The following is a 72,089-nucleotide window of genomic DNA, read 5'->3' as shown; positions in this document are numbered from 1 at the left end:
CAATTTCGAAGTTCGATGGAAATTCTGGAAATAAAATGAAATGTTGAGTAACAAATATAGAAAAAGTTTATTGATATCACAACAAAAATAATTGATTCTTCAACTCAAACAACTGACTATGTAAAACCTAAACGTTTTTCTACTCAAAAAATTTAATCAAAGTCTCTTCAACAACTAACCTGCTAGTCTGTGAGTGGCTGAATCAATAGTTCTGCTTTTTTCAACAGTGTCCAACGATTTAACTTTCTCATCACTGCGTTCAGTCACTAACTCTCCATTTGTCGTGGGTTCCTCTTTCTTGAAGAGACTCGTCCATGATTTCTTCGCCCATACGTTTACAGGTTCATTAACATCTGATTTGACTCCACTCCATTTTTTTTCACATCACACGTCTGGACCTTCACAGGCTTATTCTTCATTTCTTCAGTCTTGTTCGAGGATGTTGCCACAATATTTTCAACTTCAACAGGCATCACTTCGGTATTACTTTCGATCAGGTTCGATATTGGGGCACTCGGTGAATTGCGAAGTTCTTCCGCAATTTCATTGGAGGGAACTGTTTCTTTGTCAGCCGTTGTAGAAACTTGTGTGGGAATGAAATGATCCGTCTTAGAAGTGGGTGTATCAACAGATATAGCATTGTCGTATGAGATCAGTGTTTCTTCATCAACGTCTGATGGCTTCTTACATTCGACTGCTGCATTTGGTTCTCTGTGTAATTTTTCTGAAAATAAGTCGATTATTAAATTTCTAGTTACAACAAATCTTTCTTGGACTACATTTGCAAGGATATTATTATTGAAAAATACATCACAATACTCACTTTGGGGAGATTTCTTCTTGAGGGTCCAAGGCAAGGAGATTCTTTGAGGGGTATCGGACAGACAAGAATTTATGTGACGAATCTCGTCCACTTCCAACCCTGTTATATCTAAAAACTGCATATTCTGAAAATAAAATTAATATTAATGTCATTTCAGATATTGAAGTTTATATAATGTTATATTCAAAGTGCTGAAAATATCTTTGAACTTCTAGAGATACTACCATATAGGTTCATGATCATTTTCAAATAAAAAAATAACACATACCTGTTTGAAACAGAAAATCTGAACAACAAACAAATTATTGAATAGCAACAAACTGACTAGAGATAAAAAAAAGAATTACTTACATCCATAACTTGAAAATTCATCAATCATCAATCACAACACTGTAATATCACCTTAAAGTTCGTTTATAATATTCGAAAACTTGCGAGTATTCAAACAGTCTAAACAATCTTAACACCATTAAGGTTAACTCAACTGACTGACCGAAAAATGACTGCTAGGTTATATAGCACGCTACCGTTTCTACCTTTCTACCTAATTTCGTCGTTTCTGACCAATGGCATCATGCTTCTACCTGGGGTTGGGACCGCCCCCTTGCGCACAATTTGGAAATCTGACTACTTTTCGATTTCAAATGTTGTTATTCTATATTTGATAATAGATATTACAATATCTATTTCTTCAGTTAAAAGCGCATACTGATATTTTTCTAGAAAAATTGAGTTTTATTTCATCTAATTTTTGTATTTTCGTTTTCGTCACAAATCATTTTTATTATTTTATCGCGTAAAATTCAAAAATGGAACATACCGGAACTCTTCTAAGATGTAAGTTTCGTCGAAGAAAAGGAATCATTTCAATGAAATCTAATTCTTCAATATTTATCATATTCTTTTCTATTTGACTCAAACTTTTTTTGCCTGTTGGATTAGTGGATAGGTACTCTTAATTTTTTTGAAACAATTTAAGGCCTAAAATGAATAGTTGAATTGTGTGAAATTTGCAGTTTTCCATATTTTTTTAAATCTATACAGGGTAAGTCTTTAACTCGTACAATAATTTCATAAGTAGATTCTTGAGTTAAAAAAACGCTCTTTTCCCATATCATTTTTTTCGATTCGACCCTGATGAATAGATTTAGTAATTTTGAATTTTCATAAGGAGATAGGTGATCTAATAACTCAATTTGGGTTATTAGTTTACTGGTGACACATCTGTATATCTTCTAAAAAGAGTTGTAATCAGCCAAAGTACCCAATTTTTAAAAATTCACAGATACTTTTCAATTTTTCAACATCAAATTAATCGAAAACGTCGCATTATGAGAGAAAATATGAAGAACACTTTCATATTACAAAACTTTCGTCAAACTTAGTTTCAAGCGTTTGATTATTTTTTTTGGTATTTTTCATGGTACGTAATGTTTAAATTAAAAAAACTGGAAGACGGGGGGTGATATCTTGTGTTCGAAAAGATTAGGTAACTAATCTTAAATCCTCATACTTCTAAATAATAGGTAGGTATACAGGGTGTCCAAAAACTAGTGAATCAAACGTCATACCACGATAGAGTAGATCAAATATTGAATGGCACCAACATTAGTTGAGCGAAAATGTACCGTTTCTGAAATAAACCTAACCTAAAGTTGCTGATTTTCAATCACAAGGCCAATTTGTGGAAGGATAGCGTTTTTTTCCCATATTATCACCCCTATAGAGGGGGTTTATCTTGAGTAATGAAAATCATGTAAAAAAAACAATTGTTTTAATTTAGATTTACTTAGGTTATTGATCAACTACTTGAAATAATTTCAATAAGGGGAGATAAAACAATAAACTTAGTTCAGTTTAGTTTATTGACCAAAATTCCTCAAAAATTTACAATAAATGAAGGACCCAAAGGAGGCATAAATGCCATCTTAGTTCAATATAATTTAAAATCGATATCCTTCTTCATAAACTGGCCCTGTGATCAAGAAAAATATTTCGAAAATCGACAACTTTAGGTATTTTAATAAAATTCTGATTATTTTGGAAACGGTGCATTTTCGTTGAACTAATGTTGGTGTCATTCGATAATATTTGGTCTACTCTATCGTGGTGTGACGTTTGATTCACTAGATAGATAGATATATAGATAACTTTATTTTCACATCACTGCAGCTCAACAAAGATACAAATGAAAAGAAAATACGTCACATTCAAAATTTGAACTAATCTAAAAACACAATATATAGGTAACAAACATATTCATCTCAATCTGTAACATGCTGAAAAAAATTCTTCAATGCTATATGGTTCTATTCTCAAAATTAAGGACAATATGGTTTTTTAAAAGACTACAAAATTTCTCTCTTTCCTGATATTCGTTGGAAGGCAGTTAAAAAACCTTATTGAGCAATAAAATGCAGTTTTTTAGGTCATAGGTAATCTATGACTTGGATAGATTACAGAGTTTATTCTCCTAGTTTTGTTGTCGTTTCTATATTCAACGAATAGTTTTTGGACACCCTGTATATTATATCATGAAAAATGATTTTGAACAGTCAACTAATCTGAAGGATACGTAATTGAACAGTTTATTCAGGTACCTATATTACTCGTAAGCTTAACATCTTCATTATCGATTTCTCTGAAGGAACCCTTTTGCCCTTCATAAAATCAAACAATATTGTTCCATAACTCATTTCTTTTGAAAAGCATGTCTTTTCAGACTTAACGTTTTATTATTTTTCTGAATTCTATTTCTTATCGATATTCATAATTACACCACATCCCTTTTGAAAATGGTCATTCTCCGAAGGGTTTGTATCCCTTTACCGCCGTTAATCGGAACTATTACCTACCTACCCATTTTCTAAGAAATTTCAATGAACGGATTATACAGATAAAAGAGTCTTAATTCATTTCCCAATATTTCGGTCAAGAAAGTTAATATGGGTGAACTTAAACATTATTGAGGATAAATTCAGATGCATACCACCCGACGATATGAATATCGACAAGTGTTACGATCTGAATTGAGCTAGCCAATTTGCCATCGTCAAGGCCCCAAATGGAGTACGCTCCACCGAAGAAAAGCAGATGCTGACCATGGTTTCGACCTCATTTGGCCTCATCAGAGCAACACAGCATTTTTCCACGGTGGAGAACGAAAGTTTTAAATCAGCATTTCAGTATTTTGAAAATGGTTCATTTCTCTTCTTCCACATAAGATTCGGTGAAATCCTGAATTTTACTTCCATTTAATGTGTCTTGTTTCGTTCAAAACCTTCCCGAGAGAATATAAAAAAAAAGTTATACAGTCAATGTAGAGTAAACTTTCATTAAAATTGAGATTTTCAGAAAAAACAGTTTTTAACTCAAATATTTCGGGTCTTTTTCAATAATAAATCACAGGGAATGTTTTTCCAAAAAGTTTGTTCTCCATTTCTATTCAAGATATTCACTAAGATTCAATTCGAAGTCCTCCAACATATGAAACACAATGGATAATAGAAAAATATTCATTATTCATGAGATAATAAAATTTTTTGTCACTATTCATTTTCTTGATGAGAGAGAAAACTCATGATAATTTTCTTGAGAAATATGCTATTTACAATAGTTTTATTTCTTTTCCAGTTTTAAACTTTCGCAATTCTTGGTCATTAGAAGGCTAAGGAGTTTATTACATACTAGCTGACCCGGCAAACCTTGTTTTGCCATTTAAATTATTTCTAGGGTAGATAATAATAACTAACTCATCGTGATTGTGTGACAATGTGGCATACGAAAACCTATAAGTACTCTATGATTGCTCGATTGGTCGTAAGAAAAAGGAATGCCTTTTTTTCTGTTCTGTACAATTTTTTTTCAGAATATTTAGTTATATAAACCTTGCCCTAACAATAATAAACACAACAAATAAAGAATTGTCCAATTTGGTGCGATCGTTTGAACAATAAAGCATTTTGAAGTAAATCATAGACCCTCTTTTATTATTATATATAGACTAGCTAACCCGGCAAACCTAGTTTTGCCATTTAAATTATTTCTAGGGTAGATAATAATAACTAACTCATCGTGATTGTGTGACAATGTGGCATATGAAAACCTATAAGTACTCTATGATTGCTCGATTGGTCGTAAGAAAAAGGAATGCCTTTTTTTCTGTACTCTACAATATTTTTTGGGAATAATTTGTTATACAGGGTTTCCCGTAAAGACCACGTCAAACGAAAACGAAAAGTAGATCAGAATATGCTCTAACTGATGTGAAAAAATCTTTCATATGAAAGTTTCACAGTTTTCGAGATATTTGATGTTTTATGAAAATGTCGAATTTTTTCACTTAAAATGCTTTCTCTCTTGCGGAAGCTACAATTAAATACTTTTCGAATCAGTTTTTTTTCCGTAAATTTTGTTGAATGATTACCTCAATTCATGCAATGAAAAATACCACAAAATATTATACAGGGATCCTGAAAAAAAAAATTAAAATTCATGTTCTGAAGGAAGTGTTTTTTTGTGCTGAATTCTATCTGACGTGGTATAAAAAAAAGACACTAGACCTTTTCTGCATATTACGTTGAAAAGTTGCCCATTTTGTGAGGATTCCGAAAAGGTAAAATACGGGTGATAACCTTCGTCACGAAAAAAGATATTTGAATGTTTATCGAGAATGGAGCATTTCTGTGAAAAACTGATTTTGTCACCTTTCCCACAAATTCTTTCATTTTGCAGATTCTGCTGTAACATATTGAATGATTCGCTTGAAAAATGTCAGTTAGTCCCTAAATTACTTATAAAATGAAATTATTCTGTTTTTTTCTTTAATTGCAATGATATATTAATAATAACGCACAGGACCTTCAACATCAACAAATCTATTGTGAAGAAACTTCATAAAAATATCAATAATAAAAATTCAGGATTCTTATGAGAGCAAATGCTCAAAATGACCACCCCCTTCGCTAATACATGCCCATCATCTATTGAGAAATACCTTTTTTAAAACCATACAAACTTCTCCCCGCTATTTTGGCTGCTGAAATACGAATGCGGTGTGCTTCATCTCTTATGGGATTCGAATAAATTTCCTTTTTTCAAAAAACCCCAGTAAAAAATTACAGAGGATTTAAGTCTGGTGAATCATTGAATCGCATCACATCATATCGATGTTCGAGAGTTCTTTAGGCAAAGAAAAAGAAATAATAAAACTCATTCAGTGAATTAGCATCTTAATAACATTTTGTTGATTTGTTGATTGATTATTTTCAGCAGGAAGTGCAAAATTAAAGTATTTATGGAAAAGGTGAGAAAAGCAGTTTTTCATAGAAATGTTCCATTCTCGATAAACATTCAAATATCTTTTTTCGTGACGAAGGTTATCACCTGTATTTTACCTTTTCGGAATCCTCACAGAATAGGCAACATTTCAACGTAATATGCAGAAAAGGTCTAGTGTCTTTTTTTTATACCACGTCAGATAGAATTCAGCACAAAAAAACACTTCCTCCAGAACATGAATTTCAATTTTTTTTTCCAGAATCCCTGTATAATATTTCGTGGTATTTTTCATTGCATGAATTGGAGTAATCATTCAACAAAATTTACGGAAAAAAACTGATACGAAAAGTATTTAATTGTAGCTTCCGCAAGAGAGAAAGCAGTTTAAGTGAAAAAATTCAACATTTTCATAAAACATCAAATATCTCGAAAACTGTGAGACTTTCATATGAACGATTTTTTCACATCAGGTAGAGTACATTCTGATCTACTTTCCGTTTTAGTTTGACGTGGTCTTTAGGGGACACCCTGTATAAACCTTGCCCTTACAATAATAAACACAACAAATAAAGCATTTTGAAGTAAACCATAGATCCTCTTTTATTAATATATAGATTATCTTTTAGTCTATGTTTTTTTTTTCATTCACTGCTAATTTAGGCTTTTTTCAATCGTTCATTCCGGGGAAATTCTGCTCAATAAAACTGAGGAAATATATTATAAAGTCTGTTTATTAAAATATAGTATATATTTACATAACATCATAAATATAATTATAATTTTTCAGATTTACAATACATTACTCATAAAATAACAAAAAACAATTTTAGTCGATCCTTTTCGCTAATATGTACAAATTTATTATTCTATAGTTCAATTTATACACCTTAAACTATATCACCTCTTTTATAAAATAAAAGATAAGGAACTCTGTCTCCATGCGGTTTCAAAACACTTTCCACTGACACTGACCTCACTTTTGCATCGTCAAACCTCAACCAAGTATGATGTCCAGAATGGAACGCGTCCGCCACATAGTGTCCCTTGCTGGCCTCTTTACCTTCATGGTAAACGACAGCGAAAAGCTTGTACTGTTTCTCTGAAGAACTACTAGGTTTTCCCGACAGGATCTTGGAATCAACCTGGAGGTCGATGGGGAACTCCACCTTCTTCATAATCTTCGTGCAACCGTTCCCATTGTAACGGAAACATTGCAGATGGAGGACAAGAACAGCCGGCAGTTTCTCGATCAGCACCTGCTGCCACGCTTCCACCTTTTGATTCGTCTTGGCCGAAGTTATTCCTTCAAGTTGATTCTTTATCGTCAGCTGTTCCAGGGCTTCCGTGATGGTTTTGGCCGTCCTGATGTTCAGCTGAAGAGTCAGGAACGGCTGTATGTTTTCTGTGGATTCATCTCCCGTTTTGTGGATCTTTGAGCACAAGAGTCCGCCGAATATGTCGCTGATTGGAGTTTTGTCGAATTGAACCTTTCTCGTGATGTTACGCTTGTTCTTTGGTCCCATTTGTTTCCAGTCTTCGGAGTCGTGATTCATTTCTATTTTGTTCTCAGTTTTGCAGGATTCGATTATCTGAAAGGACAAAAAAAGTTGTGAGATACGACAAGCAATAATATTTTGAATGTAATAATGTGAACTTATGCCAAACACCACGTACATTCGAATAATAAAAGAAGAGAAGGAAATACTTGACTAAGTTTCACAATTTTAATTGAACTATTTGTTGCCATTAAAAAATATTGATCTTAAATTCATCATTTTCATTTGCAAAATTCAATTCAGCATTCATTTAAACTGCAATTTAATTGTGAGGAGTTTTAAAAGACTATAGTTGAGTTCACTTTGGAGGTAGAGGAAGTTTGTATTTCTTAAATATTCAGATTAAAAGAGTGAATGAATCGATGTCGATACAAGAGGATGTATTGATATCTAGTTAGCATAGACCAGTTCCATGCATAAAAAATTATTGCGTTACCATAGCAACGAACAAAATAACTCATCAGAAGTGTCAGTGTGAAGTTTGAAGTCAAAAAAGTAAACCAGAGTTACGCAATAAATCAAAAGAAAGAAGATGTCCACCGAAATTGTGAAAATCGAAAAATTTGAGTATCGAGCCATCGTCAAGTACGTGTATTTAAAATGGTTACGGAGTAAGCAGATTTACGAAGATATGCTTAATATCCTTGATGATCAATGTCCTCCGTATGCGACCGTGAAAAATTGGACTGCAAGCTTCAAAAGAGGTAAATTTTCCATTGAAGATGATGACCGATCGGGAAAGACAGTTTATGTGTGAGTCTCCGAGAATATCGATGCAGTTCATGACATGATTTTATCAGACCGTCGAATTAGGCTAAAACGGATATCTGAAGCACTGAATATTTCATGCGAACGCGTTCATCATATAGTTTACGTCAATTTGGACGTGAGAAAAATTGCTGCAAAATGGATCCCCAAATGTTTGAATGTTGACCTAAAGCGTGCGAGGGTAAAAGCATCGCGTTCGATCTGTGCTCGATTTGAAAACGATGTAGACTTCTAACCTAATTGTTACTATGGATGAAATTTGGGTACATTTCTACGATCCAGAAACGAAGCAAAAATCGATGAAATGGCAAAACTCTGGTTCTTCAAGACCCAAAATCGTCCAAAAATCGGCAAGAAAAGTTCTTGTTTCAGTTTTTTGGGATTGGCATGGAGTAACCATGATTGATTTTTTGGATAAGGGTAGAACTATAACCGGAGGTTACTATTAGACATTTCTGACCATTCTACGGGAAAAAATTGAGGAGAAAAAACCCGGAAAGCTATCCAAAGGTGTTTTGTTTTTGCAGGACAACGCCCCTGCACACAAATCTAATGTTGCCATGAAAAAAATCCGTGATCAAGAGTTTGAATTACTAGAACACCCCCTTTATTCACCAGATTTGGCTCCATCCGACTATCATCTCTTTCCTCAACAGAAAGAACGTTTAAAAGGTCGTAAATTTTCTTTCAACGAGGAGGTTATAAAAGCTGTGGAGTTCTGGTTTTGAGAGCAAGAAGAAACATCTTTTTGAAAGGTCTAGAGACGTTGCAGGTTCTTTGTAATAAATGCATATCCAATTAAGAGGAGAGTATGTTGATTAATAAAATATTTTGACATTGAAATTTTGTTTGGTTCTATAGTAGACTAAGAATTTTTCAATATATCCTCGTATGTACCAATAAGACGAATTTAAGATGAATATTTTTCAATGGTAAAGATCTATTCTGCAGATTAAATCAACAACTGGTTTCTCTAATCTCTGTATAACTCCCAACCACTTCGTAGATTTCTATCATGTAAAAATTGTACATAAAGGTGATAAAGGTAAACGTTTAGATCTTTGAAAAATCCTAGAAATATCCTCAGCCCAAAAACAAAGTATACCAATTGTAAACGATCAATTAAATTTCCGCCTATCTCTGATTTCAACATGAGTTTAATGATATGAAACCGGAAACACGCGTATCAACAAATATCTTAATTAAAAATTGCGAAACCGAGTCAAGTGTTCTCGTTCATCATGTTTAACCAAGAGTCATGCGATTAATCAATAATTTCGACTACTTACATTCATCATTTCGTCCTTCAGTCCGTTCAGCAGTAGACCCAAAAATTCCTCAGCGTCCTCTTGACGTCCCTCGACAAGAAACGAGTCGCTTCTGGTATCATTCAGGATGGTGTAGATTGAAGAGGCTTCGATCGAGTCGCCGCAGGAGAAGTCGAAACTCCCCTGTTTCTTCTTGTTCCTTTTCGATATACGGTTTAGGTAGGAATCGGGCAGCTTCTCGAAATTATTGATGAATTTGCACCTGGAAGATTTCAAATTGATTTAGATGCTGTCAAAGCGAAGGATTGTTATAAAACTTACATGTTCTTTATGATGGGTGGTAGGCCGTGTCCATTCTCCGTCAAATTCTTCGAAAGTCCTATCAGCAGATTGCATAAAGGTGGGCAGGCCAGCAAAGCTTGTAAAATCGAATTGATGTAGCAATAATTGCTCCTATTGATTAAGCCTCTTGGTTGTAGATTAGCACTTTTTCCATCAATTTCGAAGTTCGATAGAAATTCTGGAAATAAAATGAAATGTTGGGTAACAAATATAGAAAAAGTTTATTGATATCACAACAAAAATAATTGATTCTTCAACTCAAACAACTGACTATGTAAAACCTAAACGTTTTTCTACTCAAAAAATTTAATCAAAGTCTCTTCAACAACTAACCTGCTAGTCTGTGAGTGGCTGGATCAATAGTTCTGCTTTTTTCAACAGTGTCCAACGATTTAACTTTCTCATCACTGCGTTCAGTCACTAACTCTCCATTTGTCGTGGGTTCCTCTTTCTTGAAGAGACTCGTCCATGATTTCTTCGCCCATACGTTTACAGGTTCATTAACATCTGATTTGACTCCATTTTTTTTCACATCACACGTCTGGACCTTCACAGGCTTATTCTTCATTTCTTCAGTCTTGTTCGAGGATGTTGCCACAATATTTTCAACTTTAACAGGCATCACTTCGGTATTACTTTCGATCAGGTTCGATATTGGGGCACTCGGTGAATTGCGAAGTTCTTCCGCAATTTCATTGGAGGGAACTGTTTCTTTGTCAGCCGTTGTAGAAACTTGTGTGGGAATGAAATGATCCGTCTTAGAAGTGGGTGTATCAACAGATATAGCATTGTCGTATGAGATCAGTGTTTCTTCATCAACGTCTGATGGCTTCTTACATTCGACTGCTGCATTTGGTTTTCTGTGTAATTTTTCTGAAAATAAGTCGATTATTAAATTTCTAGTTACAACAAATCTTTCTTGGACTACATTTGCAAGGATATTATTATTGAAAAATACATCACAATACTCACTTTGGGGAGATTTCTTCTTGAGAGTCCAAGGCAAGGAGATTCTTTGAGGGGTATCGGACAGACAAGAATTTATGTGACGAATCTCGTCCACTTCCAACCCTGTTATATCTAAAAACTGCATATTCTGAAAATAAAATTAATATTAATGTCATTTCAGATATTGAAGTTGATATAATGTTATATTCAAACTGCTGAAAATATCTTTGAACTTCTAGAGATACTACCATATAGGTACATGATCATTTTCAAATAAAAAAATAACACATACCTGTTTGAAACAGAAAATCTGAACAACAAACAAATTATTGAATAGCAACCAACTGACTAGAGATAAAAAAAAAGAATTACTTACATCCATAACTTGAAAATTCATCAATCATCAATCACAACACTGTGATATCACCTTAAAGTTCGTTTATAATATTCGAAAACTTGCGAGTATTCAAACAGTCTAAACAATCTTAACACCATTAAGGTTAACTCAACTGACTGACCGAAAAATGACTGCTAGGTTATATAGCACGCTACCGTTTCTACCTTTCTACCTAATTTCGTCGTTTCTGACCAATGGCATCATGCTTCTACCTGGGGTTGGGACCGCCCCCTTGCGCACAATTTGGAAATCTGACTACTTTTCGATTTCAAATGTTGTTATTCTATATTTGATAATAGATATTACAATATCTATTTCTTCAGTTAAAAGCGCATACTGATATTTTTCTAGAAAAATTGAGTTTTATTTCATCTAATTTTTGTATTTTCGTTTTCGTCACAAATCATTTTTATTATTTTATCGCGTAAAATTAAAAAATGGAACATACCGGAACTCTTCTAAGATGTAAGTTTCGTCGAAGAAAAGGAATCATTTCAAATCTAATTCTTCAATATTTATCATATTCTTTTCTATTTGACTCAAACGGTATGCCCTAAACTTTTTTTGCCTGTTGGATTAGTGGATAGGTACTCTTAATTTTTTTGAAACAATTTAAGGCCTAAAATGAATAGTTGAATTGTGTGAAATTTGCAGTTTTCCATATTTTTTTAAATCTATACAGGGTAAGTCTTTAACTAGTACAATAATTTCATAAGTAGATTCTTGAGTTAAAAAAACGCTCTTTTCCCATATCATTTTTTTCGATTCGACCCTGATGAATAGATTTAGTAATTTTGAATTTTCATAAGGAGATAGGTGATCTAATAACTCAATTTGGGTTATTAGTTTACTGGTGACACATCTGTATATCTTCTAAAAAGAGTTGTAATCAGCCAAAGTACCCAATTTTTAAAAATTCACAGATACTTTTCAATTTTCCAACATCAAATTAATCGAAAACGTCGCATTATGAGAGAAAATATGAAGAACACTTTCATATTACAAAACTTTCGTCAAACTTAGTTTCAAGCGTTTGATTCTTTTTTTTGGTATTTTTCATGGTACGTAATGTTTAAATTAAAAAAACTGGAAGACGGGGGGTGATATCTTGTGTTCGAAAAGATTAGGTAACTAATCTTAAATCCTCATACTTCTAAGTAGTAAAAACAATTGAATATCAAAACTTAAGACTTTAAAATAATAGGTAGGTATACAGGGTGTCCAAAAACTAGTGAATCAAACGTCATACCACGATAGAGTAGATCAAATATTGAATGGCACCAACATTAGTTGAGCGAAAATGTACCGTTTCTGAAATAAACCTAACCTAAAGTTGCTGATTTTCAATCACAAGGCCAATTTGTGGAAGGATAGCGTTTTTTTCCCATATTATCACCCCTATAGAGGGGGTTTATCTTGAGTAATGAAAATCATGTAAAAAAAACAATTGTTTTAATTTAGATTTACTTAGGTTATTGATCAACTACTTGAAATAATTTCAATAAGGGGAGATAAAACAATAAACTTAGTTCAGTTTAGTTTATTGACCAAAATTCCTCAAAAATTTACAATAAATGAAGGACCCAAAGGAGGCATAAATGCCATCTTAGTTCAATATAATTTAAAATCGATATCCTTCTTCATAAACTGGCCCTGTGATCAAGAAAAATATTTCGAAAATCGACAACTTTAGGTATTTTAATAAAATTCTGATTATTTTGGAAACGGTGCATTTTCGTTGAACTAATGTTGGTGTCATTCGATAATATTTGGTCTACTCTATCGTGGTGCGACGTTTGATTCACTAGATAGATAGATATATAGATAACTTTATTTTCACATCACTGCAGCTCAACAAAGATACAAATGAAAAGAAAATACGTCACATTCAAAATTTGAACTAATCTAAAAACACAATATATAGGTAACAAACATATTCATCTCAATCTGTAACATGCTGAAAAAAATTCTTCAATGCTATATGGTTCTATTCTCAAAATTAAGGACAATATGGTTTTTTAAAAGACTACAAAATTTCTCTCTTTCCTGATATTCGTTGGAAGGCAGTTAAAAAACCTTATTGAGCAATAAAATGCAGTTTTTTAGGTCATAGGTAATCTATGACTTGGATAGATTACAGAGTTTATTCTCCTAGTTTTGTTGTCGTTTCTATATTTAACGAATAGTTTTTGGACACCCTGTATATTATATCATGAAAAATGATTTTGAACAGTCAACTAATCTGAAGGATACGTAATTGAACAGTTTATTCAGGTACCTATATTACTCGTAAGCTTAACATCTTCATTATCGATTTCTCTGAAGGAACCCTTTTGCCCTTCATAAAATCAAACAATATTGTTCCATAACTCATTTCTTTTGAAAAGCATGTCTTTTCAGACTTAACGTTTTATTATTTTTCTGAATTCTATTTCTTATCGATATTCATAATTACACCACATCCCTTTTGAAAATGGTCATTCTCCGAAGGGTTTGTATCCCTTTACCGCCGTTAATCGGAACTATTACCTACCTACCCATTTTCTAAGAAATTTCAATGAACGGATTATACAGATAAAAGAGTCTGAACTTAAACATTATTGAGGATAAATTCAGATGCATACCACCCGACGATATGAATATCGACAAGTGTTACGATCTGAATTGAGCTAGCCAATTTGCCATCGTCAAGGCCCCAAATGGAGTACGCTCCACCGAAGAAAAGCAGATGCTGACCATGGTTTCGACCTCATTTGGCCTCATCAGAGCAACACAGCATTTTTCCACGGTGGAGAACGAAAGTTTTAAATCAGCATTTCAGTATTTTGAAAATGGTTCATTTCTCTTCTTCCACATAAGATTCGGTGAAATCCTGAATTTTACTTCCATTTAATGTGTCTTGTTTCGTTCAAAACCTTCCCGAGAGAATATAAAAAAAAAGTTATACAGTCAATGTAGAGTAAACTTTCATTAAAATTGAGATTTTCAGAAAAAACAGTTTTTAACTCAAATATTTCGGGTCTTTTTCAATAATAAATCACAGGGAATGTTTTTCCAAAAAGTTTGTTGTCCATTTCTATTCAAGATATTCACTAAGATTCAATTCGAAGTCCTCCAACATATGAAACACAATGGATAATAGAAAAATATTCATTATTCATGAGATAATAAAATTTTTTGTCACTATTCATTTTCTTGATGAGAGAGAAAACTCATGATAATTTTCTTGAGAAATATGCTATTTACAATAGTTTTATTCCTTTTCCAGTTTTAAACTTTCGCAATTCTTGGTCATTAGAAGGCTAAGGAGTTTATTACATACTAGCTGACCCGGCAAACCTTGTTTTGCCATTTAAATTATTTCTAGGGTAGATAATAATAACTAACTCATCGTGATTGTGTGACAATGTGGCATACGAAAACCTATAAGTACTCTATGATTGCTCGATTGGTCGTAAGAAAAAGGAATGCCTTTTTTTCTGTTCTGTACAATTTTTTTTCAGAATATTTAGTTATATAAACCTTGCCCTAACAATAATAAACACAACAAATAAAGAATTGTCCAATTTGGTGCGATCGTTTGAACAATAGAGCATTTTGAAGTAAATCATAGACCCTCTTTTATTATTATATATAGACTAGCTAACCCGGCAAACCTAGTTTTGCCATTTAAATTATTTCTAGGGTAGATAATAATAACTAACTCATCGTGATTGTGTGACAATGTGGCATATGAAAACCTATAAGTACTCTATGATTGCTCGATTGGTCGTAAGAAAAAGGAATGCCTTTTTTCTGTACTCAACAATTTTTTTTGGGAATAATTTGTTATACAGGGTGTCCCGTAAAGACCACGTCAAACGAAAACGAAAAGTAGATCAGAATGTGCTCTAACTGATGTGAAAAAATCGTTCATATGAAAGTTTCACAGTTTTCGAGATATTTGATGTTTTATGAAAATGTCGAATTTTTTCACTTAAAATGCTTTCTCTCTTGCGGAAGCTACAATTAAATACTTTTCGAATCAGTTTTTTTTCCGTAAATTTTGTTGAATGATTACCTCAATTCATGCAATGAAAAATACCACAAAATATTATACAGGGATTCTGAAAAAAAAAATTTAAATTCATGTTCTGAAGGAAGTGTTTTTTTGTGCTGAATTCTATCTGACGTGGTATAAAAAAAAGACACTAGACCTTTTCTGCATATTACGTTGAAAAGTTGCCCATTTTGTGAGGATTCCGAAAAGGTAAAATACGGGTGATAACCTTCGTCACGAAAAAAGATATTTGAATGTTTATCGAGAATGGAGCATTTCTGTGAAAAACTGATTTTGTCACCTTTTCCACAAATTCTTTCATTTTGCAGATTCTGCTGTAACATATTGAATGATTCGCTTGAAAAATGTCAGTTAGTCCCTAAATTACTTATAAAATGAAATTATTCTGTTTTTTTCTTTAATTGCAATGATATAATAATAATAACGCACAGGACCTTCAACATCAACAAATCTATTGTGAAGAAACTTCATAAAAATATCAATAATAAAAATTCAGAATTCTTATGAGAGCAAATGCTCAAAATGACCACCCCCTTCGCTAATACATGCCCATCATCTATTGAGAAATACCTTTTTTAAAACCATACGAACTTCTCCCCGCTATTTTGGCTGCTGAAATACGAATGCGGTGTGCTTCATCTCTTATGGGATTCGAATAAATTTCCTTTTTTCAAAAAACCCCAGTAAAAAATTCCAGAGGATTTAAGTCTGGTGAATCATTGAATCGCATCACATCATATCGATGTTCGAGAGTTCTTTAGGCAAAGAAAAAGAAATAATAAAACTCATTCAGTGAATTAGCATCTTAATAACATTTTGTTGATTTGTTGATTGATTATTTTCAGCAGGAAGTGCAAAATTAAAGTATTTATGGAAAAGGTGAGAAAAGCAGTTTTTCATAGAAATGTTCCATTCTCGATAAACATTCAAATATCTTTTTTCGTGACGAAGGTTATCACCTGTATTTTACCTTTTCGGAATCCTCACAGAATAGGCAACTTTTCAACGTAATATGCAGAAAAGGTCTAGTGTCTTTTTTTTATACCACGTCAGATAGAATTCAGCACAAAAAAACACTTCCTTCAGAACATGAATTTCAATTTTTTTTTCCAGAATCCCTGTATAATATTTCGTGGTATTTTTCATTGCATGAATTGGAGTAATCATTCAACAAAATTTACGGAAAAAAACTGATACGAAAAGTATTTAATTGTAGCTTCCGCAAGAGAGAAAGCAGTTTAAGTGAAAAAATTCAACATTTTCATAAAACATCAAATATCTCGAAAACTGTGAGACTTTCATATGAACGATTTTTTCACATCAGGTAGAGTACATTCTGATCTACTTTCCGTTTTAGTTTGACGTGGTCTTTACGGGACACCCTGTATAAACCTTGCCCTTACAATAATAAACACAACAAATAAAGCATTTTGAAGTAAACCATAGATCCTCTTTTATTAATATATAGATTATCTTTTAGTCTATGTTTTTTTTTTCATTCACTGCTAATTTAGGCTTTTTTCAATCGTTCATTCCGGGGAAATTCTGCTCAATAAAACTGAGGAAATATATTATAAAGTCTGTTTATTAAAATATAGTATATATTTACATAACATCATAAATATAATTATAATTTTTCAGATTTACAATACATTACTCATAAAATAACAAAAAACAATTTTAGTCCATCCTTTTCGCTAATATGTACAAATTTATTATTCTATAGTTCAATTTATACACCTTAAACTATATCACCTCTTTTATAAAATAAAAGATAAGGAACTCTGTCTCCATGCGGTTTCAAAACACTTTCCACTGACACTGACCTCACTTTTGCATCGTCAAACCTCAACCAAGTATGATGTCCAGAATGGAACGCGTCCGCCACATAGTGTCCCTTGCTGGCCTCTTTACCTTCATGGTAAACGACAGCGAAAAGCTTGTACTGTTTCTCTGAAGAACTGCTAGGTTTTCCCGACAGGATCTTGGAATCAACCTGGAGGTCGATGGGGAACTCCACCTTCTTCATAATCTTCGTGCAACCGTTCCCATTGTAACGGAAACATTGCAGATGGAGGACAAGAACAGCCGGCAGTTTCTCGATCAGCACCTGCTGCCACGCTTCCACCTTTTGATTCGTCTTGGCCGAAGTTATTCCTTCAAGTTGATTCTTTATCGTCAGCTGTTCCAGGGCTTCCGTGATGGTTTTGGCCGTCCTGATGTTCAGCTGAAGAGTCAGGAACGGCTGTATGTTTTCTGTGGATTCATCTCCCGTTTTGTGGATCTTTGAGCACAAGAGTCCGCCGAATATGTCGCTGATTGGAGTTTTGTCGAATTGAACCTTTCTCGTGATGTTACGCTTGTTCTTTGGTCCCATTTGTTTCCAGTCTTCGGAGTCGTGATTCATTTCTATTTTGTTCTCAGTTTTGCAGGATTCGATTATCTGAAAGGACAAAAAAAGTTGTGAGATACGACAAGCAATAATATTTTGAATGTAATAATGTGAACTTATGCCAAACACCACGTACATTCGAATAATAAAAGAAGAGAAGGAAATACTTGACTAAGTTTCACAATTTTAATTGAACTATTTGTTGCCATTAAAAAATATTGATCTTAAATTCTTCTTATTGGTACATATAACATCATTTTCATTTTCAAAATTCAATTCAGCATTCATTTAAACTGCAATTTAATTGTGAGGAGTTTTAAAAGACTATAGTTGAGTTCACTTTGGAGGTAGAGGAAGTTTGTATTTCTTAAATATTCAGATTAAAAGAGTGAATGAATCGATGTCGATACAAGAGGATGTATTGATATCTAGTTAGCATAGACCAGTGCATAAAAAATTATTGCGTTACCATAGCAACGAACAAAATAACTCATCAGAAGTGTCAGTGTGAAGTTTGAAGTCAAAAAAGTAAACCAGAGTTACGCAATAAATCAAAAGAAAGAAGATGTCCACCGAAATTGTGAAAATCGAAAAATTTGAGTATCGAGCCATCGTCAAGTACGTGTATTTAAAATGGTTACGGGGTAAGCAGATTTACGAAGATATGCTTAATATCCTTGATGATCAATGTCCTCCGTATGCGACCGTGAAAAATTGGACTGCAAGCTTCAAAAGAGGTAAATTTTCCATTGAAGATGATGACCGATCGGGAAAGACAGTTTATGTGTGAGTCTCCGAGAATATCGATGCAGTTCATGACATGATTTTATCAGACCGTCGAATTAGGCTAAAACGCATATCTGAAGCACTGAATATTTCATGCGAACGCGTTCATCATATAGTTTACGTCAATTTGGACGTGAGAAAAATTGCTGCAAAATGGATCCCCAAATGTTTGAATGTTGACCTAAAACGTGCGAGGGTAAAAGCATCGCGTTCGATCTGTGCTCGATTTGAAAACGATGTAGACTTCTTAAACATAATTGTTACTATGGATGAGATTTGGGTACATTTCTACGATCCAGAAACGAAGCAAAAATCGATGAAATGGCAAAACTCTGGTTCTTCAAGACCCAAAATCGTCCAAAAATCGGCAAGAAAAGTTCTTGTTTCAGATTTTTGGGATTGGCATGGAGTAACCATGATTGATTTTTTGGATAAGGGTGGAACTATAACCGGAGATTACTATTAGACATTTCTGACCATTCTACGGGAAAAAATTGTGGAGACAAAACCCGGAAAGCTATCCAAAGGTGTTTTGTTTTTGCAGGACAACGCCCCTGCACACAAATCTAATGTTGCCATGAAAAAAATCCGTGATCAAGAGTTTGAATTACTAGAACACCCCCTTTATTCACCAGATTTGGCTCCATCCGACTATCATCTCTTTCCTCAACAGAAAGAACGTTTAAAAGGTCGTAAATTTTCTTTCAACGAGGAGGTTATAAAAGCTGTGGAGTTCTGGTTTTGAGAGCAAGAAGAAACATCTTTTTGAAAGGTCTAGAGACGTTGCAGGTTCTTTGTAATAAATGCATATCCAATTAAGAGGAGAGTATGTTGATTAATAAAATATTTTGACATTGAAATTTTGTTTGGTTCTATAGTAGACTAAGAATTTTTCAATATATCCTCGTATGTACCAATAAGAAGAATTTAAGATGAATATTTTTCAATGGTAAAGATCTATTCTGCAGATTAAATCAACAACTGGTTTCTCTAATCTCTGTATAACTCCCAACCACTTCGTAGATTTCTATCATGTAAAAATTGTACATAAAGGTGATAAAGGTAAACGTTTAGATCTTTGAAAAATCCTAGAAATATCCTCAGCCCAAAAACAAAGTATACCAATTGTAAACGATCAATTAAATTTCCGCCTATCTCCGATTTCAACATGAGTTTAATGATATGAAACCGGAAACACGCGTATCAACAAATATCTTAATTAAAAATTGCGAAACCGAGTCAAGTGTTCTCGTTCATCATGTTTAACCAAGAGTCATGCGATTAATCAATAATTTCGACTACTTACATTCATCATTTCGTCCTTCAGTCCGTTCAGCAGTAGACCCAAAAATTCCTCAGCGTCCTCTTGACGTCCCTCGACAAGAAACGAGTCGCTTCTGGTATCATTCAGGATGGTGTAGATCGAAGATTCTTCGATCGAGTCGCCGCAGGAGAAGTCGAAACTCCCCTGTTTCTTCTTGTTCCTTTTCGATATACGGTTTAGGTAGGAATCGGGCAGCTTCTCGAATTTATTGATGAATTTGCACCTGGAAGATTTCAAATTGATTTAGATGCTGTCAAAGCGACGGATTGTTATAAAACTTACATGTTCTTTATGATGGGTGGTAGGCCGTGTCCATTCTCCGTCAAATTCTTCGAAAGTCCTATCAGCAGATTGCATAAAGGTGGGCAGGCCAGCAAGGCTTGTAAAATCGAATTGATGTAGCAATAATTGCTCCTATTGATTAAGCCTCTTGGTTGTAGATTAGCACTTTTTCCATCAATTTCGAAGTTCGATAGAAATTCTGGAAATAAAATGAAATGTTGAGTAACAAATATAGAAAAAGTTTATTGATATCACAACAAAAATAATTCTTCAACTCAAACAACTGACTATGTAAAACCTAAAACGTTTTTCTACTCAAAAAATTTAATCAAAGTCTCTTCAACAACTAACCTGCTAGTCTGTGAGTGGCTGGATCAATAGTTCTGCTTTTTTCAACAGTGTCCAACGATTTAAATTTCTCATCACTGCGTTCAGTCACTAACTCTCCATTTGTCGTGGGTTCCTCTTTCTTGAAGAGACTCGTCCATGATTTCTTCGCCCATACGTTTACAGGTTCATTAACATCTGATTTGACTCCATTTTTTTTCACATCACACGTCTGGACCTTCACAGGCTTATTCTTCATTTCTTCAGTCTTGTTCGAGGATGTTGCCACAATATTTTCAACTTTAACAGGCATCACTTCGGTATTACTTTCGATCAGGTTCGATATTGGGGCACTCGGTGAATTGCGAAGTTCTTCCGCAATTTCATTGGAGGGAACTGTTTCTTTGTCAGCCGTTGTAGAAACTTGTGTGGGAATGAAATGATCCGTCTTAGAAGTGGGTGTATTAACAGATATAGCATTGTCGTATGAGATCAGTGTTTCTTCATCAACGTCTGATGGCTTCTTACATTCGACTGCTGCATTTGGTTTTCTGTGTAATTTTTCTGAAAATAAGTCGATTATTAAATTTCTAGTTACATCAAATCTTTCTTGGACTACATTTGCAAGGATATTATTATTGAAAAATACATCACAATACTCACTTTGGGGAGATTTCTTCTTGAGAGTCCAAGGCAAGGAGATTCTTTGAGGGGTATCGGACAGACAAGAATTTATGTGACGAATCTCGTCCACTTCCAACCCTGTTATATCTAAAAACTGCATATTCTGAAAATAAAATTAATATTAATGTCATTTCAGATATTGAAGTTGATATAATGTTATATTCAAAGTGCTGAAAACATCTTTGAACTTCTAGAGATACTACCATATAGGTAAATGATCATTTTCGAATAAAAAAATAACACATACCTGTTTGAAACAGAAAATCTGAACAACAAACAAATTATTGAATAGCAACCAACTGACTAGAGATTAAAAAAAAAGAATTACTTACATCCATAACTTGAAAATTCATCAATCATCAATCACAACACTGTAATATCACCTTAAAGTTCGTTTATAATATTCGAAAACTTGCGAGTATTCAAACAGTCTAAACAATCTTAACACCATTGAGGTTAACTCAACTGACTGACCGAAAAATGACTGCTAGGTTATATAGCACGCTACCGTTTCTACCTTTCTATCTAATTTCGTCGTTTCTGACCAATGGCATCATGCTTCTACCTGGGGTTGGGACCGCCCCCTTGCGCACAATTTGGAAATCTGACTACTTTTCGATTTCAAATGTTGTTATTCTATATTTGATAATAGATATTACAATTTCTATTTCTTCAGTTAAAAGCGCATACTGATATTTTTCTAGAAAAATTGAGTTTCATTTCATCTAATTTTTGTATTTTCGTTTTCGTCACAAATCATTTTTATTATTTTATCGCGTAAAATTCGAAAATGGAACATACCGGAACTCTTCTAAGATGTAAGTTTCGTCGAAGAAAAGGAATCATTTCAATGAAATCTAATTCTTCAATATTTATCATATTCTTTTCTATTTGACTCAAACGGTATGCCCTAAACTTTTTTTGCCTGTTGGATTAGTGGATAGGTACTCTTAATTTTTTCGAAACAATTTAAGGCCTAAAATGAATAGTTGAATTGTGTGAAATTTGCAGTTTTCCATATTTTTTTAAATCTATACAGGGTAAGTCTTTAACTCGTACAATAATTTCATAAGTAGATTCTTGAGCTAAAAAAACGCATTTTTCCCATATCATTTTTTTCGATTCGACCCTGATGAATAGATTTAGTAATTTTGAATTTTCATAAGGAGATAGGTGATCTAATAACTCAATTTGGGTTATTAGTTTACTGGTGACACGACACATCTGTATATCTTCTAAAAAGAGTTGTAATCAGCCAAAGTACCCAATTTTTAAAAATTCACAGATACTTTTCAATTTTTCAACATCAAATTAATCGAAAACGTCGCATTATGAGAGAAAATATGAAGAACACTTTCATCTTACAAAACTTTCGTCAAACTTAGTTTCAAGCGTTTGATTCTTTTTTTTGGTATTTTTCATGGTACGTAATGTTTAAATTAAAAAAACTGGAAGACGGGGGGTGATATCTTGTGTTCGAAAAGATTAGGTAACTAATCTTAAATCCTCATACTTCTAAGTAGTAAAAACAATTGAATATCAAAACTTAAGACTTTAAAATAATAGGTAGGTATACAGGGTGTCCAAAAACTAGTAAATCAAACGTCATACCACGATAGAGTAGATCAAATATTGAATGGCACCAACATTAGTTGAGCGAAAATGTACCGTTTCTGAAAAAAACCTAACCTAAAGTTGCTGATTTTCAATCACAAGGCCAATTTGTGGAAGGACAGCGTTTTTTTCCCATATTATCACCCCTAATTTTGAATTTTCATAAGGAGATAGGTGATCTAATAACTCAATTTGGGTTATTAGTTTACTGGTGACACGACACATCTGTATATCTTCTAAAAAGAGTTGTAATCAGCCAAAGTACCCAATTTTTAAAAATTCACAGATACTTTTCAATTTTTCAACATCAAATTAATCGAAAACGTCGCATTATGAGAGAAAATATGAAGAACACTTTCATCTTACAAAACTTTCGTCAAACTTAGTTTCAAGCGTTTGATTCTTTTTTTTGGTATTTTTCATGGTACGTAATATAAGAAATTAATCACGCCTTCACAGTAAGGCAGGTAAATAATAAACGAATTAATTCAGATGCATAACATCCGCAGATAATTAAATCAACGAATGTTACGATCTAAATCGAACTAACAAACTACCATCGCTCGAAGTATTACCAGAATTTTCATTTCGTCGACAAAGAGTAGATGCTGACTGATCGTAACATTCGTTGATTTAATTATCTGCGGATGTTATGCATCTGAATTAATTCGTTTATTATGGTACGTAATGTTTAAATTAAAAAAACTGGAAGACGGGGGGTGATATCTTGTGTTCGAAAAGATTAGGTAACTAATCTTAAATCCTCATACTTCTAAGTAGTAAAAACAATTGAATATCAAAACTTAAGACTTTAAAATAATAGGTAGGTTTACAGGGTGTCCAAAAACTAGTAAATCAAACGTCATACCACGATAGAGTAGATCAAATATTGATTGGCACCAACATTAGTTGAGCGAAAATGTACCGTTTCTGAAAAAAACCTAACCTAAAGTTGCTGATTTTCAATCACAAGGCCAATTTGTGGAAGGACAGCGTTTTTTTCCAATATTATCACCCCTATGGAGGGGGTTTATCTTGAGTAATGAAAATCATGTAAAAAAAACAATTGTTTTAATTTAGATTTACTTAGGTTATCGATCAACTACTTGAAATAATTTCAATTAGGGGAGATAAAACAATAAACTTAGTTTAGTTTAGTTTATTGACCAAAATTCCTCAAAAATTTACAATAAATGAAGGACCCAAAGGAGGCATAAATGCCATCTTAGTTCAATATAATTTAAAATCGATATCCTTCTTCATAAACTGGCCCTGTGATCAAGAAAAATATTTCGAAAATCGACAACTTTAGGTATTTTAATAAAATTCTGATTATTTTGGAAACGGTGCATTTTCGTTGAACTAATGTTGGTGTCATTCGATAATATTTGGTCTACTCTATCGTGGTGTGACGTTTGATTCACTAGATAGATAGATATATAGATAACTTTATTTTCACATCACTGCAGCTCAACAAAGATACAAGTGAAAAGAAAATACGTCACATTCAAAATTTGAACTAATCTAAAAACACAATATATAGGTAACAAACATATTCATCTCAATCTGTAACAAGCTGAACAAAATTCTTCAATGCTATATGGTTCTATTCTCAAAATTAAGGACAATATGGTTTTTTAAAAGACTACAAAATTTCTCTCTTTCCTGATATTCGTTGGAAGGCAGTTAAAAAACCTTATTGAGCAATAAAATGCAGTTTTTTAGGTCATAGGTAACCTATGACTTGGATAGAGTACAGAGTTTATTCTCCTAGTTTTGTTGTCGTTTCTATATTTAACGAATAGTTTTTGGACACCCTGTATATTATATCATGAAAAATGATTTTGAACAGTAAACTAATCTGAAGGATACGTAATTGAACAGTTTATTCAGGTACCTATATTACTCGTAAGCTTAACATCTTCATTATCGATTTCTCTGAAGGAACCCTTTTGCCCTTCATAAATTCAAACAATATTGTTCCATAACTCATTTCTTTTGAAAAGCATGTCTTTTCAGACTTAACGTTTTATTATTTTTCTGAATTCTATTTCTTATCGATATTCATAATTACACCACATCCCTTTTGAAAATGGTCATTCTCCGAAGGGTTTGAATCCCTTTACCGCCGTTAATCGGAACTATTACCTACCTACCCATTTTCTAAGAAATTTCAATGAACGGATTATGCAGATAAAAGAGTCTTAATTCATTTCCCAATATTTCGGTCAAGAAAGTTAATATGGGTGAACTTAAACATTATTGAGGATAAATTCAGATGCATACCACCCTACGATATGAATATCGACAAGTGTTACGATCTGAATTGAGCTAGCCAATTTGCCATCGTCAAGGCCCCAAATGGAGTACGCTCCACCGAAGAAAAGCAGATGCTGACCATGGTTTCGGCCTCATTTGGCCTCATCAGAGCAACACAGCATTTTTCCACGGTGGAGAACGAAAGTTTTAAATCAGCATTTCAGTATTTTGAAAATGGTTCATTTCTCTTCTTCCACATAAGATTCGGTGAAATCCTGAATTTTACTTCCATTTAATGTGTCTTGTTTCGTTCAAAACCTTCCCGAGAGAATATAAAAAAAAAGTTATACCGTCAATGTAGAGTAAACTTTCATTAAAATTGAGATTTTCAGAAAAAACAGTTTTTAACTCAAATATTTCGGGTCTTTTTCAATAATAAATCACAGGGAATGTTTTTCCAAAAAGTTTGTTGTCCATTTCTATTCAAGATATTCACTAAGATTCAATTCGAAGTCCTCCAACATATGAAACACAATGGATAATAGAAAAATATTCATTATTCATGAGATAATAAAATTTTTTGTCACTATTCATTTTCTTGATGAGAGAGAAAACTCATGATAATTTTCTTGAGAAATATGCTATTTACAATAGTTTTATTCCTTTTCCAGTTTTAAACTTTCGCAATTCTTGGTCATTAGAAGGCTGAGGAGTTTATTACATACTAGCTGACCCGGCAAACCTTGTTTTGCCATTTAAATTATTTCTAGGGTAGATAATAATAACTAACTCATCGTGATTGTGTGACAATGTGGCATATGAAAACCTATAAGTACTCTATGATTGCTCGATTGGTCGTAAGAAAAAGGAATGCCTTTTTTTCTGTTCTGTACAATTTTTTTTCAGAATATTTAGTTATATAAACCTTGCCCTAACAATAATAAACACAACAAATAAAGAATTGTCCAATTTGGTGCGCTCGTTTGAACAATAAAGCATTTTGAAGTAAATCATAGACCCTCTTTTATTATTATATATAGACTAGCTAACCCGGCAAACCTAGTTTTGCCATTTAAATTATTTCTAGGGTAGATAATAATAACTAACTCATCGTGATTGTGTGACAATGTGGCATATGAAAACCTATAAGTACTCTATGATTGCTCGATTGGTCGTAAGAAAAAGGAATGCCTTTTTTTCTGTACTCTACAATTTTTTTGGGAATAATTTGTTATACAGGGTGTCCCGTAAAGACCACGTCAAACGAAAACGAAAAGTAGATCAGAATGTGCTCTAACTGATGTGAAAAAATCGTTCATATGAAAGTTTCACAGTTTTCGAGATATTTGATGTTTTATGAAAATGTCGAATTTTTTCACTTAAAATGCTTTCTCTCTTGCGGAAGCTACAATTAAATACTTTTCGAATCAGTTTTTTTTCCGTAAATTTTGTTGAATGATTACCTCAATTCATGCAATGAAAAATACCACAAAATATTATACAGGGATTCTGAAAAAAAAAATTAAAATTCATGTTCTGAAGGAAGTGTTTTTTTGTGCTGAATTCTATCTGACGTGGTATAAAAAAAACACTCTAGACCTTTTCTGCATATTACGTTGAAAAGTTGCCCATTTTGTGAGGATTCCGAAAAGGTAAAATACGGGTGATAACCTTCGTCACGAAAAAAGATATTTGAATGTTTATCGAGAATGGAGCATTTCTGTGAAAAACGGATTTTGTCACCTTTTCCACAAATTCTTTCATTTTGCAGATTCTGCTGTAACATATTGAATGATTCGCTTGAAAAATGTCAGTTAGTCCCTAAATTTCTTATAAAATGAAATTATTCTGTTTTTTTCTTTAATTGCAATGATATAATAATAATAACGCACAGGACCTTCAACATCAACAAATCTATTGTGAAGAAACTTCATAAAAATATCAATAATAAAAATTCAGGATTCTTATGAGAGCAAATGCTCAAAATGACCACCCCCTTCGCTAATACATGCCCATCATCTATTGAGAAATACCTTTTTTAAAACCATACAAACTTCTCCCCGCTATTTTGGCTGCTGAAATACGAATGCGGTGTGCCTCATCTCTTATAGGATTCGAATAAATTTCCTTTTTTCAAAAAACCCCAGTAAAAAATTCCAGAGGATTTAAGTGTTAAGAACATCATATCGATGTTCGAGAGTTCTTTAGGCAAAGAAAAATAAATAATAAAACTCATTCAGTGAATTAGCATCTTAATAACATTTTGTTGATTTGTTGATTGATTATTTTCAGCAGGAAGTGCAAAATTAAAGTATTTATGGAAAAGGTGAGAAAAGCAGTTTTTCATAGAAATGTTCCATTCTCGATAAACATTCAAATATCTTTTTTCGTGACGAAGGTTATCACCTGTATTTTACCTTTTCGGAATCCTCACAGAATAGGCAACTTTTCAACGTAATATGCAGAAAAGGTCTAGTGTCTTTTTTTTATACCACGTCAGATAGAATTCAGCACAAAAAAACACTTCCTTCAGAACATGAATTTCAATTTTTCTTTCCAGAATCCCTGTATAATATTTCGTTGTATTTTTCATTGCATGAATTGGAGTAATCATTCAACAAAATTTACGGAAAAAAACTGATACGAAAAGTATTTAATTGTAGCTTCCGCAAGAGAGAAAGCAGTTTAAGTGAAAAAATTCAACATTTTCATAAAACATCAAATATCTCGAAAACTGTGAGACTTTCATATGAACGATTTTTTCACATCAGGTTGAGTACATTCTGATCTACTTTCCGTTTTAGATTGACGTGGTCTTTACGGGACACCCTGTATAAACCTTGCCCTTACAATAATAAACACAACAAATAAAGCATTTTGAAGTAAACCATAGATCCTCTTTTATTAATATATAGATTATCTTTTTGTCTATGTTTTTTTTTTCATTCACTGCTAATTTAGGCTTTTTTCAATCGTTCATTCCGGGTAAATTCTGCTCAATAAAACTGAGGAAATATATTATAAAGTCTGTTTATTAAAATATAGTATATTTTTACATAACATCATAAATATAATTATAATTTTTCAGATTTACAATACATTACTCATAAAATAACAAAAAACAATTTTAGTCGATCCTTTTCGCTAATATGTACAAATTTATTATTCTATAGTTCAATTTATACACCTTAAACTATATCACCTCTCTTATAAAATAAAAGATAAGGAACTCTGTCTCCATGCGGTTTCAAAACACTTTCCACTGACACTGACCTCACTTTTGCATCGTCAAACCTCAACCAAGTATGATGTCCAGAATGGAACGCGTCCGCCACATACCCATACAGCACATGTATATCCATTGAATGTCCATTGGACGTACAAAATGGACATGACGGACATCCATTGTACGTCCAGTTATGTACAATGTTTGGTCCAGAAAACGTCCGACCCTCACTGGATTTAACATCCTATGGACGTACATATAGGATGTACAATGGATGTACATACAGGATAAACATTGGACGTACATACAAGATATACAATGGACGTACATACAGGATGTCCAGTGGACGTACATATAGGATGTACATTGGACGTACATACAGGATGTACAATGGACGAACATACAGGTACATCCATTGTACATCCGAACCTCACTGGATTTAACATCCTATGGACATACCTGTATGTTCGTCCATTGTACATCCTGTATGTACGTCCATAGGATGTTGAATCCAGTGAGGTTCGGACATTTTCTGGACCATTCATTATACATAAGTGGACGTTATTTGGGAGTCTCAAATGCCCAAAAAAAAAAAATATATTTATTGATAATTATAAGGAAATTGGGATTATTGAAAAATGAAATGCCTGGAAATGTTCCACATCTTTATGTGAAAAATCAAAATAAAATGAATAACAAGTATAATTTGAACATTGGACTACTGTCCCTAAGCAAAAAAAAACTAAACTATAAAAAACTGAATATCAAAGAAGCAGATATATAGGTATATATACACTGAACAGGAAACACTTATGATATATTTTCTATCGTTGGCTCCTCGAACCCATTTAGAAATAGCCTCTTCTATCTCCTTCCTGTCCCCTTTATTGGAGTGTATGGTCGTTTCTGTAAATTTATTTCAGTGAAATTTTGCTGTTGTCATATCATAGTACATCACCATACTATAATTATAATAGAATGGTGATAATATCTTTTGAAAATTGAATTTCTGGATGTTTTCTCGTAATTCCGTTTCATATTCTTATATTGTTGCCCCCCTACCAAATAATAGATATTCATGGTTGTGAAAAGACAAAAATATATTCTTTACGATAGTATGAATATAATTATAACTAATGAAATCATCAAATTAACATGAAACAGAGATGAACATTCGTGGTTCGTATAAGCATTCAACATTCAATTCCTTCAACATTTCTACCCATTAGATTATATTTTTCTCTCTGCACGTAAATTTGCCACTTCCCTCAAGAATAAAAACTTTGACTCACCTCGTTTCTATCAAATATATGCACCACACACTGGAACTAGAACTAGACACTATACCTCAAATGTAGTTCAACAAGCTAAAGCCAAAATATTCACAAATTTACAAAATATGTCGAGTCCACTTCAAAATCCACTGATTACAGATTAATGAGTTTCTCTTAGATATTCTGTTCTGATTCAATATTTCGCTGTGTGTTACTGAAATGAAACTCAAAAAATAAATGTTTCGGTCTTTGGGACGAAAGTTCCAGAGTAAAAAAACGAATAATTATGAGAGGGCGGAACATCTGGGTTTCAACACAGTCAGTATGTACCTACTCTCAATGAGAGCCGAGACCGACATGGCAGCAATACAAGGTTATATCCTTGCATACACATTCCTGTTATTTCCAACATCCCTTATTCAAAGTACAATGGACATCCATAAAACGTCCATTTTTGAAAGTACAGTTAATGTCCAGAAATCTACATCCTACGAATGTTGTGAAATGAATAATTATAGATACTAGAAAATGATACATCCAGTTGTTGTACAGAAAAGTACAATTTCTGGAAGTACATATTCATATCCAGATCCGAACATCCAAAAGATGTACATTCATGGATAATTCACGTTGATCCAAAATTGTACGTTGAATGGACGTACACTAACGTACAATTTCTGATAGTACAATTAAGATCCAAATTTGTATATCCATAGGATGTCCAATAAGGGACGTATATGGATGTTTGTCCAACATCCCTTATTTAAAGTACAATGGACATCCATAAAACGTCCATTTTTGAACGTACAGTAAATGTCCAGAAATGTACATCCTACGAATGTTGAGAAATGTATAATTATAGATACTAGAAAATGATACATCCAGTTGTCGTACAGAAAAGTACAATTTCTGGAAGTACATATTTATATCCAGATCCGAACATCCAAAAGATGTACATTCATGGATAATTCACGTTGATCCAAAATTGTACGTTGAATGGACGTACACTAACGTACAATTTCTGATAGTACAATTAAGATCCAAATTTGTATATCCATAGGATGTCCAATAAGGGACGTATATGGATGTTTGTCCAACATCCCTTATTTAAAGTACAATGGACATCCATAAAACGTCCATTTTTGAACGTACAGTAAATGTCCAGAAATGTACATCCTACGAATGTTGAGAAATGAATAATTATAGATAGTAGAAAATGATACATCCAGTTGTCGTACAGAAAAGTACAATTTCTGGATGTACATATTTGTATCCAGATCCGAACATCCAAAAGATGTACATTCATGGATAATTACCGTTGATCCGAAATTGTACGTTGAATGGACGTACACTAACGTACAATTTCTGATTGTACAATTAAGATCCAGATTTGTATATCCAGAGGATGTCCAATAAGGGACGTATATGGATGTTGGTCCAACATCCCATATTTAAAGTACAATGGACATCCATAAAACGTCCATTTATGAACGTACAGTAAATGTCCAGAAATGTACATCCATTGGACTTCCATATAAGGTCCGTGGACGTTTGTACTTCATTTGGATATAAAATGGACGTCCATTGGACGTCATGTGCTGTATGGGTAGTGTCCCTTGCTGGCCTCTTTACCTTCATGGTAAACGACAGCGAAAAGCTTGTACTGTTTCTCTGAAGAACTGCTAGGTTTTCCCGACAGGATCTTGGAATCAACCTGGAGGTCGATGGGGAACTCCACCTTCTTCATAATCTTCGTGCAACCGTTCCCATTGTAACGGAAACATTGCAGATGGAGGACAAGAACAGCCGGCAGTTTCTCGATCAGCACCTGCTGCCACGCTTCCACCTTTTGATTCGTCTTGGCCGAAGTTATTCCTTCAAGTTGATTCTTTATCGTCAGCTGTTCCAGGGCTTCCGTGATGGTTTTGGCCGTCCTGATGTTCAGCTGAAGAGTCAGGAACGGCTGTATGTTTTCTGTGGATTCATCTCCCGTTTTGTGGATCTTTGAGCACAAGAGTCCGCCGAATATGTCGCTGATTGGAGTTTTGTCGAATTGAACCTTTCTCGTGATGTTACGCTTGTTCTTTGGTCCCATTTGTTTCCAGTCTTCGGAGTCGTGATTCATTTCTATTTTGTTCTCAGTTTTGCAGGATTCGATTATCTGAAAGGACAAAAAAAGTTGTGAGATACGACAAGCAATAATATTTTGAATGTAATAATGTGAACTTATGCCAAACACCACGTACATTCGAATAATAAAAGAAGAGAAGGAAATACTTGACTAAGTTTCACAATTTTAATTGAACTATTTGTTGCCATTAAAAAATATTGATCTTAAATTCTTCTTATTGGTACATATAACATCATTTTCATTTTCAAAAATCAATTCAGCATTCATTTAAACTGCAATTTAATTGTGAGGAGTTTTAAAAGACTATAGTTGAGTTCACTTTGGAGGTAGAGGAAGTTTGTATTTCTTAAATATTCAGATTAAAAGAGTGAATGAATCGATGTCGATACAAGAGGATGTATTGATATCTAGTTAGCATAGACCAGTTCCATGCATAAAAAATTATTGCGTTATCATAGCAACGAACAAAATAACTCATCAGAAGTGTCAGTGTGAAGTTTGAAGTCAAAAAAGTAAACCAGAGTTACGCAATAAATCAAAAGAAAGAAGATGTCCACCGAAATTGTGAAAATCGAAAAATTTGAGTATCGAGCCATCGTCAAGTACGTGTATTTAAAATGGTTACGGGGTAAGCAGATTAACGAAGATATGCTTAATATCCTTGATGATCAATATCCTCCGTATGCGACCGTGAAAAATTGGACTGCAAGCTTCAAAAGAGGTAAATTTTCCATTGAAGATGATGACCGATCGGGAAAGACAGTTTATGTGTGAGTCTCCGAGAATATCGATGCAGTTCATGACATGATTTTATCAGACCGTCGAATTAGACTAAAACGGATATCTGAAGCACTGAATATTTCATGCGAACGCGTTCATCATATAATTTACGTCAATTTGGACGTGAGAAAAATTGCTGCAAAATGGATCCCCAAATGTTTGAATGTTGACCTAAAGCGTGCGAGGGTAAAAGCATCGCGTTCGATCTGTGCTCGATTTGAAAACGATGTAGACTGCTGAATGCTGAATTGAATTTTGAAAATGAAAATGATGAATTTAAGATCAATATTTTTTAATGGCAACAAATAGTTCAATTAAAATTGTGAAACTTAGTCAAGTATTTCCTTCTCTTCTTTTATTATTCGAATGTACGTGGTGTTTGGCATAAGTTCACATTATTACATTCAAAATATTATTGCTTGTCGTATCTCACAACTTTTTTTGTCCTTTCAGATAATCGAATCCTGCAAAACTGAGAACAAAATAGAAATGAATCACGACTCCGAAGACTGGAAACAAATGGGACCAAAGAACAAGCGTAACATCACGAGAAAGGTTCAATTCGACAAAACTCCAATCAGCGACATATTCGGCGGACTCTTGTGCTCAAAGATCCACAAAACGGGAGATGAATCCACAGAAAACATACAGCCGTTCCTGACTCTTCAGCTGAACATCAGGACGGCCAAAACCATCACGGAAGCCCTGGAACAGCTGACGATAAAGAATCAACTTGAAGGAATAACTTCGGCCAAGACGAATCAAAAGGTGGAAGCGTGGCAGCAGGTGCTGATCGAGAAACTGCCGGCTGTTCTTGTCCTCCATCTGCAATGTTTCCGTTACAATGGGAACGGTTGCACGAAGATTATGAAGAAGGTGGAGTTCCCCATCGACCTCCAGGTTGATTCCAAGATCCTGTCGGGAAAACCTAGCAGTTCTTCAGAGAAACAGTACAAGCTTTTCGCTGTCGTTTACCATGAAGGTAAAGAGGCCAGCAAGGGACACTATGTGGCGGACGCGTTCCATTCTGGACATCATACTTGGTTGAGGTTTGACGATGCAAAAGTGAGGTCAGTGTCAGTGGAAAGTGTTTTGAAACCGCATGGAGACAGAGTTCCTTATCTTTTATTTTATAAAAGAGGTGATATAGTTTAAGGTGTATAAATTGAACTATAGAATGATAAATTTGTACATATTAGCGAAAAGGATCGACTAAAATTGTTTTTTGTTATTTTATGAGTACTGTATTGTAAATCTGAAAAATTATAATTATATTTATGATGTTATGTAAATATATACTATATTTTAATAAACAGACTTTATAATATATTTCCTCAGTTTTATTGAGCAGAATTTCCCCGGAATGAACGATTGAAAAAAGCCTGAATTAGCAGTGAATGAAAAAAAAAACATAGACTAAAAGATAATCTATATATTAATAAAAGAGGATCTATGGTTTACTTCAAAATGCTTTATTTGTTGTGTTTATTATTGTAAGGGCAAGGTTTATACAGGGTATCCCGTAAAGACCACGTCAAACTAAAACGGAAAGTAGATCAGAATGTACTCTACCTGATGTGAAAAAATCGTTCATATGAAAGTCTCACAGTTTTCGAGATATTTGATGTTTTATGAAAATGTTGAATTTTTTCACTTAAACTGCTTTCTCTCTTGCGGAAGCTACAATTAAATACTTTTCGTATCAGTTTTTTTCCGTAAATTTTGTTGAATGATTACTCCAATTCATGCAATGAAAAATACCACGAAATATTATACAGGGATTCTGGAAAAAAAAATTGAAATTCATGTTCTGAAGGAAGTGTTTTTTTGTGCTGAATTCTATCTGACGTGGTATAAAAAAAAGACACTAGACCTTTTCTGCATATTACGTTGAAATGTTGCCTATTCTGTGAGGATTCCGAAAAGGTAAAATACAGGTGATAACCTTCGTCACGAAAAAAGATATTTGAATGTTTATCGAGAATGGAACATTTCTTTGAAAAACTGCTTTTCTCACTTTTTCCATAAATACTTTAATTTTGCACTTCCTGCTGGAAATAATCAATCAACAAATCAACAAAATGTTATTAAGATGCTAATTCACTGAATGAGTTTTATTATTTCTTTTTCTTTGCCTAAAGAACTCTCGAACATCGATATGATGTGATGCGATTCAATGATTCACCAGACTTAAATCCTCTGGAATTTTTTACTGGGGTTTTTTGAAAAAAGGAAATTTATTCGAATCCCATAAGAGATGAAGCACACCGCATTCGTATTTCAGCAGCCAAAATAGCGGGGAGAAGTTTGTATGGTTTTAAAAAAGGTATTTCTCAATAGATGATGGGCATGTATTAGCGAAGGGGGTGGTCATTTTGAGCATTTGCTCTCATAAGAATCCTGAATTTTTATTATTGATATTTTTATGAAGTTTCTTCACAATAGATTTGTTGATGTTGAAGGTCCTGTGCGTTATTATTATTATATCATTGCAATTAAAGAAAAAAACAGAATAATTTCATTTTATAAGTAATTTAGGGACTAACTGACATTTTTCAAGCGAATCATTCAATATGTTACAGCAGAATCTGCAAAATGAAAGAATTTGTGGAAAAGGTGACAAAATCAGTTTTTCACAGAAATGCTCCATTCTCGATAAACATTCAAACATCTTTTTTCGTGACGAAGGTTATCACCCGTATTTTACCTTTTCGGAATCCTCACAAAATGGGCAACTTTTCAACGTAATATGCAGAAAAGGTCTAGTGTCTTTTTTTTATACCACGTCAGATAGAATTCAGCACAAAAAAACACTTCCTTCAGAACATGAATTTTAATTTTTTTTTTCAGAATCCCTGTATAATATTTTGTGGTATTTTTCATTGCATGAATTGAGGTAATCATTCAACAAAATTTACGGAAAAAAAACTGATTCGAAAAGTATTTAATTGTAGCTTCCGCAAGAGAGAAAGCATTTTAAGTGAAAAAATTCGACATTTTCATAAAACATCAAATATCTCGAAAACTGTGAAACTTTCATATGAACGATTTTTTCACATCAGTTAGAGCACATTCTGATCTACTTTTCGTTTTCGTTTGACGTTGTCTTTACGGGACACCCTGTATAACAAATTATTCCCAAAAAAAATTGTAGAGTACAGAAAAAAAGGCATTCCTTTTTCTTACGACCAATCGAGCAATCATAGAGTACTTATAGGTTTTCATATGCCACATTGTCACACAATCACGATGAGTTAGTTATTATTATCTACCCTAGAAATAATTTAAATGGCAAAACTAGGTTTGCCGGGTTAGCTAGTCTATATATAATAATGAAAGAGGGTCTATGATTTACTTCAAAATGCTTTATTGTTCAAACGATCGCACCAAATTGGACAATTCTTTATTTGTTGTGTTTATTATTGTTAGGGCAAGGTTTATATAACTAAATATTCTGAAAAAAAATTGTACAGAACAGAAAAAAAGGCATTCCTTTTTCTTACGACCAATCGAGCAATCATAGAGTACTTATAGGTTTTCGTATGCCACATTGTCACACAATCACGATGAGTTAGTTATTATTATCTACCCTAGAAATAATTTAAATGGCAAAACAAGGTTTGCCGGGTCAGCTAGTATGTAATAAACTCCTTAGCCTTCTAATGACCAAGAATTGCGAAAGTTTAAAACTGGAAAAGGAATAAAACTATTGTAAATAGCATATTTCTCAAGAAAATTATCATGAGTTTTCTCTCTCATCAAGAAAATGAATAGTGACAAAAAATTTTATTATCTCATGAATAATGAATATTTTTCTATTATCCATTGTGTTTCATATGTTGGAGGACTTCGAATTGAATCTTAGTGAATATCTTGAATAGAAATGGACAACAAACTTTTTGGAAAAACATTCGCTGTGATTTATCATTGAAAAAGACCCGAAATATTTGAGTTAAAAACTGTTTTTTCTGAAAATCTCAATTTTAATGAAAGTTTACTCTACATTGACTGTATAACTTTTTTTTTATATTCTCTCGGGAAGGTTTTGAACGAAACAAGACACATTAAATGGAAGTAAAATTCAGGATTTCACCGAATCTTATGTGGAAGAAGAGAAATGAACCATTTTCAAAATACTGAAATGCTGATTTAAAACTTTCGTTCTCCACCGTGGAAAAATGCTGTGTTGCTCTGATGAGGCCAAATGAGGTCGAAACCATGGTCAGCATCTGCTTTTCTTCGGTGGAGCGTACTCCATTTGGGGCCTTGACGATGGCAAATTGGCTAGCTCAATTCAGATCGTAACACTTGTCGATATTCATATCGTCGGGTGGTATGCATCTGAATTTATCCTCAATAATGTTTAAGTTCACCCATATTAACTTTCTTGACCGAAATATTGGGAAATGAATTAAGACTTTTTTATCTGTATAATCCGTTCATTGAAATTTCTTAGAAAATGGGTAGGTAGGTAATAGTTCCGATTAACGGCGGTAAAGGGATACAAACCCTTCGGAGAATGACCATTTTCAAAAGGGATGTGGTGTAATTATGAATATCGATAAGAAATAGAATTCAGAAAAATAATAAAACGTTAAGTCTGAAAAGACATGCTTTTCAAAAGAAATGAGTTATGGAACAATATTGTTTGATTTTATGAAGGGCAAAAGGGTTCCTTCAGAGAAATCGATAATGAAGATGTTAAGCTTACGAGTAATATAGGTGCCTGAATAAACTGTTCAATTACGTATCCTTCAGATTAGTTGACTGTTCAAAATCATTTTTCATGATATAATATACAGGGTGTCCAAAAACTATTCGTTAAATATAGAAACGACAACAAAACTAGGAGAATAAACTCTGTAATCTATCCAAGTCATAGATTACCTATGACCTAAAAAACTGCATTTTATTGCTCAATAAGGTTTTTCAACTGCCTTCCAACGAATATCAGGAAAGAGAGAAATTTTGTAGTCTTTTAAAAAACCATATTGTCCTTAATTTTGAGAAAAGAACCATATAGCATTGAAGAATTTTTTTCAGCATGTTACAGATTGAGATGAATATGTTTGTTACCTATATATTGTGTTTTTAGATTAGTTCAAATTTTGAATGTGACGTATTTTCTTTTCATTTGTATCTTTGTTGAGCTGCAGTGATGTGAAAATAAAGTTATCTATATATCTATCTATCTAGTGAATCAAACGTCACACCACGATAGAGTAGACCAAATATTATCGAATGACACCAACATTAGTTCAACGAAAATGCACCGTTTCCAAAATAATCAGAATTTTATTAAAATACCTAAAGTTGTCGATTTTCGAAATATTTTTCTTGATCACAGGGCCAGTTTATGAAGAAGGATATCGATTTTAAATTATATTGAACTAAGATGGCATTTATGCCTCCTTTGGGTCCTTCATTTCTTGTAAATTTTTGAGGAATTTTAGTCAATAAACTAAACTGAACTAAGTTTATTGTTTTATCTCCCCTTATTGAAATTATTTCAAGTAGTTGATCAATAACCTAAGTAAATCTAAATTAAAACAATTGTTTTTTTTACATGATTTTCATTACTCAAGATAAACCCCCTCTATAGGGGTGATAATATGGGAAAAAAACGCTATCCTTCCACAAATTGGCCTTGTGATTGAAAATCAGCAACTTTAGGTTAGGTTTATTTCAGAAACGGTACATTTTCGCTCAACTAATGTTGGTGCCATTCAATATTTGATCTACTCTATCGTGGTATGACGTTTGATTCACTAGTTTTTGGACACCCTGTATACCTACCTATTATTTTAAACTCTTAAGTTTTTATATTCAATTGTTTTTACTACTTAGAAGTATGAGGATTTAAGATTAGTTACCTAATCTTTTCGAACACAAGATATCACCCCCCGTCTTCCAGTTTTTTTAATTTAAACATTACGTACCATGAAAAATACCAAAAAAAAGAATTAAACGCTTGAAACTAAGTTTGACGAAAGTTTTGTAATATGAAAGTGTTCTTCATATTTTCTCTCATAATGCGACGTTTTCGATTAATTTGATGTTGAAAAATTGAAAAGTATCTGTGAATTTTTAAAAATTGGGTACTTTGGCTGATTACAACTCTTTTTAGAAGATATACAGATGTGTCACCAGTAAACTAATAACCCAAATTGAGTTATTAGATCACCTATCTCCTTATGAAAATTCAAAATTACTAAATCTATTCATCAGGGTCGAATCGAAAAAAATGATATGGGAAAAGAGCGTTTTTTTAACTCAAGAATCTACTTATGAAATTATTGTACGAGTTAAAGACTTACCCTGTATAGATTTAAAAAAATATGGAAAACTGCAAATTTCACACAATTCAACTATTCATTTTAGGCCTTAAATTGTTTCGAAAAAATTAAGAGTACCTATCCACTAATCCAACAGGCAAAAAAAGTTCAGGGCATAACGTTTGAGTCAAATAGAAAAGAATATGATAAATATTGAAGAATTAGATTTCATTGAAATGATTCCTTTTCTTCGACGAAACTTACATCTTAGAAGAGTTCCGGTATGTTCCATTTTTGAATTTTACGCGATAAAATAATAAAAATGATTTGTGACGAAAACGAAAATACAAAAATTAGATGAAATAAAACTCAATTTTTCTAGAAAAATATCAGTATGCGCTTTTAACTGAAGAAATAGATATTGTAATATCTATTATCAAATATAGAATAACAACATTTGAAATCGAAAAGTAGTCAGATTTCCAAATTGTGCGCAAGGGGGCGGTCCCAACCCCAGGTAGAAGCATGATGCCATTGGTCAGAAACGACGAAATTAGGTAGAAAGGTAGAAACGGTAGCGTGCTATATAACCTAGCAGTCATTTTTCGGTCAGTCAGTTGAGTTAACCTTAATGGTGTTAAGATTGTTTAGACTGTTTGAATACTCGCAAGTTTTCGAATATTATAAACGAACTTTAAGGTGATATTACAGTGTTGTGATTGATGATTGATGAATTTTCAAGTTATGGATGTAAGTAATTCTTTTTTTTTATCTCTAGTCAGTTGGTTGCTATTCAATAATTTGTTTGTTGTTCAGATTTTCTGTTTCAAACAGGTATGTGTTATTTTTTTATTTGAAAATGATCATGTACCTATATGGTAGTATCTCTAGAAGTTCAAAGATATTTTCAGCACTTTGAATATAACATTATATCAACTTCAATATCTGAAATGACATTAATATTAATTTTATTTTCAGAATATGCAGTTTTTAGATATAACAGGGTTGGAAGTGGACGAGATTCGTCACATAAATTCTTGTCTGTCCGATACCCCTCAAAGAATCTCCTTGCCTTGGACTCTCAAGAAGAAATCTCCCCAAAGTGAGTATTGTGATGTATTTTTCAATAATAATATCCTTGCAAATGTAGTCCAAGAAAGATTTGTTGTAACTAGAAATTTAATAATCGACTTATTTTCAGAAAAATTACACAGAAAACCAAATGCAGCAGTCGAATGTAAGAAGCCATCAGACGTTGATGAAGAAACACTGATCTCATACGACAATGCTATATCTGTTGATACACCCACTTCTAAGACGGATCATTTCATTCCCACACAAGTTTCTACAACGGCTGACAAAGAAACAGTTCCCTCCAATGAAATTGCGGAAGAACTTCGCAATTCACCGAGTGCCCCAATATCGAACCTGATCGAAAGTAATACCGAAGTGATGCCTGTTAAAGTTGAAAATATTGTGGCAACATCCTCGAACAAGACTGAAGAAATGAAGAATAAGCCTGTGAAGGTCCAGACGTGTGATGTGAAAAAAAATGGAGTCAAATCAGATGTTAATGAACCTGTAAACGTATGGGCGAAGAAATCATGGACGAGTCTCTTCAAGAAAGAGGAACCCACGACAAATGGAGAGTTAGTGACTGAACGCAGTGATGAGAAAGTTAAATCGTTGGACACTGTTGAAAAAAGCAGAACTATTGATCCAGCCACTCACAGACTAGCAGGTTAGTTGTTGAAGAGACTTTGATTAAATTTTTTGAGTAGAAAAACGTTTAGGTTTTACATAGTCAGTTGTTTGAGTTGAAGAATCAATTATTTTTGTTGTGATATCAATAAACTTTTTCTATATTTGTTACTCAACATTTCATTTTATTTCCAGAATTTCTATCGAACTTCGAAATTGATGGAAAAAGTGCTAATCTACAACCAAGAGGCTTAATCAATAGGAGCAATTATTGCTACATCAATTCGATTTTACAAGCTTTGCTGGCCTGCCCACCTTTATGCAATCTGCTGATAGAACTTTCGAAGAATTTGACGGAGAATGGACACGGCCTACCACCCATCATAAAGAACATGTAAGTTTTATAACAATCCTTCGCTTTGACAGCATCTAAATCAATTTGAAATCTTCCAGGTGCAAATTCATCAATAATTTCGAGAAGCTGCCCGATTCCTACCTAAACCGTATATCGAAAAGGAACAAGAAGAAACAGGGGAGTTTCGACTTCTCCTGCGGCGACTCGATCGAAGCCTCTTCGATCTACACCATCCTGAATGATACCAGAAGCGACTCGTTTCTTGTCGAGGGACGTCAAGAGGACGCTGAGGAATTTTTGGGTCTACTGCTGAACGGACTGAAGGACGAAATGATGAATGTAAGTAGTCGAAATTATTGATTAATCGCATGACTCTTGGTTAAACATGATGAACTAGAACACTTGACTCGGTTTCGCAATTTTTAATTAAGATATTTGTTGATACGCGTGTTTCCGGTTTCATATCATTAAACTCATGTTGAAATCGGAGATAGGCTAAAATTTAATTGATCGTTTACAATTGGTATACTTTGTTTTTGGGCTGAGGATATTTCTAGGAATTTTCAAAGATCTAAACGTTTACCTTTATCACCTTTATGTACAAATTTTACATGATAGAAATCTACGAAGTGGTTGGGAGTTATACAGAGATTAGAGAAACCAGTTGTTGATTCAATCTGCAGAATAGATCTTTACCATTGAAAAATATTCATCTTAAATTCTTCTTATTGGTACATACGAGGATATATTGAAAAATTCTTAGTCTACTATAGAACCAAACAAAATTTCAATGTCAAAATATTTTATTAATCAACATACTCTCCTCTTAATTGGATATGCATTTATTACAAAGAACCTGCAACGTCTCTAGACCTTTCAAAAAGATGTTTCTTCTTGCTCTCAAAACCAGAACTCTACAGCTTTTATAACCTCCTCGTTGAAAGAAAATTTATGACCTTTAAAACGTTCTTTCTGTTGAGGAAAGAGATGATAGTCGGATGGAGCCAAATCTGGTGAATAAAGGGGGTGTTCTAGTAATTCAAACTCTTGATCACGGATTTTTTTCATGGCATTATTAGATTTGTGTGCAGGGACGTTGTCCTGCAAAAACAAAACACCTTTGGATAGCTTTCCGGGTTTTTTCTCCTCAATTTTTTCCCGTAGAATGGTCAGAAATGTCTAATAGTAATCTCCGGTTATAGTTCTACCCTTATCCAAAAAATCAATCATGGTTACTCCATGCCAATCCCAAAAAACTGAAACAAGAACTTTTCTTGCCGATTTTTGGACGATTTTGGGTCTTGAAGAACCAGAGTTTTGCCATTTCATCGATTTTTGCTTCGTTTCTGGATCGTAGAAATGTACCCAAATCTCATCCATAGTAACAATTAGGTTTAAGAATTCTACATCGTTTTCAAATCGAGCACAGATCGAACGCGATGCTTTTACCCTCGCACGCTTTAGGTCAACATTCAAACATTTGGGGATCCATTTTGCAGCAATTTTTCTCACGTCCAAATTGACGTAAACTATATGATGAACGCGTTCGCATGAAATATTCAGTGCTTCAGATATCCGTTTTAGCCTAATTCGACGGTCTGATAAAATCATGTCATGAACTGCATCGATATTCTCGGAGACTCACACATAAACTGTCTTTCCCGATCGGTCATCATCTTCAATGGAAAATTTACCTCTTTTGAAGCTTGCAGTCCAATTTTTCATGGTCGCATACGGAGGACATTGATCATCAAGGATATTAAGCATATCTTCGAAAATCTGCTTACCCCGTAACCATTTTAAATACACGTACTTGACGATGGCTCGATACTCAAATTTTTCGATTTTCACAATTTCGGTGGACATCTTCTTTCTTTTGATTTATTGCGTAACTCTGGTTTACTTTTTTGACTTCAAACTTCACACTGACACTTCTGATGAGTTATTTTGTTCGTTGCTATGGTAACGCAATAATTTTTTATGCATGGAACTGGTCTATGCTAACTAGATATCAATACATCCTCTTGTATCGACATCGATTCATTCACTCTTTTAATCTGAATATTTAAGAAATACAAACTTCCTCTACCTCCAAAGTGAACTCAACTATAGTCTTTTAAAACTCCTCACAATTAAATTGCAGTTTAAATGAATGCTGAATTGAATTTTGAGAATGAAAATGATGAATTTAAGATCAATATTTTTTAATTGCAACAAATAGTTCAATTAAAATTGTGAAACTTAGTCAAGTATTTCCTTCTCTTCTTTTATTATTCGAATGTACGTGGTGTTTGGCATAAGTTCACATTATTACATTCAAAATATTATTGCTTGTCGTATCTCACAACTTTTTTTGTCCTTTCAGATAATCGAATCCTGCAAAACTGAGAACAAAATAGAAATGAATCACGACTCCGAAGACTGGAAACAAATGGGACCAAAGAACAAGCGTAACATCACGAGAAAGGTTCAATTCGACAAAACTCCAATCAGCGACATATTCGGCGGACTCTTGTGTTCAAAGATCCACAAAACGGGAGATGAATCCACAGAAAACATACAGCCGTTCCTGACTCTTCAGCTGAACATCAGGACGGCCAAAACCATCACGGAAGCCCTGGAACAGCTGACGATAAAGAATCAACTTGAAGGAATAACTTCGGCCAAGACGAATCAAAAGGTGGAAGCGTGGCAGCAGGTGCTGATCGAGAAACTGCCGGCTGTTCTTGTCCTCCATCTGCAATGTTTCCGTTACAATGGGAACGGTTGCACGAAGATTATGAAGAAGGTGGAGTTCCCCATCGACCTCCAGGTTGATTCCAAGATCCTGTCGGGAAAACCTAGCAGTTCTTCAGAGAAACAGTACAAGCTTTTCGCTGTCGTTTACCATGAAGGTAAAGAGGCCAGCAAGGGACACTATGTGGCGGACGCGTTCCATTCTGGACATCATACTTGGTTGAGGTTTGACGATGCAAAAGTGAGGTCAGTGTCAGTGGAAAGTGTTTTGAAACCGCATGGAGACAGAGTTCCTTATCTTTTATTTTATAAAAGAGGTGATATAGTTTAAGGTGTATAAATTGAACTATAGAATAATAAATTTGTACATATTAGCGAAAAGGATCGACTAAAATTGTTTTTTGTTATTTTATGAGTAATGTATTGTAAATCTGAAAAATTATAATTATATTTATGATGTTATGTAAATATATACTATATTTTAATAAACAGACTTTATAATATATTTCCTCAGTTTTATTGAGCAGAATTTCCCCGGAATGAACGATTGAAAAAAGCCTAAATTAGCAGTGAATGAAAAAAAAAACATAGACTAAAAGATAATCTATATATTAATAAAAGAGGATTTATGGTTTACTTCAAAATGCTTTATTTGTTTTGTTTATTATTGTAAGGGCAAGGTTTATACAGGGTGTCCCGTAAAGACCACGTCAAACTAAAACGGAAAGTAGATCAGAATGTACTCTACCTGATGTGAAAAAATCGTTCATATGAAAGTCTCACAGTTTTCGAGATATTTGATGTTTTATGAAAATGTTGAATTTTTTCACTTAAACTGCTTTCTCTCTTGCGGAAGCTACAATTAAATACTTTTCGTATCAGTTTTTTTCCGTAAATTTTGTTGAATGGTTACTCCAATTCATGCAATGAAAAATACCACGAAATATTATACAGGGATTCTGGAAAAAAAAATTGAAATTCATGTTCTGAAGGAAGTGTTTTTTTGTGCTGAATTCTATCTGACGTGGTATAAAAAAAAGACACTAGACCTTTTCTGCATATTACGTTGAAATGTTGCCTATTCTGTGAGGATTCCGAAAAGGTAAAATACAGGTGATAACCTTCGTCACGAAAAAAGATATTTGAATGTTTATCGAGAATGGAACATTTCTATGAAAAACTGCTTTTCTCACCTTTTCCATAAATACTTTAATTTTGCACTTCCTGCTGAAAATAATCAATCAACAAATCAACAAAATGTTATTAAGATGCTAATTCACTGAATGAGTTTTATTATTTCTTTTTCTTTGCCTAAAGAACTCTCGAACATCGATATGATGTGATGCGATTCAATGATTCACCAGACTTAAATCCTCTGGAATTTTTTACTGGGGTTTTTTGAAAAGAGGAAATTTATTCGAATCCCATAAGAGATGAAGCACACCGCATTCGTATTTCAGCAGCCTAAATAGCGGGGAGAAGTTTGTATGGTTTTAAAAAAGGTATTTCTCAATAGATGATGGGCATGTAGCAGCGAAGGGGGTGGTCATTTTGAGCATTTGCTCTCATAAGAATCCTGAATTTTTATTATTGATATTTTTATGAAGTTTCTTCACAATAGATTTGTTGATGTTGAAGGTCCTGTGCGTTATTATTATTATATCATTTCAATTAAAGAAAAAAACAGAATAATTTCATTTTATAAGTAATTTAGGGACTAACTGACATTTTTCAAGCGAATCATTCAATATGTTACAGCAGAATCTGCAAAATGAAAGAATTTGTGGAAAAGGTGACAAAATCAGTTTTTCACAGAAATGCTCCATTCTCGATAAACATTCAAATATCTTTTTTCGTGACGAAGGTTATCACCCGTATTTTACCTTTTCGGAATCCTCACAAAATGGGCAACTTTTCAACGTAATATGCAGAAAAGGTCTAGTGTCTTTTTTTTATACCACGTCAGATAGAATTCAGCACAAAAAAACACTTCCTTCAGAACATGAATTTTAATTTTTTTTTTCAGAATCCCTGTATAATATTTTGTGGTATTTTTCATTGCATGAATTGAGGTAATCATTCAACAAAATTTACGGAAAAAAAACTGATTCGAAAAGTATTTAATTGTAGCTTCCGCAAGAGAGAAAGCATTTTAAGTGAAAAAATTCGACATTTTCATAAAACATCAAATATCTCGAAAACTGTGAAACTTTCATATGAACGATTTTTTCACATCAGTTAGAGCACATTCTGATCTACTTTTCGTTTTCGTTTGACGTGGTCTTTACGGGACACCCTGTATAACAAATTATTCCCAAAAAAAATTGTAGAGTACAGAAAAAAAGGCATTCCTTTTTCTTACGACCAATCGAGCAATCATAGAGTACTTATAGGTTTTCATATGCCACATTGTCACACAATCACGATGAGTTAGTTATTATTATCTACCCTAGAAATAATTTAAATGGCAAAACTAGGTTTGCCGGGTTAGCTAGTCTATATATAATAATAAAAGAGGGTCTATGATTTACTTCAAAATGCTTTATTGTTCAAACGATCGCACCAAATTGGACAATTCTTTATTTGTTGTGTTTATTATTGTTAGGGCAAGGTTTATATAACTAAATATTCTGAAAAAAAATTGTACAGAACAGAAAAAAAGGCATTCCTTTTTCTTACGACCAATCGAGCAATCATAGAGTACTTATAGGTTTTCGTATGCCACATTGTCACACAATCACGATGAGTTAGTTATTATTATCTACCCTTGAAATAATTTAAATGGCAAAACAAGGTTTGCCGGGTCAGCTAGTATGTAATAAACTCCTTAGCCTTCTAATGACCAAGAATTGCGAAAGTTTAAAACTGGAAAAGGAATAAAACTATTGTAAATAGCATATTTCTCAAGAAAATTATCATGAGTTTTCTCTCTCATCAAGAAAATGAATAGTGACAAAAAATTTTATTATCTCATGAATAATGAATATTTTTCTATTATCCATTGTGTTTCATATGTTGGAGGACTTCGAATTGAATCTTAGTGAATATCTTGAATAGAAATGGACAACAAACTTTTTGGAAAAACATTCCCTGTGATTTATTATTGAAAAAGACCCGAAATATTTGAGTTAAAAACTGTTTTTTCTGAAAATCTCAATTTTAATGAAAGTTTACTCTACATTGACTGTATAACTTTTTTTTTATATTCTCTCGGGAAGGTTTTGAACGAAACAAGACACATTAAATGGAAGTAAAATTCAGGATTTCACCGAATCTTATGTGGAAGAAGAGAAATGAACCATTTTCAAAATACTGAAATGCTGATTTAAAACTTTCGTTCTCCACCGTGGAAAAATGCTGTGTTGCTCTGATGAGGCCAAATGAGGTCGAAACCATGGTCAGCATCTGCTTTTCTTCGGTGGAGCGTACTCCATTTGGGGCCTTGACGATGGCAAATTGGCTAGCTCAATTCAGATCGTAACACTTGTCGATATTCATGTCGTCGGGTGGTATGCATCTGAATTTATCCTCAATAATGTTTAAGTTCACCCATATTAACTTTCTTGACCGAAATATTGGGAAATGAATTAAGACTCTTTTATCTGTATAATCCGTTCATTGAAATTTCTTAGAAAATGGGTAGGTAGGTAATAGTTCCGATTAACGGCGGTAAAGGGATACAAACCCTTCGGAGAATGACCATTTTCAAAAGGGATGTGGTGTAATTATGAATATCGATAAGAAATAGAATTCAGAAAAATAATAAAACGTTAAGTCTGAAAAGACATGCTTTTCAAAAGAAATGAGTTATGGAACAATATTGTTTGATTTTATGAAGGGCAAAAGGGTTCCTTCAGAGAAATCGATAATGAAGATGTTAAGCTTACGAGTAATATAGGTACCTGAATAAACTGTTCAATTACGTATCCTTCAGATTAGTTGACTGTTCAAAATCATTTTTCATGATATAATATACAGGGTGTCCAAAAACTATTCGTTAAATATAGAAACGACAACAAAACTAGGAGAATAAACTCTGTAATCTATCCAAGTCATGGATTACCTATGACCTAAAAAACTGCATTTTATTGCTCAATAAGGTTTTTTAACTGCCTTCCAACGAATATCAGGAAAGAGAGAAATTTTGTAGTCTTTTAAAAAACCATATTGTCCTTAATTTTGAGAATAGAACCATATAGCATTGAAGAATTTTTTTCAGCATGTTACAGATTGAGATGAATATGTTTGTTACCTATATATTGTGTTTTTAGATTAGTTCAAATTTTGAATGTGACGTATTTTCTTTTCATTTGTATCTTTGTTGAGCTGCAGTGATGTGAAAATAAAGTTATCTATATATCTATCTATCTAGTGAATCAAACGTCACACCACGATAGAGTAGACCAAATATTATCGAATGACACCAACATTAGTTCAACGAAAATGCACCGTTTCCAAAATAATCAGAATTTTATTAAAATACCTAAAGTTGTCGATTTTCGAAATATTTTTCTTGATCACAGGGCCAGTTTATGAAGAAGGATATCGATTTTAAATTATATTGAACTAAGATGGCATTTATGCCTCCTTTGGGTCCTTCATTTATTGTAAATTTTTGAGGAATTTTGGTCAATAAACTAAACTGAACTAAGTTTATTGTTTTATCTCCCCTTATTGAAATTATTTCAAGTAGTTGATCAATAACCTAAGTAAATCTAAATTAAAACAATTGTTTTTTTTACATGATTTTCATTACTCAAGATAAACCCCCTCTATAGGGGTGATAATATGGGAAAAAAACGCTATCCTTCCACAAATTGGCCTTGTGATTGAAAATCAGCAACTTTAGGTTAGGTTTATTTCAGAAACGGTACATTTTCGCTCAACTAATGTTGGTGCCATTCAATATTTGATCTACTCTATCGTGGTATGACGTTTGATTCACTAGTTTTTGGACACCCTGTATACCTACCTATTATTTTAAAGTCTTAAGTTTTGATATTCAATTGTTTTTACTACTTAGAAGTATGAGGATTTAAGATTAGTTACCTAATCTTTTCGAACACAAGATATCACCCCCCGTCTTCCAGTTTTTTTAATTTAAACATTACGTACCATGAAAAATACCAAAAAAAAAGAATCAAACGTTTGAAACTAAGTTTGACGAAAGTTTTGTAATATGAAAGTGTTCTTCATATTTTCCCTCATAATGCGACGTTTTCGATTAATTTGATGTTGAAAAATTGAAAAGTATCTGTGAATTTTTAAAAATTGGGTACTTTGGCTGATTACAACTCTTTTTAGAAGATATACAGATGTGTCACCAGTAAACTAATAACCCAAATTGAGTTATTAGATCACCTATCTCCTTATGAAAATTCAAAATTACTAAATCTATTCATCAGGGTCGAATCGAAAAAAATGATATGGGAAAAGAGCGTTTTTTTAACTCAAGAATCTACTTATAAAATTATTGTACGAGTTAAAGACTTACCCTGTATAGATTTAAAAAAATATGGAAAACTGCAAATTTCACACAATTCAACTATTCATTTTAGGCCTTAAATTGTTTCAAAAAAATTAAGAGTACCTATCCACTAATCCAACAGGCAAAAAAAGTTTAGGGCATACCGTTTGAGTCAAATAGAAAAGAATATGATAAATATTGAAGAATTAGATTTCATTGAAATGATTCCTTTTCTTCGACGAAACTAACATCTTAGAAGAGTTCCGGTATGTTCCATTTTTGAATTTTACGCGATAAAATAATAAAAATGATTTGTCACGAAAACGAAAATACAAAAATTAGATGAAATAAAACTCAATTTTTCTAGAAAAATATCAGTATGCGCTTTTAACTGAAGAAATAGATATTGTAATATCTATTATCAAATATAGAATAACAACATTTGAAATCGAAAAGTAGTCAGATTTCCAAATTGTGCGCAAGGGGGCGGTCCCAACCCCAGGTAGAAGCATGATGCCATTGGTCAGAAACGACGAAATTAGGTAGAAAGGTAGAAACGGTAGCGTGCTATATAACCTAGCAGTCATTTTGCGGTCAGTCAGTTGAGTTAACCTTAATGGTGTTAAGATTGTTTAGACTGTTTGAATACTCGCAAGTTTTCGAATATTATAAACGAACTTTAAGGTGATATTACAGTGTTGTGATTGATGAATTTTCAAGTTATGGATGTAAGTAATTCTTTTTTTTTATCTCTAGTCAGTTGGTTGTTATTCAATAATTTGTTTGTTGTTCAGATTTTCTGTTTCAAACAGGTATGTGTTATTTTTTTATTTGAAAATGATCATGTACCTATATGGTAGTATCTCTAGAAGTTCAAAGATATTTTCAGCACTTTGAATATAACATTATATCAACTTCAATATCTGAAATGACATTAATATTAATTTTATTTTCAGAATATGCAGTTTTTAGATATAACAGGGTTGGAAGTGGACGAGATTCGTCACATAAATTCTTGTCTGTCCGATACCCCTCAAAGAATCTCCTTGCCTTGGACTCTCAAGAAGAAATCTCCCCAAAGTGAGTATTGTGATGTATTTTTCAATAATAATATCCTTGCAAATGTAGTCCAAGAAAGATTTGTTGTAACTAGAAATTTAATAATCGACTTATTTTCAGAAAAATTACACAGAAAACCAAATGCAGCAGTCGAATGTAAGAAGCCATCAGACGTTGATGAAGAAACACTGATCTCATACGACAATGCTATATCTGTTGATACACCAACTTCTAAGACGGATCATTTCATTCCCACACAAGTTTCTACAACGGCTCACAAAGAAACAGTTCCCTCCAATGAAATTGCGGAAGAACTTCGCAATTCACCGAGTGCCCCAATATCGAACCTGATCGAAAGTAATACCGAAGTGATGCCTGTTAAAGTTGAAAATATTGTGGCAACATCCTCGAACAAGACTGAAGAAATGAAGAATAAGCCTGTGAAGGTCCAGACGTGTGATGTGAAAAAAAATGGAGTCAAATCAGATGTTAATGAACCTGTAAACGTATGGGCGAAGAAATCATGGACGAGTCTCTTCAAGAAAGAGGAACCCACGACAAATGGAGAGTTAGTGACTGAACGCAGTGATGAGAAAGTTAAATCGTTGGACACTGTTGAAAAAAGCAGAACTATTGATCCAGCCACTCAAAGACTAGCAGGTTAGTTGTTGAAGAGACTTTGATTAAATTTTTTGAGTAGAAAAACCTTTAGGTTTTACATAGTCAGTTTTTTGAGTTGAAGAATCAATTATTTTTGTTGTGATATCAATAAACTTTTTCTATATTTGTTACTCAACATTTCATTTTATTTCCAGAATTTCTATCGAACTTCGAAATTGATGGAAAAAGTGCTAATCTACAACCAAGAGGCTTAATCAATAGGAGCAATTATTGCTACATCAATTCGATTTTACAAGCTTTGCTGGCCTGCCCACCTTTATGCAATCTGCTGATAGAACTTTCGAAGAATTTGACGGAGAATGGACACGGCCTACCACCCATCATAAAGAACATGTAAGTTTTATAACAATCCTTCGCTTTGACAGCATCTAAATCAATTTGAAATCTTCCAGGTGCAAATTCATCAATAATTTCGAGAAGCTGCCCGATTCCTACCTAAACCGTATATCGAAAAGGAACAAGAAGAAACAGGGGAGTTTCGACTTCTCCTGCGGCGACTCGATCGAAGCCTCTTCGATCTACACCATCCTGAATGATACCAGAAGCGACTCGTTTCTTGTCGAGGGACGTCAAGAGGACGCTGAGGAATTTTTGGGTCTACTGCTGAACGGACTGAAGGACGAAATGATGAATGTAAGTAGTCGAAATTATTGATTAATCGCATGACTCTTGGTTAAACATGATGAACTAGAACACTTGACTCGGTTTCGCAATTTTTAATTAAGATATTTGTTGATACGCGTGTTTCCGGTTTCATATCATTAAACTCATGTTGAAATCGGAGATAGGCGGAAATTTAATTGATCGTTTACAATTGGTATACTTTGTTTTTTGGCTGAGGATATTTCTAGGAATTTTCAAAGATCTAAACGTTTACCTTTATCACCTTTATGTACAAATTTTACATGATAGAAATCTACGAAGTGGTTGGGAGTTATACAGAGATTAGAGAAACCAGTTGTTGATTCAATCTGCAGAATAGATCTTTACCATTGAAAAATATTCATCTTAAATTCTTCTTATTGGTACATACGAGGATATATTGAAAAATTCTTAGTCTACTATAGAACCAAACAAAATTTCAATGTCAAAATATTTTATTAATCAACATACTCTCCTCTTAATTGGATATGCATTTATTACAAAGAACCTGCAACGTCTCTAGACCTTTCAAAAAGATGTTTCTTCTTGCTCTCAAAACCAGAACTCCACAGCTTTTATAACCTCCTCGTTGAAAGAAAATTTACGACCTTTAAAACGTTCTTTCTGTTGAGGAAAGAGATGATAGTCGGATGGAGCCAAATCTGGTGAATAAAGGGGGTGTTCTAGTAATTCAAACTCTTGATCACGGATTTTTTTCATGGCAACATTAGATTTGTGTGCAGGGACGTTGTCCTGCAAAAACAAAACACCTTTGGATAGCTTTCCGGGATTTTTCTCCTCAATTTTTTCCCGTAGAATGGTCAGAAATGTCTAATAGTAATCTCCGGTTATAGTTCTACCCTTATCCAAAAAATCAATCATGGTTACTCCATGCCAATCCCAAAAAACTGAAACAAGAACTTTTCTTGCCGATTTTTGGACGATTTTGGGTCTTGAAGAACCAGAGTTTTGCCATTTCATCGATTTTTGCTTCGTTTCTGGATCGTAGAAATGTACCCAAATCTCATCCATAGTAACAATTAGGTTTAAGAATTCTACATCGTTTTCAAATCGAGCACAGATCGAACGCGATGCTTTTACCCTCGCACGCTTTAGGTCAACATTCAAACATTTGGGGATCCATTTTGCAGCAATTTTTCTCACGTCCAAATTGACGTAAACTATATGATGAACGCGTTCGCATGAAATATTCTGTGCTTCAGATATCCGTTTTAGCCTAATTCGACGGTCTGATAAAATCATGTCATGAACTGCATCGATATTCTCGGAGACTCACACATAAACTGTCTTTCCCGATCGGTCATCATCTTCAATGGAAAATTTACCTCTTTTGAAGCTTGCAGTCCAATTTTTCATGGTCGCATACGGAGGACATTGATCATCAAGGATATTAAGCATATCTTCGTAAATCTGCTTACCCCGTAACCATTTTAAATACACGTACTTGACGATGGCTCGATACTCAAATTTTTCGATTTTCACAATTTCGGTGGACATCTTCTTTCTTTTGATTTATTGCGTAACTCTGGTTTACTTTTTTGACTTCAAACTTCACACTGACACTTCTGATGAGTTATTTTGTTCGTTGCTATGTTAACGCAATAATTTTTTATGCATGGAACTGGTCTATGCTAACTAGATATCAATACATCCTCTTGTATCGACATCGATTCATTCACTCTTTTAATCTGAATATTTAAGAAATACAAACTTCCTCTACCTCCAAAGTGAACTCAACTATAGTCTTTTAAAACTCCTCACAATTAAATTGCAGTTTGAATGAATGCTGAATTGAATTTTGAAAATGAAAATGATGAATTTAAGATCAATATTTTTTAATGACAACAAATAGTTCAATTAAAATTGTGAAACTTAGTCAAGTATTTCCTTCTCTTCTTTTATTATTCGAATGTACGTGGTGTTTGGCATAAGTTCACATTATTACATTCAAAATATTATTGCTTGTCGTATCTCACAACTTTTTTTGTCCTTTCAGATAATCGAATCCTGCAAAACTGAGAACAAAATAGAAATGAATCACGACTCCGAAGACTGGAAACAAATGGGACCAAAGAACAAGCGTAACATCACGAGAAAGGTTCAATTCGACAAAACTCCAATCAGCGACATATTCGGCGGACTCTTGTGCTCAAAGATCCACAAAACGGGAGATGAATCCACAGAAAACATACAGCCGTTCCTGACTCTTCAGCTGAACATCAGGACGGCCAAAACCATCACGGAAGCCCTGGAACAGCTGACGATAAAGAATCAACTTGAAGGAATAACTTCGGCCAAGACGAATCAAAAGGTGGAAGCGTGGCAGCAGGTGCTGATCGAGAAACTGCCGGCTGTTCTTGTCCTCCATCTGCAATGTTTCCGTTACAATGGGAACGGTTGCACGAAGATTATGAAGAAGGTGGAGTTCCCCATCGACCTCCAGGTTGATTCCAAGATCCTGTCGGGAAAACCTAGCAGTTCTTCAGAGAAACAGTACAAGCTTTTCGCTGTCGTTTACCATGAAGGTAAAGAGGCCAGCAAGGGACACTATGTGGCGGACGCGTTCCATTCTGGACATCATACTTGGTTGAGGTTTGACGATGCAAAAGTGAGGTCAGTGTCAGTGGAAAGTGTTTTGAAACCGCATGGAGACAGAGTTCCTTATCTTTTATTTTATAAAAGAGGTGATATAGTTTAAGGTGTATAAATTGAACTATAGAATAATAAATTTGTACATATAAGCGAAAAGGATCGACTAAAATTGTTTTTTGTTATTTTATGAGTAATGTATTGTAAATCTGAAAAATTATAATTATATTTATGATGTTATGTAAATATATACTATATTTTAATAAACAGACTTTATAATATATTTCCTCAGTTTTATTGAGCAGAATTTCCCCGGAATGAACGATTGAAAAAAGCCTAAATTAGCAGTGAATGAAAAAAAAAACATAGACTAAAAGATAATCTATATATTAATAAAAGAGGATCTATGGTTTACTTCAAAATGCTTTATTTGTTGTGTTTATTATTGTAAGGGCAAGGTTTATACAGGGTGTCCCGTAAAGACCACGTCAAACTAAAACGGAAAGTAGATCAGAATGTACTCTACCTGATGTGAAAAAATCGTTCGTATGACAGTCTCACAGTTTTCGAGATATTTGATGTTTTATGAAAATGTTGAATTTTTTCACTTAAACTGCTTTCTCTCTTGCGGAAGCTACAATTAAATACTTTTCGTATCAGTTTTTTTCCGTAAATTTTGTTGAATGATTACTCCAATTCATGCAATGAAAAATACCACGAAATATTATACAGGGATTCTGGAAAAAAAAATTGAAATTCATGTTCTGGAGGAAGTGTTTTTTTGTGCTGAATTCTATCTGACGTGGTATAAAAAAAAGACACTAGACCTTTTCTGCATATTACGTTGAAATGTTGCCTATTCTGTGAGGATTCCGAAAAGGTAAAATACAGGTGATAACCTTCGTCACGAAAAAAGATATTTGAATGTTTATCGAGAATGGAACATTTCTATGAAAAACTGCTTTTCTCACCTTTTCCATAAATACTTTAATTTTGCACTTCCTGCTGAAAATAATCAATCAACAAATCAACAAAATGTTATTAAGATGCTAATTCACTGAATGAGTTTTATTATTTCTTTTTCTTTGCCTAAAGAACTCTCGAACATCGATATGATGTGATGCGATTAAGACTTAAATCCCCTGGAATTTTTTACTGGGGTTTTTTGAAAAAAGGAAATTTATTCGAATCCCATAAGAGATGAAGCACACCGCATTCGTATTTCAGCAGCCAAAATAGCGGGGAGAAGTTTGTATGGTTTTAAAAAAGGTATTTCTCAATAGATGATGGGCATGTATTAGCGAAGGGGGTGGTCATTTTGAGCATTTGCTCTCATAAGAATCCTGAATTTTTATTATTGATATTTTTATGAAGTTTCTTCACAATAGATTTGTTGATGTTGAAGGTCCTGTGCGTTATTATTATTATATCATTGCAATTAAAGAAAAAAACAGAATAATTTCATTTTATAAGTAATTTAGGGACTAACTGATATTTTTCAAGCGAATCATTCAATATGTTACAGCAGAATCTGCAAAATGAAAGAATTTGTGGAAAAGGTGACAAAATCAGTTTTTCACAGAAATGCTCCATTCTCGATGAACATTCAAATATCTTTTTTCGTGACGAAGGTTATCACCCGTATTTTACCTTTTCGGAATCCTCACAAAATGGGCAACTTTTCAACGTAATATGCAGAAAAGGTCTAGTGTCTTTTTTTTATACCACGTCAGATAGAATTCAGCACAAAAAAACACTTCCTTCAGAACATGAATTTTAATTTTTTTTTTCAGAATCCCTGTATAATATTTTGTGGTATTTTTCATTGCATGAATTGAGGTAATCATTCAACAAAATTTACGGAAAAAAAACTGATTCGAAAAGTATTTAATTGTAGCTTCCGCAAGAGAGAAAGCATTTTAAGTGAAAAAATTCGACATTTTCATAAAACATCAAATATCTCGAAAACTGTGAAACTTTCATATGAACGATTTTTTCACATCAGTTAGAGCACATTCTGATCTACTTTTCGTTTTCGTTTGACGTGGTCTTTACGGGACACCCTGTATAACAAATTATTCCCAAAAAAAATTGTAGAGTACAGAAAAAAAGGCATTCCTTTTTCTTACGACCAATCGAGCAATCATAGAGTACTTATAGGTTTTCATATGCCACATTGTCACACAATCACGATGAGTTAGTTATTATTATCTACCCTAGAAATAATTTAAATGGCAAAACTAGGTTTGCCGGGTTAGCTAGTCTATATATAATAATAAAAGAGGGTCTATGATTTACTTCAAAATGCTTTATTGTTCAAACGATCGCACCAAATTGGACAATTCTTTATTTGTTGTGTTTATTATTGTTAGGGCAAGGTTTATATAACTAAATATTCTGAAAAAAAATTGTACAGAACAGAAAAAAAGGCATTCCTTTTTCTTACGACCAATCGAGCAATCATAGAGTACTTATAGGTTTTCGTATGCCACATTGTCACACAATCACGATGAGTTAGTTATTATTATCTACCCTTGAAATAATTTAAATGGCAAAACAAGGTTTGCCGGGTCAGCTAGTATGTAATAAACTCCTTAGCCTTCTAATGACCAAGAATTGCGAAAGTTTAAAACTGAAAAAGGAATAAAACTATTGTAAATAGCATATTTCTCAAGAAAATTATCATGAGTTTTCTCTCTCATCAAGAAAATGAATAGTGACAAAAAATTTTATTATCTCATGAATAATGAATATTTTTCTATTATCCATTGTGTTTCATATGTTGGAGGACTTCGAATTGAATCTTAGTGAATATCTTGAATAGAAATGGACAACAAACTTTTTGGAAAAACATTCCCTGTGATTTATTATTGAAAAAGACCCGAAATATTTGAGTTAAAAACTGTTTTTTCTGAAAATCTCAATTTTAATGAAAGTTTACTCTACATTGACTGTATAACTTTTTTTTTATATTCTCTCGGGAAGGTTTTGAACGAAACAAGACACATTAAATGGAAGTAAAATTCAGGATTTCACCGAATCTTATGTGGAAGAAGAGAAATGAACCATTTTCAAAATACTGAAATGCTGATTTAAAACTTTCGTTCTCCACCGTGGAAAAATGCTGTGTTGCTCTGATGAGGCCAAATGAGGTCGAAACCATGGTCAGCATCTGCTTTTCTTCGGTGGAGCGTACTCCATTTGGGGCCTTGACGATGGCAAATTGGCTAGCTCAATTCAGATCGTAACACTTGTCGATATTCATGTCGTCGGGTGGTATGCATCTGAATTTATCCTCAATAATGTTTAAGTTCACCCATATTAACTTTCTTGACCGAAATATTGGGAAATGAATTAAGACTCTTTTATCTGTAAAATCCGTTCATTGAAATTTCTTAGAAAATGGGTAGGTAGGTAATAGTTCCGATTAACGGCGGTAAAGGGATACAAACCCTTCGGAGAATGACCATTTTCAAAAGGGATGTGGTGTAATTATGAATATCGATAAGAAATAGAATTCAGAAAAATAATAAAACGTTAAGTCTGAAAAGACATGCTTTTCAAAAGAAATGAGTTATGGAACAATATTGTTTGATTTTATGAAGGGCAAAAGGGTTCCTTCAGAGAAATCGATAATGAAGATGTTAAGCTTACGAGTAATATAGGTACCTGAATAAACTGTTCAATTACGTATCCTTCAGATTAGTTGACTGTTCAAAATCATTTTTCATGATATAATATACAGGGTGTCCAAAAACTATTCGTTAAATATAGAAACGACAACAAAACTAGGAGAATAAACTCTGTAATCTATCCAAGTCATGGATTACCTATGACCTAAAAAACTGCATTTTATTGCTCAATAAGGTTTTTTAACTGCCTTCCAACGAATATCAGGAAAGAGAGAAATTTTGTAGTCTTTTAAAAAACCATATTGTCCTTAATTTTGAGAATAGAACCATATAGCATTGAAGAATTTTTTTCAGCATGTTACAGATTGAGATGAATATGTTTGTTACCTATATATTGTGTTTTTAGATTAGTTCAAATTTTGAATGTGACGTATTTTCTTTTCATTTGTATCTTTGTTGAGCTGCAGTGATGTGAAAATAAAGTTATCTATATATCTATCTATCTAGTGAATCAAACGTCACACCACGATAGAGTAGACCAAATATTATCGAATGACACCAACATTAGTTCAACGAAAATGCACCGTTTCCAAAATAATCAGAATTTTATTAAAATACCTAAAGTTGTCGATTTTCGAAATATTTTTCTTGATCACAGGGCCAGTTTATGAAGAAGGATATCGATTTTAAATTATATTGAACTAAGATGGCATTTATGCCTCCTTTGGGTCCTTCATTTATTGTAAATTTTTGAGGAATTTTGGTCAATAAACTAAACTGAACTAAGTTTATTGTTTTATCTCCCCTTATTGAAATTATTTCAAGTAGTTGATCAATAACCTAAGTAAATCTAAATTAAAACAATTGTTTTTTTTACATGATTTTCATTACTCAAGATAAACCCCCTCTATAGGGGTGATAATATGGGAAAAAAACGCTATCCTTCCACAAATTGGCCTTGTGATTGAAAATCAGCAACTTTAGGTTAGGTTTATTTCAGAAACGGTACATTTTCGCTCAACTAATGTTGGTGCCATTCAATATTTGATCTACTCTATCGTGGTATGACGTTTGATTCACTAGTTTTTGGACACCCTGTATACCTACCTATTATTTTAAAGTCTTAAGTTTTGATATTCAATTGTTTTTACTACTTAGAAGTATGAGGATTTAAGATTAGTTACCTAATCTTTTCGAACACAAGATATCACCCCCCGTCTTCCAGTTTTTTTAATTTAAACATTACGTACCATGAAAAATACCAAAAAAAAAGAATCAAACGTTTGAAACTAAGTTTGACGAAAGTTTTGTAATATGAAAGTGTTCTTCATATTTTCTCTCATAATGCGACGTTTTCGATTAATTTGATGTTGAAAAATTGAAAAGTATCTGTGAATTTTTAAAAATTGGGTACTTTGGCTGATTACAACTCTTTTTAGAAGATATACAGATGTGTCACCAGTAAACTAATAACCCAAATTGAGTTATTAGATCACCTATCTCCTTATGAAAATTCAAAATTACTAAATCTATTCATCAGGGTCGAATCGAAAAAAATGATATGGGAAAAGAGCGTTTTTTTAACTCAAGAATCTACTTATGAAATTATTGTACGAGTTAAAGACTTACCCTGTATAGATTTAAAAAAATATGGAAAACTGCAAATTTCACACAATTCAACTATTCATTTTAGGCCTTAAATTGTTTCAAAAAAATTAAGAGTACCTATCCACTAATCCAACAGGCAAAAAAAGTTTAGGGCATACCGTTTGAGTCAAATAGAAAAGAATATGATAAATATTGAAGAATTAGATTTCATTGAAATGATTCCTTTTCTTCGACGAAACTAACATCTTAGAAGAGTTCCGGTATGTTCCATTTTTGAATTTTACGCGATAAAATAATAAAAATGATTCGTGACGAAAACGAAAATACAAAAATTAGATGAAATAAAACTCAATTTTTCTAGAAAAATATCAGTATGCGCTTTTAACTGAAGAAATAGATATTGTAATATCTATTATCAAATATAGAATAACAACATTTGAAATCGAAAAGTAGTCAGATTTCCAAATTGTGCGCAAGGGGGCGGTCCCAACCCCAGGTAGAAGCATGATGCCATTGGTCAGAAACGACGAAATTAGGTAGAAAGGTAGAAACGGTAGCGTGCTATATAACCTAGCAGTCATTTTGCGGTCAGTCAGTTGAGTTAACCTTAATGGTGTTAAGATTGTTTAGACTGTTTGAATACTCGCAAGTTTTCGAATATTATAAACGAACTTTAAGGTGATATTACAGTGTTGTGATTGATGATTGATGAATTTTCAAGTTATGGATGTAAGTAATTCTTTTTTTTTATCCCTAGTCAGTTGGTTGCTATTCAATAATTTGTTTGTTGTTCAGATTTTCTGTTTCAAACAGGTATGTGTTATTTTTTTATTTGAAAATGATCATGTACCTATATGGTAGTATCTCTAGAAGTTCAAAGATATTTTCAGCACTTTGAATATAACATTATATCAACTTCAATATCTGAAATGACATTAATATTAATTTTATTTTCAGAATATGCAGTTTTTAGATATAACAGGGTTGGAAGTGGACGAGATTCGTCACATAAATTCTTGTCTGTCCGATACCCCTCAAAGAATCTCCTTGCCTTGGACTCTCAAGAAGAAATCTCCCCAAAGTGAGTATTGTGATGTATTTTTCAATAATAATATCCTTGCAAATGTAGTCCAAGAAAGATTTGTTGTAACTAGAAATTTAATAATCGACTTATTTTCAGAAAAATTACACAGAAAACCAAATGCAGCAGTCGAATGTAAGAAGCCATCAGACGTTGATGAAGAAACACTGATCTCATACGACAATGCTATATCTGTTGATACACCAACTTCTAAGACGGATCATTTCATTCCCACACAAGTTTCTACAACGGCTGACAAAGAAACAGTTCCCTCCAATGAAATTGCGGAAGAACTTCGCAATTCACCGAGTGCCCCAATATCGAACCTGATCGAAAGTAATACCGAAGTGATGCCTGTTAAAGTTGAAAATATTGTGGCAACATCCTCGAACAAGACTGAAGAAATGAAGAATAAGCCTGTGAAGGTCCAGACGTGTGATGTGAAAAAAAATGGAGTCAAATCAGATGTTAATGAACCTGTAAACGTATGGGCGAAGAAATCATGGACGAGTCTCTTCAAGAAAGAGGAACCCACGACAAATGGAGAGTTAGTGACTGAACGCAGTGATGAGAAAGTTAAATCGTTGGACACTGTTGAAAAAAGCAGAACTATTGATCCAGCCACTCACAGACTAGCAGGTTAGTTGTTGAAGAGACTTTGATTAAATTTTTTGAGTAGAAAAACGTTTAGGTTTTACATAGTCAGTTGTTTGAGTTGAAGAATCAATTATTTTTGTTGTGATATCAATAAACTTTTTCTATATTTGTTACTCAACATTTCATTTTATTTCCAGAATTTCTATCGAACTTCGAAATTGATGGAAAAAGTGCTAATCTACAACCAAGAGGCTTAATCAATAGGAGCAATTATTGCTACATCAATTCGATTTTACAAGCTTTGCTGGCCTGCCCGCCTTTATGCAATCTGCTGATAGAACTTTCGAAGAATTTGACGGAGAATGGACACGGCCTACCACCCATCATAAAGAACATGTAAGTTTTATAACAATCCTTCGCTTTGACAGCATCTAAATCAATTTGAAATCTTCCAGGTGCAAATTCATCAATAATTTCGAGAAGCTGCCCGATTCCTACCTAAACCGTATATCGAAAAGGAACAAGAAGAAACAGGGGAGTTTCGACTTCTCCTGCGGCGACTCGATCGAAGCCTCTTCGATCTACACCATCCTGAATGATACCAGAAGCGACTCGTTTCTTGTCGAGGGACGTCAAGAGGACGCTGAGGAATTTTTGGGTCTACTGCTGAACGGACTGAAGGACGAAATGATGAATGTAAGTAGTCGAAATTATTGATTAATCGCATGACTCTTGGTTAAACATGATGAACTAGAACACTTGACTCGGTTTCGCAATTTTTAATTAAGATATTTGTTGATACGCGTGTTTCCGGTTTCATATCATTAAACTCATGTTGAAATCGGAGATAGGCGGAAATTTAATTGATCGTTTACAATTGGTATACTTTGTTTTTTGGCTGAGGATATTTCTAGGAATTTTCAAAGATCTAAACGTTTACCTTTATCACCTTTATGTACAAATTTTACATGATAGAAATCTACGAAGTGGTTGGGAGTTATACAGAGATTAGAGAAACCAGTTGTTGATTCAATCTGCAGAATAGATCTTTACCATTGAAAAATATTCATCTTAAATTCTTCTTATTGGTACATACGAGGATATATTGAAAAATTCTTAGTCTACTATAGAACCAAACAAAATTTCAATGTCAAAATATTTTATTAATCAACATACTCTCCTCTTAATTGGATATGCATTTATTACAAAGAACCTGCAACGTCTCTAGACCTTTCAAAAAGATGTTTCTTCTTGCTCTCAAAACCAGAACTCCACAGCTTTTATAACCTCCTCGTTGAAAGAAAATTTACGACCTTTAAAACGTTCTTTCTGTTGAGGAAAGAGATGATAGTCGGATGGAGCCAAATCTGGTGAATAAAGGGGGTGTTCTAGTAATTCAAACTCTTGATCACGGATTTTTTTCATGGCAACATTAGATTTGTGTGCAGGGACGTTGTCCTGCAAAAACAAAACACCTTTGGATAGCTTTCCGGGTTTTTTCTCCTCAATTTTTTCCCGTAGAATGGTCAGAAATGTCTAATAGTAATCTCCGGTTATAGTTCTACCCTTATCCAAAAAATCAATCATGGTTACTCCATGCCAATCCCAAAAAACTGAAACAAGAACTTTTCTTGCCGATTTTTGGACGATTTTGGGTCTTGAAGAACCAGAGTTTTGCCATTTCATCGATTTTTGCTTCGTTTCTGGATCGTAGAAATGTACCCAAATCTCATCCATAGTAACAATTAGGTTTAAGAATTCTACATCGTTTTCAAATCGAGCACAGATCGAACGCGATGCTTTTACCCTCGCACGCTTTAGGTCAACATTCAAACATTTGGGGATCCATTTTGCAGCAATTTTTCTCACGTCCAAATTGACGTAAACTATATGATGAACGCGTTCGCATGAAATATTCTGTGCTTCAGATATCCGTTTTAGCCTAATTCGACGGTCTGATAAAATCATGTCATGAACTGCATCGATATTCTCGGAGACTCACACATAAACTGTCTTTCCCGATCGGTCATCATCTTCAATGGAAAATTTACCTCTTTTGAAGCTTGCAGTCCAATTTTTCATGGTCGCATACGGAGGACATTGATCATCAAGGATATTAAGCATATCTTCGTAAATCTGCTTACCCCGTAACCATTTTAAATACACGTACTTGACGATGGCTCGATACTCAAATTTTTCGATTTTCACAATTTCGGTGGACATCTTCTTTCTTTTGATTTATTGCGTAACTCTGGTTTACTTTTTTGACTTCAAACTTCACACTGACACTTCTGATGAGTTATTTTGTTCGTTGCTATGGTAACGCAATAATTTTTTATGCATGGAACTGGTCTATGCTAACTAGATATCAATACATCCTCTTGTATCGACATCGATTCATTCACTCTTTTAATCTGAATATTTAAGAAATACAAACTTCCTCTACCTCCAAAGTGAACTCAACTATAGTCTTTTAAAACTCCTCACAATTAAATTGCAGTTTGAATGAATGCTGAATTGAATTTTGAAAATGAAAATGATGAATTTAAGATCAATATTTTTTAATGACAACAAATAGTTCAATTAAAATTGTGAAACTTAGTCAAGTATTTCCTTCTCTTCTTTTATTATTCGAATGTACGTGGTGTTTGGCATAAGTTCACATTATTACATTCAAAATATTATTGCTTGTCGTATCTCACAACTTTTTTTGTCCTTTCAGATAATCGAATCCTGCAAAACTGAGAACAAAATAGAAATGAATCACGACTCCGAAGACTGGAAACAAATGGGACCAAAGAACAAGCGTAACATCACGAGAAAGGTTCAATTCGACAAAACTCCAATCAGCGACATATTCGGCGGACTCTTGTGCTCAAAGATCCACAAAACGGGAGATGAATCCACAGAAAACATACAGCCGTTCCTGACTCTTCAGCTGAACATCAGGACGGCCAAAACCATCACGGAAGCCCTGGAACAGCTGACGATAAAGAATCAACTTGAAGGAATAACTTCGGCCAAGACGAATCAAAAGGTGGAAGCGTGGCAGCAGGTGCTGATCGAGAAACTGCCGGCTGTTCTTGTCCTCCATCTGCAATGTTTCCGTTACAATGGGAACGGTTGCACGAAGATTATGAAGAAGGTGGAGTTCCCCATCGACCTCCAGGTTGATTCCAAGATCCTGTCGGGAAAACCTAGCAGTTCTTCAGAGAAACAGTACAAGCTTTTCGCTGTCGTTTACCATGAAGGTAAAGAGGCCAGCAAGGGACACTATGTGGCGGACGCGTTCCATTCTGGACATCATACTTGGTTGAGGTTTGACGATGCAAAAGTGAGGTCAGTGTCAGTGGAAAGTGTTTTGAAACCGCATGGAGACAGAGTTCCTTATCTTTTATTTTATAAAAGAGGTGATATAGTTTAAGGTGTATAAATTGAACTATAGAATAATAAATTTGTACATATTAGCGAAAAGGATCGACTAAAATTGTTTTTTGTTATTTTATGAGTAATGTATTGTAAATCTGAAAAATTATAATTATATTTATGATGTTATGTAAATATATACTATATTTAAATAAACAGACTTTATAATATATTTCCTCAGTTTTATTGAGCAGAATTTCCCCGGAATGAACGATTGAAAAAAGCCTAAATTAGCAGTGAATGAAAAAAAAAACATAGACTAAAAGATAATCTATATATTAATAAAAGAGGATCTATGGTTTACTTCAAAATGCTTTATTTGTTGTGTTTATTATTGTAAGGGCAAGGTTTATACAGGGTGTCCCGTAAAGACCACGTCAAACTAAAACGGAAAGTAGATCAGAATGTACTCTACCTGATGTGAAAAAATCGTTCATATGAAAGTCTCACAGTTTTCGAGATATTTGATGTTTTATGAAAATGTTGAATTTTTTCACTTAAACTGCTTTCTCTCTTGCGGAAGCTACAATTAAATACTTTTCGTATCAGTTTTTTTCCGTAAATTTTGTTGAATGATTACTCCAATTCATGCAATGAAAAATACCACGAAATATTATACAGGGATTCTGGAAAAAAAAATTGAAATTCATGTTCTGAAGGAAGTGTTTTTTTTGTGCTGAATTCTATCTGACGTGGTATAAAAAAAAGACACTAGACCTTTTCTGCATATTACGTTGAAATGTTGCCTATTCTGTGAGGATTCCGAAAAGGTAAAATACAGGTGATAACCTTCGTCACGAAAAAAGATATTTGAATGTTTATCGAGAATGGAACATTTCTATGAAAAACTGCTTTTCTCACCTTTTCCATAAATACTTTAATTTTGCACTTCCTGCTGAAAATAATCAATCAACAAATCAACAAAATGTTATTAAGATGCTAATTCACTGAATGAGTTTTATTATTTCTTTTTCTTTGCCTAAAGAACTCTCGAACATCGATATGATGTGATGCGATTCAATGATTCACCAGACTTAAATCCTCTGGAATTTTTTACTGGGGTTTTTTGAAAAAAGGAAATTCATTCGAATCCCATAAGAGATGAAGCACACCGCATTCGTATTTCACCAGCCAAAATAGCGGGGAGAAGTTTGTATGGTTTTAAAAAAGGTATTTCTCAATAGATGATGGGCATGTATTAGCGAAGGGGGTGGTCATTTTGAGCATTTGCTCTCATAAGAATCCTGAATTTTTATTATTGATATTTTTATGAAGTTTCTTCACAATAGATTTGTTGATGTTGAAGGTCCTGTGCGTTATTATTATTATATCATTGCAATTAAAGAAAAAAAACAGAATAATTTCATTTTATAAGTAATTTAGGGACTAACTGACATTTTTCAAGCGAATCATTCAATATGTTACAGCAGAATCTGCAAAATGAAAGAATTTGTGGAAAAGGTGACAAAATCAGTTTTTCACAGAAATGCTCCATTCTCGATAAACATTCAAATATCTTTTTTCGTGACGAAGGTTATCACCCGTATTTTACCTTTTCGGAATCCTCACAAAATGTGCAACTTTTCAACGTAATATGCAGAAAAGGTCTAGTGTCTTTTTTTTATACCACGTCAGATAGAATTCAGCACAAAAAAACACTTCCTTCAGAACATGAATTTTAATTTTTTTTTTCAGAATCCCTGTATAATATTTTGTGGTATTTTTCATTGCATAAATTGAGGTAATCATTCAACAAAATTTACGGAAAAAAAACTGATTCGAAAAGTATTTAATTGTAGCTTCCGCAAGAGAGAAAGCATTTTAAGTGAAAAAATTCGACATTTTCATAAAACATCAAATATCTCGAAAACTGTGAAACTTTCATATGAACGATTTTTTCACATCAGTTAGAGCACATTCTGATCTACTTTTCGTTTTCGTTTGACGTGGTCTTTACGGGACACCCTGTATAACAAATTATTCCCAAAAAAAATTGTAGAGTACAGAAAAAAAGGCATTCCTTTTTCTTACGACCAATCGAGCAATCATAGAGTACTTATAGGTTTTCATATGCCACATTGTCACACAATCACGATGAGTTAGTTATTATTATCTACCCTAGAAATAATTTAAATGGCAAAACTAGGTTTGCCGGGTTAGCTAGTCTATATATAATAATAAAAGAGGGTCTATGATTTACTTCAAAATGCTTTATTGTTCAAACGATCGCACCAAATTGGATAATTCTTTATTTGTTGTGTTTATTATTGTTAGGGCAAGGTTTATATAACTAAATATTCTGAAAAAAAATTGTACAGAACAGAAAAAAAGGCATTCCTTTTTCTTACGACCAATCGAGCAATCATAGAGTACTTATAGGTTTTCGTATGCCACATTGTCACACAATCACGATGAGTTAGTTATTATTATCTACCCTAGAAATAATTTAAATGGCAAAACAAGGTTTGCCGGGTCAGCTAGTATGTAATAAACTCCTTAGCCTTCTAATGACCAAGAATTGCGAAAGTTTAAAACTGGAAAAGGAATAAAACTATTGTAAATAGCATATTTCTCAAGAAAATTATCATGAGTTTTCTCTCTCATCAAAAAAATGAATAGTGACAAAAAATTTTATTATCTCATGAATAATGAATATTTTTCTATTATCCATTGTGTTTCATATGTTGGAGGACTTCGAATTGAATCTTAGTGAATATCTTGAATAGAAATGGACAACAAACTTTTTGGAAAAACATTCCCTGTGATTTATTATTGAAAAAGACCCGAAATATTTGAGTTAAAAACTGTTTTTTCTGAAAATCTCAATTTTAATGAAAGTTTACTCTACATTGACTGTATAGTTTTTTTTTTATATTCTCTCGGGAAGGTTTTGAACGAAACAAGACACATTAAATGGAAGTAAAATTCAGGATTTCACCGAATCTTATGTGGAAGAAGAGAAATGAACCATTTTCAAAATACTGAAATGCTGATTTAAAACTGCTGTGTTGCTCTGATGAGGCCAAATGAGGTCGAAACCATGGTCAGCATCTGCTTTTCTTCGGTGGAGCGTACTCCATTTGGGGCCTTGACGATGGCAAATTGGCTAGCTCAATTCAGATCGTAACACTTGTCGATATTCATATCGTCGGGTGGTATGCATCTGAATTTATCCTCAATAATGTTTAAGTTCACCCATATTAACTTTCTTGACCGAAATATTGGGAAATGAATTAAGACTCTTTTATCTGTATAATCCGTTCATTGAAATTTCTTAGAAAATGGGTAGGTAGGTAATAGTTCCGATTAACGGCGGTAAAGGGATACAAACCCTTCGGAGAATGACCATTTTCAAAAGGGATGTGGTGTAATTATGAATATCGATAAGAAATAGAATTCAGAAAAATAATAAAACGTTAAGTCTGAAAAGACATGCTTTTCAAAAGAAATGAGTTATGGAACAATATTGTTTGATTTTATGAAGGGCAAAAGGGTTCCTTCAGAGAAATCGATAATGAAGATGTTAAGCTTACGAGTAATATAGGTACCTGAATAAACTGTTCAATTACGTATCCTTCAGATTAGTTGACTGTTCAAAATCATTTTTCATGATATAATATACAGGGTGTCCAAAAACTATTCGTTAAATATAGAAACGACAACAAAACTAGGAGAATAAACTCTGTAATCTATCCAAGTCATAGATTACCTATGACCTAAAAAACTGCATTTTATTGCTCAATAAGGTTTTTCAACTGCCTTCCAACGAATATCAGGAAAGAGAGAAATTTTGTAGTCTTTTAAAAAACCATATTGTCCTTAATTTTGAGAATAGAACCATATAGCATTGAAGAATTTTTTTCAGCATGTTACAGATTGAGATGAATATGTTTGTTACCTATATATTGTGTTTTTAGATTAGTTCAAATTTTGAATGTGACGTATTTTCTTTTCATTTGTATCTTTGTTGAGCTGCAGTGATGTGAAAATAAAGTTATCTATCTATCTAGTGAATCAAACGTCACACCACGATAGAGTAGACCAAATATTATCGAATGACACCAACATTAGTTCAACGAAAATGCACCGTTTCCAAAATAATCAGAATTTTATTAAAATACCTAAAGTTGTCGATTTTCGAAATATTTTTCTTGATCACAGGGCCAGTTTATGAAGAAGGATATCGATTTTAAATTATATTGAACTAAGATGGCATTTATGCCTCCTTTGGGTCCTTCATTTATTGTAAATTTTTGAGGAATTTTGGTCAATAAACTAAACTGAACTAAGTTTATTGTTTTATCTCCCCTTATTGAAATTATTTCAAGTAGTTGATCAATAACCTAAGTAAATCTAAATTAAAACAATTGTTTTTTTTACATGATTTTCATTACTCAAGATAAACCCCCTCTATAGGGGTGACAATATGGGAAAAAAACGCTATCCTTCCACAAATTGGCCTTGTGATTGAAAATCAGCAACTTTAGGTTAGGTTTATTTCAGAAACGGTACATTTTCGCTCAACTAATGTTGGTGCCATTCAATATTTGATCTACTCTATCGTGGTATGACGTTTGATTCACTAGTTTTTGGACACCCTGTATACCTACCTATTATTTTAAAGTCTTAAGTTTTGATATTCAATTGTTTTTACTACTTAGAAGTATGAGGATTTAAGATTAGTTACCTAATCTTTTCGAACACAAGATATCACCCCCCGTCTTCCAGTTTTTTTAATTTAAACATTACGTACCATGAAAAATACCAAAAAAAAGAATTAAACGCTTGAAACTAAGTTTGACGAAAGTTTTGTAATATGAAAGTGTTCTTCATATTTTCTCTCATAATGCGACGTTTTCGATTAATTTGATGTTGAAAAATTGAAAAGTATCTGTGAATTTTTAAAAATTGGGTACTTTGGCTGATTACAACTCTTTTTAGAAGATATACAGATGTGTCACCAGTAAACTAATAACCCAAATTGAGTTATTAGATCACCTATCTCCTTATGAAAATTCAAAATTACTAAATCTATTCATCAGGGTCGAATCGAAAAAAATGATATGGGAAAAGAGCGTTTTTTTAACTCAAGAATCTACTTATGAAATTATTGTACGAGTTAAAGACTTACCCTGTATAGATTTAAAAAAATATGGAAAACTACAAATTTCACACAATTCAACTATTCATTTTAGGCCTTAAATTGTTTCGAAAAAATTAAGAGTACCTATCCACTAATCCAACAGGCAAAAAAAGTTTAGGGCATACCGTTTGAGTCAAATAGAAAAGAATATGATAAATATTGAAGAATTAGATTTCATTGAAATGATTCCTTTTCTTCGACGAAACTTACATCTTAGAAGAGTTCCGGTATGTTCCATTTTTGAATTTTACGCGATAAAATAATAAAAATGATTTGTGACGAAAACGAAAATACAAAAATTAGATGAAATAAAACTCAATTTTTCTAGAAAAATATCAGTATGCGCTTTTAACTGAAGAAATAGATATTGTAATATCTATTATCAAATATAGAATAACAACATTTGAAATCGAAAAGTAGTCAGATTTCCAAATTGTGCGCAAGGGGGCGGTCCCAACCCCAGGTAGAAGCATGATGCCATTGGTCAGAAACGACGAAATTAGGTAGAAAGGTAGAAACGGTAGCGTGCTGTATAACCTAGCAGTCATTTTTCGGTCAGTCAGTTGAGTTAACCTTAATGGTGTTAAGATTGTTTAGACTGTTTGAATACTCGCAAGTTTTCGAATATTATAAACGAACTTTAAGGTGATATTACAGTGTTGTGATTGATGATTGATGAATTTTCAAGTTATGGATGTAAGTAATTCTTTTTTTTTATCTCTAGTCAGTTGGTTGCTATTCAATAATTTGTTTGTTGTTCAGATTTTCTGTTTCAAACAGGTATGTGTTATTTTTTTATTTGAAAATGATCATGTACCTATATGGTAGTATCTCTAGAAGTTCAAAGATATTTTCAGCACTTTGAATATAACATTATATCAACTTCAATATCTGAAATGACATTAATATTAATTTTATTTTCAGAATATGCAGTTTTTAGATATAACAGGGTTGGAAGTGGACGAGATTCGTCACATAAATTCTTGTCTGTCCGATACCCCTCAAAGAATCTCCTTGCCTTGGACTCTCAAGAAGAAATCTCCCCAAAGTGAGTATTGTGATGTATTTTTCAATAATAATATCCTTGCAAATGTAGTCCAAGAAAGATTTGTTGTAACTAGAAATTTAATAATCGACTTATTTTCAGAAAAATTACACAGAAAACCAAATGCAGCAGTCGAATGTAAGAAGCCATCAGACGTTGATGAAGAAACACTGATCTCATACGACAATGCTATATCTGTTGATACACCCACTTCTAAGACGGATCATTTCATTCCCACACAAGTTTCTACAACGGCTGACAAAGAAACAGTTCCCTCCAATGAAATTGCGGAAGAACTTCGCAATTCACCGAGTGCCCCAATATCGAACCTGATCGAAAGTAATACCGAAGTGATGCCTGTTAAAGTTGAAAATATTGTGGCAACATCCTCGAACAAGACTGAAGAAATGAAGAATAAGCCTGTGAAGGTCCAGACGTGTGATGTGAAAAAAAATGGAGTCAAATCAGATGTTAATGAACCTGTAAACGTATGGGCGAAGAAATCATGGACGAGTCTCTTCAAGAAGGAGGAACCCACGACAAATGGAGAGTTAGTGACTGAACGCAGTGATGAGAAAGTTAAATCGTTGGACACTGTTGAAAAAAGCAGAACTATTGATCCAGCCACTCACAGACTAGCAGGTTAGTTGTTGAAGAGACTTTGATTAAATTTTTTGAGTAGAAAAACGTTTAGGTTTTACATAGTCAGTTGTTTGAGTTGAAGAATCAATTATTTTTGTTGTGATATCAATAAACTTTTTATATATTTGTTACTCAACATTTCATTTTATTTCCAGAATTTCTATCGAACTTCGAAATTGATGGAAAAAGTGCTAATCTACAACCAAGAGGCTTAATCAATAGGAGCAATTATTGCTACATCAATTCGATTTTACAAGCTTTGCTGGCCTGCCCACCTTTATGCAATCTGCTGATAGGACTTTCGAAGAATTTGACGGAGAATGGACACGGCCTACCACCCATCATAAAGAACATGTAAGTTTTATAACAATCCTTCGCTTTGACAGCATCTAAATCAATTTGAAATCTTCCAGGTGCAAATTCATCAATAATTTCGAGAAGCTGCCCGATTCCTACCTAAACCGTATATCGAAAAGGAACAAGAAGAAACAGGGGAGTTTCGACTTCTCCTGCGGCGACTCGATCGAAGCCTCTTCGATCTACACCATCCTGAATGATACCAGAAGCGACTCGTTTCTTGTCGAGGGACGTCAAGAGGACGCTGAGGAATTTTTGGGTCTACTGCTGAACGGACTGAAGGACGAAATGATGAATGTAAGTAGTCGAAATTATTGATTAATCGCATGACTCTTGGTTAAACATGATGAACGAGAACACTTGACTCGGTTTCGCAATTTTTAATTAAGATATTTGTTGATACGCGTGTTTCCGGTTTCATATCATTAAACTCATGTTGAAATCGGAGATAGGCGGAAATTTAATTGATCGTTTACAATTGGTATACTTTGTTTTTTGGCTGAGGATATTT

General features: G+C 33.4%; 7 protein-coding genes across 7 annotated transcripts in view; 4 read left to right on the top strand and 3 right to left on the bottom strand.

The window, feature by feature from the left end:
• Positions 1-703, bottom strand: part of LOC123317789 (ubiquitin carboxyl-terminal hydrolase 10-like) — a 3,264-nt gene extending 2,561 nt beyond the window's left edge. Inside the window, exons 1-3 of the mRNA XM_044904399.1 lie at positions 689-703; positions 384-608; positions 180-297 (exon numbers count right to left, since the gene is read on the bottom strand). Coding sequence (XP_044760334.1) covers positions 180-297; positions 384-608; positions 689-703 — 358 coding nt within the window. The remainder of the gene's footprint in view (positions 1-179; positions 298-383; positions 609-688) is intronic.
• A 6,113-nt stretch (positions 704-6,816) lies between these two features.
• Positions 6,817-11,158, bottom strand: LOC123317998 (ubiquitin carboxyl-terminal hydrolase 10-like). Its single transcript, XM_044904647.1, has 5 exons — positions 11,010-11,158; positions 10,371-10,910; positions 10,017-10,215; positions 9,717-9,957; positions 6,817-7,692 (listed from the first exon to the last, which is right to left on the bottom strand). The coding sequence occupies exons 1-5, from the start codon at positions 11,128-11,130 to the stop codon at positions 6,991-6,993; spliced, it is 1,803 nt and encodes a 600-aa protein (XP_044760582.1). The 5' UTR covers positions 11,131-11,158; the 3' UTR covers positions 6,817-6,990.
• Positions 11,159-17,155: 5,997 nt separating this feature from the next.
• Positions 17,156-21,672, bottom strand: LOC123317788 (ubiquitin carboxyl-terminal hydrolase 10-like). The gene is made up of 6 exons (XM_044904397.1): positions 21,570-21,672; positions 21,217-21,340; positions 20,578-21,117; positions 20,227-20,425; positions 19,927-20,167; positions 17,156-17,885 (listed from the first exon to the last, which is right to left on the bottom strand). Exons 1-6 carry the CDS (start codon positions 21,588-21,590, stop codon positions 17,184-17,186), a joined length of 1,827 nt encoding a protein of 608 aa, XP_044760332.1. The 5' UTR covers positions 21,591-21,672; the 3' UTR covers positions 17,156-17,183.
• Positions 21,673-39,053: 17,381 nt separating this feature from the next.
• On the top strand, positions 39,054-44,093 carry LOC123317997 (ubiquitin carboxyl-terminal hydrolase 10-like). The gene is made up of 6 exons (XM_044904646.1): positions 39,054-39,546; positions 39,775-39,898; positions 39,998-40,537; positions 40,693-40,891; positions 40,951-41,191; positions 43,218-44,093. The coding sequence occupies exons 1-6, from the start codon at positions 39,526-39,528 to the stop codon at positions 43,917-43,919; spliced, it is 1,827 nt and encodes a 608-aa protein (XP_044760581.1). The 5' UTR covers positions 39,054-39,525; the 3' UTR covers positions 43,920-44,093.
• A 5,793-nt stretch (positions 44,094-49,886) lies between these two features.
• On the top strand, positions 49,887-54,161 carry LOC123317787 (ubiquitin carboxyl-terminal hydrolase 10-like). Its single transcript, XM_044904396.1, has 5 exons — positions 49,887-50,135; positions 50,235-50,774; positions 50,930-51,128; positions 51,188-51,428; positions 53,455-54,161. The coding sequence occupies exons 1-5, from the start codon at positions 50,015-50,017 to the stop codon at positions 54,154-54,156; spliced, it is 1,803 nt and encodes a 600-aa protein (XP_044760331.1). The 5' UTR covers positions 49,887-50,014; the 3' UTR covers positions 54,157-54,161.
• A 5,752-nt stretch (positions 54,162-59,913) lies between these two features.
• LOC123317786 (ubiquitin carboxyl-terminal hydrolase 10-like) lies at positions 59,914-64,448 on the top strand. Its single transcript, XM_044904395.1, has 6 exons — positions 59,914-60,016; positions 60,245-60,368; positions 60,468-61,007; positions 61,163-61,361; positions 61,421-61,661; positions 63,688-64,448. The coding sequence occupies exons 1-6, from the start codon at positions 59,996-59,998 to the stop codon at positions 64,387-64,389; spliced, it is 1,827 nt and encodes a 608-aa protein (XP_044760330.1). The 5' UTR covers positions 59,914-59,995; the 3' UTR covers positions 64,390-64,448.
• Positions 64,449-70,127: 5,679 nt separating this feature from the next.
• The window catches only part of LOC123317784 (ubiquitin carboxyl-terminal hydrolase 10-like), a 4,623-nt gene continuing 2,661 nt past the window's right edge, over positions 70,128-72,089 (top strand). Inside the window, exons 1-5 of the mRNA XM_044904394.1 lie at positions 70,128-70,230; positions 70,459-70,582; positions 70,682-71,221; positions 71,377-71,575; positions 71,635-71,875. Coding sequence (XP_044760329.1) covers positions 70,210-70,230; positions 70,459-70,582; positions 70,682-71,221; positions 71,377-71,575; positions 71,635-71,875 — 1,125 coding nt within the window. The 5' untranslated portion in view covers positions 70,128-70,209. The remainder of the gene's footprint in view (positions 70,231-70,458; positions 70,583-70,681; positions 71,222-71,376; positions 71,576-71,634; positions 71,876-72,089) is intronic.

Source organism: Coccinella septempunctata, chromosome 7 (genome assembly GCF_907165205.1).
Source record: "Coccinella septempunctata chromosome 7, icCocSept1.1, whole genome shotgun sequence".
Lineage (NCBI taxonomy): Eukaryota > Metazoa > Arthropoda > Insecta > Coleoptera > Coccinellidae > Coccinella > Coccinella septempunctata.
This window is presented reverse-complemented; position numbering and strand designations above follow the sequence as displayed.

Coding starts and splice junctions, on each gene's coding strand:
- LOC123317786 (XM_044904395.1), top strand. CDS start 59,996: ATGAATTTTCAAGTTATGGAT. Junction 60,017..60,244: donor TGAATTTTCAAGTTATGGAT/GTAAGTAATTCT, acceptor TTTTATTTTCAG/AATATGCAGTTTTTAGATAT. Junction 61,008..61,162: donor AGCCACTCACAGACTAGCAG/GTTAGTTGTTGA, acceptor TTTTATTTCCAG/AATTTCTATCGAACTTCGAA.
- LOC123317997 (XM_044904646.1), top strand. CDS start 39,526: ATGAATTTTCAAGTTATGGAT. Junction 39,547..39,774: donor TGAATTTTCAAGTTATGGAT/GTAAGTAATTCT, acceptor TTTTATTTTCAG/AATATGCAGTTTTTAGATAT. Junction 40,892..40,950: donor CCACCCATCATAAAGAACAT/GTAAGTTTTATA, acceptor GAAATCTTCCAG/GTGCAAATTCATCAATAATT.
- LOC123317787 (XM_044904396.1), top strand. CDS start 50,015: ATGCAGTTTTTAGATATAACAGGGTTGGAAGTGGACGAGATTCGTCAC. Junction 51,129..51,187: donor CCACCCATCATAAAGAACAT/GTAAGTTTTATA, acceptor GAAATCTTCCAG/GTGCAAATTCATCAATAATT. Junction 51,429..53,454: donor TGAAGGACGAAATGATGAAT/GTAAGTAGTCGA, acceptor TTGTCCTTTCAG/ATAATCGAATCCTGCAAAAC.
- LOC123317788 (XM_044904397.1), bottom strand. CDS start 21,590: ATGAATTTTCAAGTTATGGAT. Junction 20,426..20,577: donor AGCCACTCACAGACTAGCAG/GTTAGTTGTTGA, acceptor TTTTATTTCCAG/AATTTCTATCGAACTTCGAA. Junction 20,168..20,226: donor CCACCCATCATAAAGAACAT/GTAAGTTTTATA, acceptor GAAATCTTCCAG/GTGCAAATTCATCAATAAAT.
- LOC123317998 (XM_044904647.1), bottom strand. CDS start 11,130: ATGCAGTTTTTAGATATAACAGGGTTGGAAGTGGACGAGATTCGTCAC. Junction 10,216..10,370: donor AGCCACTCACAGACTAGCAG/GTTAGTTGTTGA, acceptor TTTTATTTCCAG/AATTTCTATCGAACTTCGAA. Junction 7,693..9,716: donor TGAAGGACGAAATGATGAAT/GTAAGTAGTCGA, acceptor TTGTCCTTTCAG/ATAATCGAATCCTGCAAAAC.